The 72,089-nt window shown below is 41.0% G+C and overlaps 1 protein-coding gene across 1 annotated transcript; it reads left to right on the forward strand.

Annotated features, from left to right (window-relative positions):
- The first annotated feature begins 10,771 nt into the window (after window positions 1-10,771).
- Window positions 10,772-52,518, forward strand: TTC8 (tetratricopeptide repeat domain 8). Its single transcript, XM_044436674.1, has 14 exons — window positions 10,772-10,961; window positions 20,129-20,249; window positions 21,811-21,874; window positions 22,417-22,576; window positions 23,178-23,267; window positions 28,405-28,449; window positions 31,714-31,799; window positions 33,905-33,992; window positions 39,007-39,117; window positions 41,091-41,230; window positions 42,678-42,852; window positions 43,563-43,685; window positions 49,166-49,249; window positions 50,051-52,518. Exons 1-14 carry the CDS (start codon window positions 10,848-10,850, stop codon window positions 50,165-50,167), a joined length of 1,518 nt encoding a protein of 505 aa, XP_044292609.1. The 5' UTR covers window positions 10,772-10,847; the 3' UTR covers window positions 50,168-52,518.
- The last annotated feature ends 19,571 nt before the right edge of the window (window positions 52,519-72,089 follow it).

The following is a 72,089-nucleotide window of genomic DNA, read 5'->3' on the forward strand; positions in this document are numbered from 1 at the left end:
GCGACACGGCCCCGGCTTCTCGTTCACCATCCACCCGCTGGGCCCGGCGGCGGCGGCGGCGGCTTGGGAGCAACTCCAGTCCAAGCCCGCCGAAATCCCTGCTCTGCCTCGCCTCGGCAGCTCCGCACTTCTACTCCTGCCGTTGTCGGCCGGGAACCCGCCTGGCGCTCCACCCGCGACGTCAATCCCCCTCCTTCTCCCCACTTTTTCTTTCTCTGCGGCTGCGCAGTCTGCCTGCCTTCGTTTTCTGGCCGGCTCGTAGCGTCTCCTTCCTCGTCGTTGTCTCCTCGAGGTGCCAGTTGGGGGTGCCCCCTTCCCGTTCACACCCCCGCCGCCCTTGAAGAGGACTTCGGTGTCAAGACTGTTTGTCCACGCAGCCTCCTCGCGCCACTTGAGAACAAAAGGCGCGAAAATGTGGGAGGCGGGCTGAGGGAAGGGAAGGGAAGGGAAGGGAAGGGAAGAGCATCAAGGACTCAAATGGCTTTCCTGAAGGAAAAGGGAAAGTGCGCTTTGGGATCAAAAATTCCGAAAGTATAGCTCAGACCTAACTATAACATACTCCACAAAATACTTCTCAAATGAGGGACGCGACGGCCATCCTAATCCTTATCCAATACTATTCCTTTCCTTGGTTTCTTATGAACAGTGTATTTGCTTCTCCTGCGGTGTCATTCGGTTGAGAAAAACTTCTTCCCTATTCCATTTCAGAGTCGGATTAGATGAACACATACCTAAAGCTACATTTCACTGGTCCTGCTGAGGCCAAGCGCATGTTAAAACTCAGCACTAGAGTACAGCCATTTCAAAGCCTGGATTTTTAAAAACATATACGCAAACAGGCCTGAAATCTTCGGCTATTAGGCACAGACGTGAATTACTCGCAATCTAATCTAACTCACAAGGTTGTTGTAAGGATAAAAACGAGAGGCGGGAGATTATGTGAACCGCCTTGAGTTTGCTGCAGGGAAAAAGGCAGCCTAGAAATATATTCATTAATTAATAATTGGAAGCACTAGTATGTACAGAGTGTTGTGCAAATCAGTCGTGGATTGAATGTATTATGTTATACCATCATTTCTTTTCATCATGTGTCACAGAGCAACTCCCATTAACTAATCACTTCCAACGTGTGCTGCTACGTTCTGCACTCTCCATGGTGCTGATCGTGGCTCACAATCGTTCACAGTTAATATTATCCAGAAATCTAACCAGTTGAAGCATTCTATGTGATCTAACCAGGGAGTAAATCCAACCCAACTGATTGCACACCTGACATGTAACACAAGAGAATGATTAGAAAGCATAACAAGTGTTGCCCTGCATGACCAGTACCACCGCATTTATCCAAAGCACCTGCCAAAACCCAATACAAATAAAAATAGCTCACAGAACAACTATAATCAAACTTGTTCTTTGGCAATACTCCTCACCAGTGAGAATGACTTGTTACATGTCTGCAAATTTAAACATAGCGCATATGCGTTAAAGTCAAGATTGTCCCCAAGTTTATTTCTTTATATTTATACCCTGCCTTTTTTCCTTCAAAGGAATGCAAGACAGCTTACATAATGCTCCCCCTCCTTTCAATCTTATCCTCACAACAACAACCATGTGAGGTAGAGTGGGCTGAGAGTCTGTGACTGACCCAAATCACCCAGTGAGCTCAATGGCACCATACTGGCTCTTAGAAATCTTAACAAGAAATTGTTTTGTATAAAACAATTGGGGCACAGGAGGTCTCTTACCATGGACTGAGGATCCAAAGAACTTTATGGATCCCAAACCAGTACACATTTTTCCCAGAATGCCAATATTGCATTAGTGAGCAAACTGGACCATTACTATTACATACTTTCAGTGATGCTATGTCTCAATTTTACATTTACCATTGTTAGGCAAGATGCTGGAGTGTATGATGCTTCTTGGTTCTGTGAAGTTTTGAATAATGCTGATTATCTGCATCTATTCCAATCTGGGCTCTACCTCTCATTTCTATCTAATACTTATAGGAAGGCTGTTGAATGCATGACACAGTATCTTTAAGTAGTTTGAGGATGGGTGAGAGTTAAACATGCTCAGACTTGATCCAAATAAGACAGAGGTACTGTGGGTAGGTAAAACAAGCAAACTGTACAAGGAAATACTTCTGATCCTAGAGTTGCACTCCCCCTGAAATATCAGTTGGACTCACAATAACTAGGAAAGCTAAGGTGACAGCAGTAGCCTAAGCTGGTATATCACCCTGTCTGGAAAGAGAGGATTTTGCTATGCTAATTCAAGTTTTGGTGAAATCCATGCTTGACTGCTATAATATTTTCTATGTGGGGCTGCCTTTGGAAATGGTTCAGAAACTTCAGTTGGTGCAGAATGCAGCTGCAAAAATATTGGTGGTGTGGGGCAGTCTGATCATATGACACTTATACTGTGCCTGCCACATCGGTTGCTGATAATTTCTGAGCTCAATTAAATGCTCTGGTTTTAACCTTTAAAGCCTTAAATGTTTTGAGCCCAGGTTACTAGAAAGACCACCTTCTCCTGTAATACTTTGCCTGCACACCAAGGTCATCAACAGAGGCCTTTCTCACTTGCTCATTATCAAGGGATTTAGGCTAAGGAATATAAGGGTGAAGGCCTTTTCAGTAGTGGTCCTGCATTTCTGGAGGGGTTCAATGGCCCCTTTGTTGCAGGTCTTCAGAAAGGCTTTGAAGACTGACCTTCCCAACATCTGTAGGCTGTACATTTTATTGGGCAATCTGTTTCGTAGTATTTAGTGTATATTAATTTTTTGCCTATGTGTATTCTGCTATATGGTTTCATATTTCAGACACTACCTTGCAAGGATTCTACTCTTACTGGTAACCTAATCATTATTTGAAATAAATACATTTCATATTCTGTATGAGTTCAGTTTCTAAATAGATACTAAGAGGTACCTGATCCCATAAAAATAGTCCTAACATTAGTCCGGTTGCAGATATGTAACAGTTGCAATATGTACAACACCAAAAGATTGCAGCCATGGCAACTGATGCATTGATACATTGCTGGACACTACAACAACCTGAATCTTCACCAGTGGATTCAGGGACAGAGCAACAGACTGAAGAGGTTAGCCTGGATTCAAAACAGTGTCATAACAAAATACTTGCATTATGTTCAACCTCCCTCAAAGCCAGTGACAACAATTAGTTAGACTGTAGTGACTATTACTTAGTGATTCACCCTATGTTTACTTTTAACAGCTACTGTGTATGTTACCAGGCTAAATACAGTTTTGCATATTTTGTGTTAAGAGCATACTTTCCCAAGAAGCAGCTGGTAAAGATTCTGCTTTTTAACACTCTTCCTTAATTGAGATATGTTGCCAGTTTTGTATATGCATTGTCCAAAAACATATCAAATACTCAGTCTTTTCCAATAAACACATTGCTTAATGAAGTAGGAATCAGCCAAACTGAAGAAAGGTGGGCTATATATTGGATGGGTGGATAAATAAATGATATTTTAAAGTTGTGTGAAAGGAATTAAGAATACCAATTACGTGAATACAGATCATTAATCATATTTGTTTGTTTATTTGGCATCACCCAAACTTATTACTATATGCAAAGCAATAGTTTTCTACAGAGTTATCAGACTGATGACTATATTCTATAATTGTATTGTATTTTCACCACTTTGGTGAACATGCAATACAAAACAACAACACAGAATAACAATACTATGCAATCATGCTAATCAGCATAAAATTACACTAACTTGGTTACAGAGACAAAAACTAGCTGAAGACATCTTAAGAAGACATCTAAGCATTAAAACTGTGGGAACCTATGGAATGATAGTAGTGCATTCCAGAGACTGGGTGCTGCAACCATAGATGCTGGTTGGGAATTATGGGAGTTGAAGTCCAACATATCTGAGAGGCACCAGGTTGAGAAAAATTGCCCTTCTGCAAATTCTCTGGAGGCACGCAGCAACCTCAGAAGTGCTCTCTCTAATGATCACAAAGATTGGGTAGGAGCGTAAGGGAGTCAGGCAATCCCAAGTCGTTTAGGATTTTGTTTGAACAACTAAAACAACTTTACATGGTAACGACTAGACTATTGGTGGCCAATTAAGTTCTTTTAGCAAAGATATAACACGCTATTGAAAAGAGGACCCAGTTAATAGCCTTGCAGCTGCATTTTGCACAAGCTGCAACTTCCAGAAGCCCAAGAGTAGCTCCACATAGAGTATATGACAGGTAGTCCCTGGGTTATGGATGAGTTCCACTCCTGAGATTATCCTGAAGTTGAATTTGTATGTAAGTCAGATCACATATATAAAAAGCATATAAAACACTTAAGAAACACTTCCATATATACTAAAACATCTTAAACACAATACAGCATTTTAATAATGATAATAAAACAGCAATAATAAAGTAATTACAGGTACTGAAGAGAGAGAGAATCTGTATGTATGCCTGTAGATATACAGTACAGTTCTTCAAACAGTTTAGATACAAAAAAAAGTAAAAAAGATTGTTAAAGTTTAACATTTCTTGAGCTAATATTAAGCCTAACATTAACTGGATGATGATGGAGATGGGACTGGTGTTAGAAAGAATGGACCTGGTGCTGGACAGCCAGGGTTTGATTGTACTTCTGGAGCAGGGAAGTTAACACCTGAGTGGCTTTCCAGTTCTGAATTCACAGCTCACTGGTGCCACTTGCTTTTTCCCTCTTCCTTCCTCTTTCCTTTCCTCCCTTCTTTCCTCTTTCAATCTCCTTCTCCTGGCCACCCTGCACAAGTTCTGACTTTGCAGCTTGCCCAGTAGAGAGCAGAGGTCAGCAAGTGGCATCTGTAGGCTCCATTTGCCATTCAAGGATGAGGACTTCTGGGTTTGCTTCTTTGTAAGTAAAGGTTGTGCATAATCTGGATGTTCATGACTGGGGGACTACCTGTACAGTCATCCAGTTTTGACTTTAACACGTTTCCAAACAAAGACAATGAGAACTTAAATTCCTAAAATCTGAAGATTTAGAAATTTGGTGCCCATAACAGTTGGCTAAATCACAAGACAAACACTTGTGATGGGGAACGCTCTATATCTAATGTTCTGTGCTTACCTGAAAAGTGAGAATGTGGTTATACTGTGTGGAAACACTACTGGATTAGCCGAAGTATTAATGTGTGAAATCACAGATCCCTTCCTTTCAGTGGTATTAGTGAAATGGAATTAGGTGAAACCACCCCTAAAACCTGCTATAACTCATCAGATGCCACAACTCTTTTGGTAAAGACACCAGCTATTAACTTTAGCTCTATAAATGGATTCATTGAAGTGAGCAATGGCAAATTGAACTTTACCATCAAGATGTTGGCTCCCACTGTGTTGTTGGCAGACATTTTCCCGGTTTATATATGACTTAAAATACATTAAATAGGTGGAATGTTAGAGTACAGATGGCTCTCAGCATGAATGTAAGCTAGCTAACTGAGACATGTAGTACCCAGTGGAGCTGTTTTCGGTGGTGAATAGTGCAGTGAATCCAGTTTATCTCCATACCAAATCTGGTTTATCTTCTACTTGACAGAATTAATTTACCATCTGTTTTGCAGTTGAGAAGACAATGTTAGGAACCATAGGAAAAATTATTAGACTTTCTACATATTTATGTTCTGCATATGAACTCATGAAGCTGTTGTATATGGAGTCAGACCCCTGGGCTGTCTAGCCAACTATTTTGCCTACTCTAGCTAACAGCAAGTGCCCAAAGTTTCAGACAGAGGTCTTCTGCAGACCCATTGTTATAATTTAGTATGTCTGAATATTTTTATTAATTATTTGGAAAAGCAAATGACCAAGGAAACCCTTGATCTGTTGGATTGCTTTTAAGACCCCAATCAATATTAACATACTGAATTTTTAAAAAACACTCACTAAGGAGTAAGTTCCACTGAATATGGTGGGACTTACATCTGAGTAAACATGTATAGGATTGCGTATTAACTAAAACAAAAAAAACACTTCCATGAACTATTGAAAAATGTATTCTAAATTGTAAACAATACAGCATCACTTTCTTCAATATTTTGATTACATGCTACTAATATCTAATAGTGATCAGAGTCACCTGACACTTTTCATCCAGCAGTACACCTCAAATCACCAAGTGCAAAAATTGCTGTCAGATACACTCAGTCTACATAATCTTTCCCCACCCTGTATTGTATAGCTATTGTTTTTATAATGCACCTATTTGAAGTAGAAATTCTATACTGAGCACTATCACCTTCTACTCTGATAGAGTAGCCCCAACAATTTTAAATGGAGCACAATTTTAAATGAAGGACAGACTCATTCAATTACATCACTTTTCCTATGAATGTCCTTCCCAAAAATGTGCTTTCTATCTCTCAGCTCATATTGATTTTGAGCTGACAAGAGAATATAGAACTATTATAAATTCTAGTTCTGAGACAGTGGTTGCCGAACTCTCTGCCCCTTATCAGGATGTCTCTGAAATGACATATAATTTAATGATGGTTTTCCTTTGCTGTATAGCTATAATAGTACAAAGTGATCGATCAAAATATAGTCTTATATTTTCATTTCTATAAATTTAATTAATGCATACTTGTATATTCCACCAGAATTATTTATACATGCACAAATATGAATATATTTAAGTACAGACTATTGCACAGTAGCTTTAACAGACATCAGTCTTGAAAAATAAACTTATACAAACAACCTCTAAAATTAATGCAACGTGCAGTACTAAAGCATTATAGACAGAGGGCACAATCTACTGAAAGTATACCCTGGGCAAAATCTATTACAGAACAAAAAACAAAAACATGTTTAATTTCCATTAACCTAAACAAGACTTGTTTGCAACTCTAAATGTAGAGTACAGCTTATTGAACTGCCATTATAAAAAGAGGGAATACATTCAGTGAAAACCATTGTGCATGTCAGAAGTCTACATACATAATAACTAACATGTTGTGAAAGATTTTGTATACTTTGGCTGACTCATCAATTCAAAGGGAGACTGCAGCCAAGAAATCTGAAGACTGCGACTTGAAAGGGCAGCAATGAAAGAACTAGAAAAGATAATCAAGTATAAGGAAGTTTCACTGGAGACCAAGGCCAAAATCATTCACACCATTGCATTTCTCGATCACTGTGTATGAGTGTGAAAGCAGGACAGTGAAGAATCAAGCCAGAGCATTCACTAAAAGAATGACAAAACTGCAGCTGTCATAGTTTGGACACATAATGAGAAGGCAAGACTCACTGGAGAAGACAGTCATGCTAGGGAAAGGCAGAAGGGAAAAGGAAGAAGAAAAGAAAGATCAAGTAAGAGATGGATTGACTCCATAAGGGAAGCCTCAGGCATGCATTTAAAGCAGCTAATCAGGGCTTTTTTGGATAGGACATTTTGGAGAGTTTTCATTCACAGGGTCACCTTAAGTTGGAGTACATAACAACAGTGTTAATTTTAATTTAATGTTCATGTGTAATAGTTCAATAAAGAAATAATGTAGAGCCTTTCTTTGCATTGCTGCAAAGTTTTGCTGGATTTACTGCCAAGTATCACTATTGGGATAAGTGCTTTATGCTTTCTGAGCATCATACTTATGCCAATACAGAGGAAGTATTAGATAGTAGATGGAGGACAGCAGCTTGTTTAAGCTGGAGACAGCAGGGAGATCAGACATATTCTGAGAATACACAGAGGAACACACTGCATGCTGCAGTTCTAACAAGACTGAAGGGAATACTGAATAAGAAATGCAGAGATTTGTAATTAGTTATATGCTTATTTTGCCTATTTGGAGAAGGTGGATTTGGAGGAGCAGTTTTCTGGAAACAGAAGCTAGGGAGAAAATTAATTTGGGAAACAAACTGATGGACTTTGAATTTTAGGATAGGAAATGTATTTGAGGAACTTTATTTTTATGGAAGAATTTTGAGAGTACTGTTCAGTTCCATAGATTCACCAGCGTGGAGTTCCTCAGGGGTTTGTTCCATCTCCCATGATGTTTAATGCTTACATGAAACTGCTCAATGGGGTCATCCAGAGTTTTGGGGTGCAATGCCATTGGTATACTGATGACACACAACTCTATTTCTCCTTTACATTTTCAGCAGGCGAGAGTGTGGATGTGTTAAACTGGTGTCTAGCTGCAACAATAGACAGAACGAGGGCCAGGAAACTAAAGCTCAAACCAGACAAGACTGAGATGCTGTTGGTGGGTGGTTCCCTTGACCAGATGCAGGGAGTTAACCTGTTTCAGATGAATTTGCACTGCCAGTGAAGGAGCAGGTTTGTAGCCTGCCCTTGAAGCTCAGATGGCCTAAGAGTGCTTCTACCAGCTTTAGCTAATGGCCCAGCTATGTACCTATCTGTACAGTGATACCCTGGTTTCGTTTCAGTAATCTATGTTCTGTTAATCTCTAAAGATTACTGCAATACACTTGAAGAAAGTTCAGAAGCTGCAGCTGGTGCAGAATACAGCAGCCAAATTAATGAGTGCGACCCATAGATCTGAACATACATGACTGTTTCTGGCCCACCTGCTTAGGTTGCCTGTATGCTTCAGGGCCCAGTCTAATTCAAGGTATGGGTTTTAACCCATAAGGCCCTACACAGTTTAGGATCATAATACCTATGGGAGCACCTCTCCCAACTGTAATCTACTCAGGCACTATGCTCAACCTCTAAGGGCTTTGTCTGAGTGCCAGTCCCATGGGAGAGGATGGCAACAAGGGGGAATAACGTTTTTGTGGCAGTTCCCCATCTTTGGAATTACCTCCCTGCTGTAACTAGCCTGGTACCAAACTTGCCATCTTCTTTGTGCCAGGTCAAGACAGCCCTTTATGTGGAGGCTTTTAAAATCTCCTTGATTATTCAAGGGCCTTAGGGATGAGCCAGGTGATTCTTTTCCTTTACAGGATCTTTCACTGTATTTATAAGCAATTTTACATTAATGTTAAATTCATTTTAACATTGTTGCTTTTATGATATTTGCATTTTATGTTATTGTTTTGTTTTATATATTCTTGTAAACCACCCAGAGAGCTTCAGCTATAGGGCAGTATAGAAATAAATAATTAAATAAATTTAAAGATTGTGTAGAACAGTAGGTTTAATTAACAAACAAAAGGATCAAGCTTACAAATGAAATACTAAGGATAAGGAATTACTTCACACAGCACATAACTAAACTATGGAATTGGCTTCCATGAGATGCAGTAATGGCCATCAGTCTGGGTGTCTTTAAAAGAGGATTGGGCAAAGTCACAGCGGATAAGTGATTACCAGTCCTCATGACTATGCTACTTCCAATATCAGAGAAGTATGCCTTTGTTTATCAATTGCTGAGGAAACTGGGAGGGAGAGTGTTACTGAACTCATATCCAGTTTATGAGTTTCTTGTGGACAGTTGAATGGCCACTGTTTGAACAAAATGCTGCTCTAGATGGACCCTTGGTCTGATCCAGCACAGTCCTTTTTAGGAAGATTCCTAAATGATAGCTGATAGCTAGCAAAGCAGATCTACTTCATGTGAAAGTTTTGCAAAAGAAGGGAACTACAGTTAATGTATTCTGTAGTACACAAGGGTTTCCCTTAGCTCCATGTATACAGATAAGAAATGTCAGAGTCTGGAATTAATGGTTTTACAGGAGGGGGTGCACTTTAGATGGCAAATGTGCATTATCTGCACTGGCAGGGGGCTAGACCAGATGACCGTTGAGGTTGTTCCCAAGTCCATGTTTCGCTTTCAAAATGTGGTAAGCCAGCCCTCCTGCTAATTCTGCTGAGTAGGGTCTGCGACGTCTGCTTTCTCTGAGAGTACCACTACTTAGTTCCCTTGGCATCCAGGTGCAGTATTCACCTTGATTTTAATATTTAAACTTTACAATTGCACAAGGGAGACTCAGTTCAACATAAAAATAATGAGGCCTCATAGGCTTTCTTATTTGTTTCTTGCATGTATGCCCCACCTTTCTTATTTATTTAAAATATTTATATGCCGTCCTGTCGCGAAAGCCTTATTATATACTTCTTTCAAGTATATAATAAGATACCCCTTTATACCGAGTTAGTCCATTGCTTCAGCTAGCTTGATTATTTCACATAGGGTTCTTACCCAACCACAGCCTGAAGATTCCACCCTGACACTTACCCTCACTAGAACCACGTAAAATAGGTCAACCTGAGGGATAATGCCTGCCTCAAGATCACGTAGGGCATTACATCCCATTGGGGATTTGAACTCGGATTTCCCCACTCATCGGTTAACACTCTCTAACCACCACACCACCGTCGAGTCGTACAGTAAAATAAAATAAAGTCCCTAGCCGACACATGCAGGATTGCCCTGCCCCTGGGGAAGCGCTCTTGATCCTTTAAGCAGCTTCATCACCGTTCAAAAAAATTTAAAAAATCAACAAGGATCTCTTTTTTCGCGCTAGAAAAACGCTGTTCCTTTTAAATTTCTTCAGCTGAGAGGACTCCCTCTAGCAACCGGCAACCCCAGTGTGCCGCACAAACGAAGAGAAGTGTGTTACGGCGCACACACTGCCCGAAGACCAGTTCTTAGTGATGCAGAGAGTGTTTCTGCCGTTCACACGAGACGCGAGAGAAAAAACGATTGCGAGTGCAAGCTCTCCATCTCTCAAGCGTTCTTCTCTCCTTAGGCAGTCGCATAGTCGCCTATTATCCGACGAGGACCCCGCTGTTGCGTGGCTGCACAACGCAAAGCTGGGACGCGGGGCCTAGGCGGAAGGAAGGAGGCGTATTGTTGCCATCACTGCTCCTGTTACCGGCTTGTCCCGCGTTCTGTCGATGGGGATGGAAATGGACCCGCTGCTCCATGCCTTGAGTTACTTCAGGCGGAGGAAGTTCCAGCTCTGCTCTGATCTTTGCTCCCAGTTGCTGGAAAAGGAACCTGGCGACCAGGTAACTAATAGATCTAGAGCACGATAGGGTGGATCGGCAGGAGCGTGTGTGATGGGAAAACGAGTACATTAGTGCTTTGAACAGATTCGTTGGGGCCAACCGGAATGCTCTGCACCTCGAGGTCTCCTTGCTTTTCTTGGGTCCATCAGGCCCTGCAAGAACACCTTTTGAAATACTGGGGAACGGTAAACGAAACAGAAGCCTAATGTTAATCGGTTACCTTTGACTTTATAGCGTGGAATAGTGGAACAAATAATAAAACAAGTAATTTGTAGGCACGTACACAAAATCCACAAGACCAAATAGCCAACAGGCTATTAAGAACAAACCATATCAAGCTATTTAGTTTTATTCTTTTATAAGGTAATGTAGTACGAGAAGGGAAAACCTGCTTTAGCTAAACATAACTTTTGACACAGTTCTACATACTTTCTTCTCAAATATATTTGAGGATGATACACTGGAAGGCACTCATGTAAAATAAGCAAACAGCTTATTGAAAAACCAGTACTAAATGCAGTAATTAATGGTACAGTACATTGAAAAGAAGTATCCAGCCACGTTCAACTGCACCTGTTCTTAGTCTGATTTAGACAGACAATCTGACAAATTAGTTTTGTCAGCATTGATGGGAGAATTTGCAATCTATGGAATGCACTCCCCAGAGAGGTCCGCCTGGCACTGTCGTTATTTGTTCTTGGGCGCCAGGTGAAGACCTTTTTATTCAAATGTCATTTTAACTGTTAATAGTATTTATTTATTTTATTCTTTGGCCAGGGCGACTTAATTTATACTGTTAATTTATATTGTTTTAATGAAGTTTATTTATGTCTGTGAGCTGCCCCGAGGCTTTGGCGAATGGGGTGGCATAGAAGTTTACTAAATAAATAAAATAAATAAAAAGTATATAGAGAATAATTAAGAATAACCTTGGTTAGAAAGCAGCAAGCTAAAGAACTCCAAAGAAAAATGTAATGTGTTAGGAACAAAGTAATTTGGCTTTGTATAGTTGTTAAACAATTAGTTGGAATGGGGTGGAAAGGTATAACTGGGTCATGTGTAAGAAAGGCTTTCTTCCCCCCATCCTTGTTTGCTGTCCAGAATGGGAGGAAAGCTCTAAGTGTTATCATTGTAAATTGCAAGGATAAAGGATTCCAGGCAGGACTATGGAACGGGGAAAGCCCCCTTTCCCCACACACATCAAAATTCTGATCTGGCTTACTCCTACAAAACCTAATGTTCTAACCAATATAAGCTGTTCAGTTCCAAGCTTTGCTCCAGAGACTGTTCCCAAATTTAGGAAAGTAACAGTATTGTCCTTCTCATTATTAATACTTCTTAATCTGTAGCATTAGATTTTGTTTTGTGCTTTATAATTGAAGGAGGTCATTGACAGGAGTTTAGTTATTGGGAAGCACTGAAGACATACTAGCTACTATGCTAGCTAAATGTTTGTCATTGTGATAGGGGAGGAACAGTTTCAATATTGCACCCCCACAAGAACTCAGTTGTTGTAACAGCAAAGGAAATGGAGTGCCATCCACACACTAGGAAGTGGAGGCAGACCATACAATGTGCAGAGTAAGGGGCACATTTTGCCTCACCTAACAGTGTCCCAGCTTGCAGCCTGTTTGTTTTGTTGCTGAAGAATTCTTGAGTACCAAAGAAAGGCAAACTGATCTTTAACTGTAAAGATGAAGGGTGGGCAACCTGTGGCCTTTCAGAGGCTTTGGTCCACAATTCCCATCAGCTCTAGCTAGCATAACCAATGGGGAAGGGTGATGGAAGTTGTGACCCATCAGATATTTTCACCAAAAAGTTTCCCATGCCTGGCATAGACTAACTTTATGTCCACAATGTATGTGACCAATGTGACCTAGGAAATCTCTTTATATAATATACATAGAATAATTCAGTTCAGGCAATCTTTCAAACTGTAATTTGGAGGACTATAAATGAGCCATGGCATACCTAGGCCTCATGTGTTCCCTCTTTATATTAAAGATGAGGATATTAGAAACTTCCACCATAGTTTCCATTCAGACCACATTTGGAAAGATTTTCTCAACTGAGACTATTTATATAACTCTATCCCAATGTCTTAGGGTAGCTAATGATAGCCTTTAAATGGAAAATAGTCAGTTTTATTTAATTAAAGCAGAGGTAGCCAGGCTTGTTCAACGGATGAGCCACATATAGTAATTGTCATATTTCTGAAAGTTGCAAGCAGGTGCCTGCAGGCAGCAGTACTGGGCAGCAAGCACACACCTGATAGCAGCAGTGGCAGGGGGTGGCAAGAAGCAGGTGGGCACCCATGGGCACCTGCAGCAGCAAATTGCAAGCTTCAAAATAAACTCAAAGAGCCACATGCGACTCCTAAGTCTCAGTTAGGCCACTCCTGAACTAAAGTACGATGCAGATAGAAGGAGCAATCTTTTAGCCCCTGAACAGCATTTTAAATTCCCAGATCTAAGGTCAAAGAATTGGAATTGGAGCAGCAATTCTGCTTCTCTAAGCCCTCGCAGCTGGTGTGGAAAACCTGCTTCTTTCAGCAGTCAGGAAAGTAACTTTAGAGTAGGGGAAAATGGCACATCTTGGGAGACAGGGAGGGAGGAGAGATCAGGATATAATTTATCCCAAGGCCTCTCCAGCCTTCTAAACACTATTGCTAGACAGGCAAAAAAAGTCTGTCTAGTGAAAAGGCAGGTTAAGAGATCAGGTAGGCAAAAATCACATCCACCATTCCCTGCATATTATGACTGTAAAGCTTCACATTTGGGAGCTTATGATCATCACAGTAGAATTGTGCTCTAAGGGCACCAAGTAGCAGTTTGCTCAGCTTAAAAACAACTCCATATAAAAAGGTTTTACAAAATTTATATACTTGAGAGATTAAAATCACAATTTTACTTAGGCAATAACAATTAAATGCAAAAATGGAGACACAGATGTAATGTGCTACCCATATGTTCTAAACCATAAAACAGACTTCTACATCATGTATGTAGAGCCTTGACTGAGGTGCCATGCACGTTTTTTCAATGTAATAAGCACAGAAACACAGCTTAGGATAAACGTTTAATGCTAAAAAGTGTGAATGGTAAATGTCCATGGACTACATAGGGTAATTACACTAAGAAAAAGCTGAAAGGATAAATCTTAGATGAATCATGATTCTTTTCCAGAAGTTCCTCAAGATTTAACAGGAGATACAGCACTGATGTGTAAGTGGATTATTACTTGTAAAGTTGATGATGATACCAAATTTTCAATCCAAAATCAAACATGTATATTTTTAAAGGGGTAAAGTAGGTATTATATTATAAACAAGACTTTCCCATTTTGATATTGCTTTGCATCAGATAAACATGAAATAATTTGAAAATAGATTTTAAATAAAGTATAGCACTGAGAAATATTTCTACTAACTGTCCACCAATTGTCCATCTTCTCATTCATATTTTCATTAAGGAATATAATACAAGTCTACCACATGGATCAGAAATATCAACCACTTAGGTGTTTTGAAGCATTAGATTTAGGAAATATTTTTCTGTGTAGTTAAATGGTTGTGCTGATACTACACATATTTGATCCTGTTAAAACAGCCTTTCATTTCAAATTGTTGATCTAAAAACAAAAGGTACAAATGCATGCCATTTATAATACTGTGCTGGTACAGCACAGAGTACAGAATTGGGACTCAAGGAACTCAGTAGGACTTGCATCAAGGACAAATAATTATTTTAAGCTGCCATTTCAGTGTCTGTGTGCATGTGTATGAGAGAGAGAGAGAGAGACTAAATAACCTACTAGTTCCAAAAATAACCTTTCATCAACCACAACAAACACATCTTGGCTTCTGTGTTTATAGCAGTAGCATGACCCAGCAGGAATATGCTACTGTGCTGCTGTCCTGGTTGATCATCCTGATTAGTTGCTTAATCTGATTATTGTCCTTTGTGTTCCATATGTCAGTCTGAAGGGAAAGAGCTAACATAGCTATATAGTACTGAAGTACAAAAAAGAAAAACAGATCATCAGCTTTTGTTGAATTATGTAATTGTTACATATTTCAATAAAATGTATATGATATTGACCTCTTAGTATTCCATGTTTTTTGAGGAAATATTAGCTGCTATCCTCTGCCAAACACTATGGCTGTGCTCACACATAACACTAAGCAATTTTGCACAGTTACTTCATGGCATGATATCTCCCTTTGTGTCCTGGTTTCCTTGCTTCTCCACTTCCTTCCAAATGGGGGTACATATCCCACCACCCCTACAGCTGAAAATCAATCCCAGCTTGCACTGCTCCTGCCTGCCTTGCCTGCATATCCCTCATTGGTCCACACACTCCCCTGGGTGTGGGCACAGCTGGCTGCTCCTGTTTTTTTCCCCTCGTTTGTTTGTTTGTTTGTTTTTGGCAGCTTACAAAAGCTCTCCTGCAGGCAGGTGCATGGAGGACATCAGCACATGCACTCAGACCAGGGGCAAAGTGAATAGATACTGCTGGGCAGACTTTACCAAGGGTTTCCTCCAAGAATGTTTACTGGCAGACTGTCAGGACTTCGTTAGGCCTGCTGCTTGTAGGAGCAAGGAGACAGCAGGGTTTGTGGGGCATACTGAGAATTGTCAGGGACAAGATGGGACTGGGGCAGAAAGTGAAAGGCTGAGCAAGAGGCATGAGTTCCTCAGGTTGTTCACACTGTTGAAGAAGTTCCATGCACTGCCTGTGCAAGGCAACCTCCACATGAAGACACTTCTGGCTCCTGCAGTGGCCCAAACATGGTGCTGCTTCAAAGTTCAAAGCTTCCAGGCAGGAGTGCCAAGCCAAGCTGTCTCTGCAGTTCCTGCTTCTGGAGACAGTGTAGCATGATGCCCCACTGCAGGCAAATCCCATCACTGCAGCTGGGCATTTGAAAGCTATGTGCCAGCAGTGAAGACAGAGAAGCACAAAGCAGGGAATCAGTGTGGCTTGCAGCTGCCTTAGCAGTTGCTAGGCAGAACAGGACAACGAAAAATGGAGGCTGGAGCATATGCTGCAGTCATGGCTACTCTTTCCACCGGACTCAGTGGCAGAATAGTAGAAACCATGCAGAAACATTGTAACTGGGGTTGCACATAAGAACAAGCCATGAGGAAATACGGAAACCTTACAACAGGCACTGTTTCTCTGTGTGGGTTCATAGAAACCAAATGTGCCATGCTTCATCATGAATGCTGAATTCACACATAAGGACAAACCATGCCTGTGTGGTTTCTAGCATGGCTGATTATTATATATGAATTCAACCCATGTTTCATTGCAGTGTAACTGCCATGTCTTCTATAGAGACTTAATCAGTGGTAAAATGCTAGGTACTGGGGGAGAGTGTTTAAAGAGACATCTTTTCTCAAGTTATTTAGTTTAAAAAAGTTATTCTAGTTAAAAAAGCAAACTAAATTCACTCCTGCAAATCTGTTGCCTAATAGAGTATCTATAAAGATGTGCCTTGATCTACCCTTATCTATATATTTGAAACTGGCACATGGTCTTGGGTAAGCTACTTGCTTCACACTCCCATCTGAAATACTGGGCTTACTGCCCTACTCTTTGTCGGCTTTTAATCATGATAATGTGTGTGAAATTCTTGGATCTATCTGAAGTACTAGAAAGCTAAGTATTATTACCTCGTTTTTGCAGAATTTTCTCCCCACAATTAACTATTTTATAGCTGCTTAAAATATTTGTAACATCTCATAATGCCTGTTCCTCTTGTAATAAATACAATTTTCTTTTATACTGGGGGAAGGAGAAAATATCAAACAAAATGTAGTTAGGCTGATTAGTTCTAGCAGTAGCTGGATGGGAAGAGCCGAGTTTTATGCTAGCCATCCCAGCATCCCAGCCAGATTCTACAAATGAGGGCTTTCACAGTGCCATCTCCTGCCAGAGAGCTGGAAAATTGGAATTTAACATATGCATTGGAGATTGCTCGTTGTGTTTTGTTTCTGGCCCTTCAGAACTTATAGTAGAACTTTGAGATTGCAAGCTGACAATCTTCCCAAGAAAGTAGGCCTTTGCCAGCTTCTGAAATGTAATTACTGAGGAGGTAAAATGGGTCTGCCCTAGAAGGTATTCCTGAGCTTAGGTGCAGTCACTGAAAAGGCCTTCAGCCTGGTCCCAACTGAAATTATCCCTGGTTCCTGAAAATTATCTCAATCAACAAGGCTGTTCTTATGGGAAAAGTAGACCTTCAGATATTCTGGTCCTAAATCTGTTCAGTTTAGGTGTCACCAAGCAACCAGAGGTGTCTCTGTTTCAAAACTGAGCAAAAGATTGATTAAAATGGATCTAGACAATCTATTTCATCCAGAAACACTGAAGCTGAGATGCCGCCATGATTTCAAGTATCTTGTGAAACAGTATGATAGGATTCTATTATAATTTATAATCTAGACTGGTTGAAAATTCCTCAATTTGGCTGAACTAATAGAGGTGTTCCCCCCGCCATAGTCTAACCACATGTAGGGAGTGCCACCCCTTCCTGCCATGGGGCAGCTATCACTCCCACCATGCACTCCACCAGTAGACCTCTGGCTGCTCTTATTAGCCAGGTTGGGTATGGTTCAAGTACACTTATACTTGGCCTCACCTTTCACAGAATCCTTACATAAATTGAACTGCATCCAATTTAATTGGGCAAATCAATATGGAAGATTCATCTATTGGTCCTGCTCTAACTGCACCATGTATGACTGTTTCATCTGGAAAATGCCTTGCAGATTGGTTATGGCAATTACCACCTTGTGTGGCAAGACATCATCAGAACAACGTCTTTGGCTGGCTTTAAGTGAATATAATTGTTAATGGAAAGGGTAAGATTTCTTTGCCATTGCCACTGAGGAGACAGCAAGATGAACTGTGTAAATTCGCAGTGGCAGTGGGTGGATCCAATGTCAGTGGGCTATGTATCCACTCTGGATTTTCTTTTGAGCTTTAAAAGAACTATCCACAGTGGTGAACCCTATCCCTTCTAAGGTTGGAGAGGGGAGTCACAGGGCACAGCTAGCTGTTTGACTTGGAGGTCTGGCAGCATTGACAAATGTTGATACCACATTAAGGAGAACAGCACCTTGTCCTAGATTTAAGGGACAGTCCTTTGCATGTGACCCAGAAAAAAGCCCTACAACTGCTGATTGGGCATGCTGGGACTTGGAGACCATTTTCCAATTAAACATGTGGAGGATCGCACCTTTCAGGGAAGCTGTGTTCTGAGAGGGGCAACTTCTTTACCTCATTCAATTACGGAAGTTCTGTGAAATGTCCAATATCTACTGCTTCCAGTGGGTTCATCATCTCTTGTTCTACTTTCAAAGGAGGAACACATTGGCATTGATTCAAATCTTCCAGGCATCTTAATTCTTTTATGCAGGTTTTTAAAAGTATAGCTGAAATGGTTATATAACTTTCCCTTTCCTTCCAGCCTCTGAACTGCCTTAAAGTACACTGCTTTCTTCACTTGCTTGCTCATGGATGCCTTTGCCCCAGGGATTAATATCTGAAGCATTTATGAGAGGAAGTCATCTGCGCAAGAGTTCTTGAAACTGTCCCAGTATCAGACTATTTAGCAGATTTTTCAAGGAGTAGGAAGGCTGCTACTACAAAATCTCTTTGCTAATGCTCTGGCTCTGAGAAATCATGGATTTTCTATAATCCATTAGGTTTCCTTTGATACTTTTTGTTTGAAATGCTTGCATTGTATTGCTTTTAGCATATGTCTGTGATGAATAAGAAGTTAAGCTTACTTTGATTATAAATGTTGTTCTAAGAAACACACGATGGCCTGTTCAGTGTCTAAAAGGGGCTCTCTAATTATTTTGGCAGCTCCATTTTATCTCTCTAGCTTTCTTCCTGGACTTCTTTAACCTCATTAGATTTATTAAGTTACTGGAAGAACATGTGGAGATTACACTCTGTTTTTCAAACATTTGTTTTACTTTATGCTTGGTTGACTGGACTACAGTAAATATATTCAGGTTATTAGTAAACACATAGTATGTCAGCACATTACTCCTGGAAAGCCAATTTGCCACAGAAGGATATTGGTTCTGCAATTAGTTCATTTGGTTTGGATTTGTTTTGGTTTTTTGCAGTTAATTTCCAATAAATCCCACTTGTGTCAGAGGGTTCATGTGTTGATCTTAGTCTTCATCTAAGTTTTACTCTCAGGAGGTTTCTGCATAGCCCTACCACTCCAAAGCTCTTTTTAAATGTGTCCAAATCCAAAAAGGAACTTGGTATGAGAGTCTTTTTTAAGCATTCCATACAACTAAAGAAAGGAAAAAGTGCACAACAAACAGTACCTCTGCTTTTTAAAAGTAAACTCAGACAAATCAGTTGATTGTGTGTTCCTTTGGGTTGTATTTTATAGCATTTACAATATTAATGCAAAATGTGATAAACATACATTTACAAATCAAAGTTTGCAGCGCCGATATTATGTATGTATTTATTTCATTTTTATACCACCCAAGGTCGTTGTTGTTAGTTGCGAAGTCATGTCTGACCCATCGTGACCCCATGGACAACATTCCTCCAGGCCTTCCTGTCCTTCACCATCCCCCAGAGTCCACTTAAGCTCACACCAACTGCTTCAGAGACTCCATCTAGCCACTTCATTCTCTGCCGTCCCCTTCTTTTGCCGTCAGTTGTTCCCAGCATTAGGCTCTTCTCCAGTGAGTCCTTCCTTCTCATTAGGTGGCTAAAGTATTTGAGTTCATCTTCAGTATCTGGCCTTCTAAAGAGCAGTCAGCGTTGATCTCCTCTAAGACTGATATTCTGTGTTATTCTCTGCGGTCACTGGCAACATAGGAGGTTCCACATCATTGTCCTTTTTCTCCACTTTTCTGACTAAGTCTATAAAGAAGGTATCAGTCTTCATCCCTCCAACCTTCTCACATGGTATTTTCTACTTCTAGTATTGCACTAGTGCACTGTGCATCCTAACATCCCATGATACCATCTTTTTTGTTCTTTCGCCCTCATGTGCCTGCATCATATGTATACCCTGTTCAGTTTCATAAAAAAAAAATACTGAGGCCTGCTGATGTTGTATTGTCTGCATTTTATAGATCTTTCTGGTCACTGAATCTTGGTTCTCTTCTTTATCTGTGATCCAGGCTGCTTGGTGTCTGAAAGTACGAGCATTAACAGAAATGGTTTATGTGGATGAAATTGATGTGGATCAGGAAGGCATTGCTGAGATGATGCTTGATGAAAATGCAATTGCACAAGTTGCACGTAAGCTATATTTATATATGCTACAGAATGTATTGGCCATACCAGTTCATAACTCCCTCTCCAGGATTTCAGATTTTTTTGTTTTTTACTGTTAACTACATACTTTCCTGTTCCCACAAGCTGTGCCATGTTATGAGTTAATGCCATGTACTAGTAATGACACTACCAGTTAATATTATTCTATTCTTTTAACATGTTTTAAAATTCCTGTAATGTATTCCCTAATTGTGTCATCTAATCTTACAAGTTTTAGAACCTGTATGATGTATATTTTGTTGTTTGTATTTTTGTGTATATTCACTACAAAACATGTGTTGCCTTTAGTGAATAATTCCATATATAAAAACCTTATTATCCAATCTTTATTATAACCATTATCTGAGAGTCCCTTTTTATTTGCCAGAGGTTGCAAATTTAGCAGTGCAATTTCTCCAATGCCCTACTGAAGCCATGATGATTTATTTTACCTTTGGAGGCACAAGGCAGTCTCCTCTCTTATTGCAGCCCCTTGCAGTTAATGAAAGCAAGCTTTTTCTGAAAATGGTGCCTTTCTTGAAGATCTCCTGATCCTTTCTGGGGCTGCAGTGGTGGGGAGGGGATGGAAGAGCTTCCTGGTTCTGGTGAAGTTCTGAATGCAACATCATATATTTTCCCCACTCTTGCCAAACTGGATATGACATCATATATTTTTGCTGCATTCCAAACAATGTTGTCCCCAAAGCAGCCGTATCACCAGAAAAATGAGACCCAGGCCTTCACCTCAGACTTATAAGCTTGAAAGAAGTCACAAGGCAAGGGGAATAGGGAGAGAGCAAATAGCAGAGGAAGGTTTAACAGTGCCAGAATGAAGCAGGTATTTGTATCCAGTGATTGCTCTTCCTTGCATAGCACTGGACCAACCACCTATACAGATGGTCCTTAATTCTCTGGGAGTCCATAGAGGACAGCATCCTTTTCCATCACTTCTGCAATCACTTCAATCAGAGTGATGGAAAGCAAACTCCCTCCAGCTAATCTTTCTCTGGCTGATGAAAGGGGTCAGGCTGGACTTTGCCTTTGTCATCATATTCTTCAGTGGAGTGGCTCTGGTCCCCTGGCCAGTTGCAGAGGCCAAAATGTGTTTCTCTTCAACTGTTTAATTGCAGGGCAACTATCTATTAGCATTTATAATATAGCTCTTTGAAGCTGCCTTCTCCTTGCCTGAGTGTTCTTGAGGTATCAAATAGACTGTGTTTGGTTAACATATGTGTCCTATGAATAGATGCCTGAAAACAAGTAATTATACTGCCCAGTGTGAATGACATTTCAACAATTCATGATTTGCTCAATATTTTTACGATCAGTACAATTTTAGACATGGAAAACATTCCATAGGCAAGTATAATCCTGGATTCTCCGTCTCACCCATGCATCACTGAAATTTACTGTAACAAATTGCCTATTTGTAGAGGAGCAAGGCAAAAAGGATAAATGGGCTTGGTAGGAGAGGCAGGGAAGCATCTTCGAAACATAAAATAATTAAACTACTACTTCTAATTTTCTTTTTTTCTTTTTGTTTCAGGGCCTGGTACTTCACTGAAAGTCCCTGGAACCAGTCAGGGTGGAGGTCCTAGCCAGGCCGTCAGGTATTCAGTTTGCTGATAGGCTTAACTGAGCCAGGTGTCTAGTCATTATATTTAATTAATTTAAACTGGTAAATGTGAGCAAAAGTAGATTGGGAGCAAAAGTAGTGGGCTGTATAGCTTTATGAGATTTGTAAATACCTTAAAATTAGGAGGACATAAATATGCAAAGTGTATGAATGGGAGGAAACAAAACCCTTTCAGCATATTTGGATGATGAAGTTAGTTAAGTGGAAAATGTTACAGGCCATCTTTTCACTCAGTCATTAGAGGCCTTATGTTGGATTAAATACCTCTTTAACTTGGTACTAATTTTCATTCAAACTCTACTGCAGAGCTAATAATGCCACAATGTAAGATGAAGTGTGAAGCTGTTTGTGGATATAAACCAAAGCTGTTTGCAGATATATTCAGTTTATGTATGGCAAACCAACCTAATGCAGAGTCATCCTTACTCAGTAGTTCCAATTTGTAGACTTCCTTTGTTCTTTACAGCAGTAGAGAAAATCCCTTCAGCATGTCTTTTAATCTGTGTATTATTTCAGGCCAGTGACTCAGTCAGGGAGGCCCCTTACTGGATTTGTACGACCCAGTACACAGGGTGGACGACCAGGTACTATTGAACAAGCTATAAAGACTCCAAGAACTGCTCACACTGCCCGTCCAATGACCAGTTCTTCAGGGAGATATGTCAGGCTTGGAACGGTAAGGGTCAGGAGAGAGCAAACTGTATGTGCTGTTAATAAATGCAGCTGATGTAATGTCTGGCTGGGAAAGGCAGGCAGACTGCAAAAGGGAAGATGCTGGAGAGGTGGCAAGAATCCTTGAATAGGCTATATCCAGAGAAACGGCAAAGGAAGAGAGCGAGGAACAGAGAACAACCAAAGGACTTTGCAGTGAAGTGGGGTGGGGGAATGAAGGAAGAGTAGGAAAGGGCCTTCCTTGAAACAAATGTACATTGCTGAAACAGCAACATACACTGATCTCCCTGTTGGTCCCACAATTTTACTTGTGGATATTCCAGGTGCTCCCCTTCTTTTATTTATTGTTGGCCAGAGCCTGTAGTTGAGGCTTGTCATTAGGCTGTGCTATTGCTATGGCAGCAATGGGAGGGATGGAACCTGATTGACTCCATGAAGGGAACAAGAAAGGGGAATGGAGAGGAGTGTGGGCACCAGGGAATATTTGAATGGGTGTGTTGTTGCTTGCATGCACCACTTTGGGAGTTTCAGAATTAGAGGTTGTTTTGTTAGCAATAATTCAAACCGGCATATAAAGTAGCACTGTGGTGTTTTTCCTCCTACAGGCCTCAATGCTCACAAATCCTGATGGCCCCTTCATAAATGTGTCCAAACTGAACTTAAATAATTATGCTCAGAAACCAAAATTGGCAAAGGTATGTGTTTAATAAGGTGTTTAATATAACATCCTTGCATTTTTCAAATGTCTTCTGTTTACGAGCATACTGTGTTTCAATGTTAGGGCCAATTAATTTCCTGCTGCTTTTGTTAAAAGAAAAGTACTTTTCTGTACTTGTCCATTTTCTCCAAGAGAGATACAAAGGCCTAGTACAGACATAATACTCCAAATAAATATCCATGATAAAACAGATGGGAGCAAATCATAGGACTGTATGCTGTTTCCAGAAACGGCTAACTCATATCACCGATAAGCATTGCATTACATGCAGTGTTTAATAAATCAGAATTGAAGCAGTGTTCCAAGTTGTTTTCAAATCTTGATTAGGCAGCAAACTCTGGTTAGGCTTAACCAAATTGTGTGATTAGTGATAGTTATGGAACAGTTAGACCTAATATCAAGCCATGCTTTGGTGCTTAAAAAACAATGAGCAGGGGTTGAGTGGGCTGTTACCATTTCTTTTATATTAAGAATAGAAACTTCTACTTCTGTCTTGTGGCAGGTCATAGTTGCCTGTTGTATCCAAAGTAGGCAAACCCATAGTTTGCTGCAAACCATGACTGAAAGGTTGAAATAGCAGTGCACAAAGGGAGGAGGGAGCCTGCAAGCTTGAGGCTTGTGCTTGCTCGTTTCCTCAGTGCCAGTGCCAACAGTTTTCCATTATGTCTGAATGGTCCCATGTGTAATCACTGTTGTTATAAATTACATTTCTATACGTCCTGTAGCCAAAGCTGTCTAGGTTGTTCAAAATATTTAAGTCACCCATCCAGATTTCAACTGGGCCTGATACTTCTTAGCTTTCAAGATTAGGCAGGATCAGGCACTTCAGGCTATATGGGAGCTTAAGGCCAGCAATGGGAATTTACATTCCAGGAAGGAATGTATAATAAAGATTATGCAATTCACAATTACTTTGTTATGGGTCTAGTATCAGTTATGGGAGCTAATATTTTAGCCTGCTTGGCCATTTACTGGCAACATGGAGTTGAATGAGTATTTGCTGACTGTTTTGTCTGCCAGACTCCAAAGCTTTGTCTTTATTTGAAAATACCATTTTTTAAGAATTTGCACAAATATGTTAAGATGGTGTGAATAATTTCAAAACAAAATTAATGGTAGCACTGTGTATTATCCTAGCTCAGAGGTGGGAAATCCCAGAAGCACTGCCTAATTTGACCCTCCATTGATCTTTAGGTGGTTTCCTGGACCTTGTGTATTCCACACCCCACACACCCCCACCATTCGAAATGGTTGGAATGTCTTCCCCAAGGCTAGGTACTGATAGTAAGAGCTTTAAGCTAAAATATGATATATTTGGTTGTATTTGGCCCCACATGCTAATGGAATTTGGCTCTTGAGAGCTTCTCTAAAATTGAGTTTTCAGAGGTATCAAACCCATACTTTTGTATAATATAAACAAATTGTAATGGAGTGTTCTAGATAATTCATCTTTCTTTCAAGTCATATTTTTGCTGTGTTCTTGTAATCGTATAGCAAGAAAAACCATTTAATGTATGTATTGCAGATAAAAAGCCATAATTTGCTGGAGGTATGACACTCCCTGAGTTGAAAAGAATACAATGTTCTTGTCTAATGGGGTTTTAAGCATGCATGCAAGACAAACAAAATACTAAAAAAATCTTTAGCCAGCTTTTATGAATCCACTCAGAGCACAAATTTATGGGTGTATCTGCAAGTCAAAATCTCAAATTGCAATATATATCTTCCTTTTGATATCAGAGTGCCAGCTATAGTGCATTTCCTCCTCTCAGTACTCTCTAAAACATTGGAGTTGTGAGCATGTACTTCAGAGACCTCATTGGTCAAGGAAGGCAAAAGCAAACCAGAATGAAAACCTGACACAACTCAGTCACTTCCCAAATGGATATATAGATTTTTATTTCAGGTTTTCCATTTGGCCACTTGACAAATGCTGCTGGCAATGCAGGGTTAAGTGGCTCACCAAAAATGGGTTGGAAGCCATAGCTTTTTTTTAACTTCTGCAGCTTATTCAGATAATATTCAGTGAAAAAAAATCACACACCATGTTAAACCACCCTGAGAATAAGCCACAGTGGGTGGGTAGCGTCTCCTGAACCCAAAGAATGCAATGGCCCATTCAGTGGCTTGCCATGATTTGTTTCTCTCTCGGTCCTTCTGGTGGCTGCCAGTACATATCACAGGGGCCTTTGCATGAGAAATCCTTGTTTCCTCATTTCCTATGTCAGAGCTTTTTCTGAAACTAGTACACGGGGGTTGCCAGCTACCAAGGGAAACTGACATGCACTAAATTTCCAAAGTGTTTTCTGAATGCAGAAATGTATTTATCGGGGGGAGTGGGCTCTTGTACAAATGTACACAATCACCTCTGCTACGGAAACAAGCATATTGGTACAGTGGTACCTCAGCTCACAAATGCCTTGGTTCATGAACAAAAATTTCTGAAAAATTTTGACTTGGGTCGTGAACACCGCTTTGGGTGGCAACCAAGATCGCAGCCATCTCCACCCCCCCCCCCCCCCGGGTGGGGAGATAGCCACGATTGCAGTTCTGCTCGTGCAGGGAAGGCATGCGTGATCAGAGGCGCGCTTCTGCAGGAAAGACAGGAGCAGCAAAGCAGAGCCGCAGGGGAGATGGCTGAGATTCCACCTGCCTTTCCTGCAGGAACGCGCCTCTGATCAGGCACGCCTTCCCTGCACGAACGGAACTGCAACTGCGGCCATCTCCCCACCCCCAGTGCACTGTTTGCACCCATCTTCCCTCCCCCAGTACGCCCGCGATCACGCCAGGATGATGGACGCCTGCAAGGATGACGGGTGCGTGCAGGGATGACAGGCAAGTGCAGGGATGACAGGCATGATCTTGGTCGTGTGGGGTGGGAGGGGCGGGGAGATGGCTGCGCTTGTGTTTGGGGTGGTTGGGGGGAGATGGCTGCTATCTTTGTTGTTGTCACGTTGCTTCACATTTTTCTGATTTAAAAAATGGTTACAGAACGGATTAACCTTATTTACATTGAACCTTATGGGGAAATTTAACTTGGCTCATGACCAATTTGGGTCACGACCAGAGTCCTGGAACAGATTAAGTTCGTGAACCAAGGTACCACTGTATCTTGTTCTTACCTCACTTTGGTGCTTCCCTTACTAGGAAATGTCATTTTTTTCAAAATTCTGCTTCATATTCTAATAAAGAATACCAGTCCCAAAGCTCTTTTGCTTCTGCAGCTGTGAGATGCTTTCAACTCCTTCCACCCCATTTTGTTCTTTTTGCTTCCCTGTACTGGTGTTTGTGGCTGGCTTTCACACATACATAAAGAGTACAGAGCAGTGAGAGGAAGCTCAAAACATACTCAAATATCATGGAAAGCAGATGGAGGGTGTTCAATTTGTTCTGGATGGAGTGGTTCTCTCCCTGAATGAGCAGGTTTGTAGTGTGTAGGTTCTCCTAGAACCATCTTTGTAACATAAGGTTCAGGTGGCCTCAGTGGCATGGAGTATCTTGTACAAGTTTTGGTTGGTGGCCCAGCTATGTCCCTATTTGGATGGGGCCAGCTTGCTTTCAAGTAATCTATGCTTCATGTGGGGCTGCTCTTGGAAACTGCTTGGAAGCTACAGCTTATGCAGAATGTGGCAGCCAGATTAATAATTGGAACCCATGGTCTCAACATATAAGATTGTTTCTTGCTCTTTTTTACAGGACTATTCTTCATTGTGTATTTTTAATTCTTAATTTTTATGTTTTTAATGTTTATATTTGTATAAGATTTTATGACAGTGTTTTCTATTTTATTCAGTTCTTTTTATGAACTGTTGTATGAACTGCTGCTCAGCGAGCTCTAGCAGTATAGAAATGAAATAAATGAAATTGAGGGCTCACAAAGGCTAAGTCTGGTAATATCCGAAAGGGCAGTGAGGAACTGAGACAAGTTTCTCAAGGTGATAGAATGAGCAATCTTCCCTGCTTAGATCATTCTATGTTCTCAAGACTAGCAGAAGTGGAATACATTGTGCAAAAGAAACAAACTGATAAAATTCTCTTCAATTTGTATAACTTCTACCCATTACTGAGTTGACCACAAATCTGATCTTGGGTTTTAGGAGCAGTATTGGCTTTGAATGGAAAGACAGGAATAAAAAGGCAGACAGAGCAATCCTGTAATCTATAGACAGCATCTATAGGAGGGCCATAGGATTGGTTGGATTCCCAGCTTAAAGGTCAGAAAAGAGCTCCAACCTCAAAGCTGTGGACCTGTACTCAGAATATCCTTCCCTCACCATAGCCAGCACAGAAAGGACTTTGCCAGCTGCATCGCTAGGGTTGCAAGAGCAATTTGTAGAATGGGTTTAAGGTCTGTTACAGTGAGCAGACAGGAGAAGAGATGTATTGATATGATGTATCTTGGCAGTGCATTATTTTCCTTTCTTCTCCTTCCTAAGCAATACAGTTAGATGGCCAAAATCAGCTGTCTAGCTGCTTTGCAGGCAGGAGGAATGCAGAAACTGCCTTCCTCTCCATACTCTATGCCTCACTGAATGCCCTTCATCTTCTGACTTTGAAGGGTTGCAGGCAGCTTCATTAGATTATGCCCTTAATCCTCTAATGATTTGTTTTATTTACATTTATCTAATATTTATTAGATAAACTATTAAACATCTCTAATCTGCCCGATAGCTAATATTCTCTAGAGATCTAGTTGCAACCACCAGAGTCCAAAGGGCAACAAATGGTGGGTTCCATACATCTGCTGTGGCCTTTCTGTCCCTTCTTTATTACCCCCACCCCACCCCACCCCACCCCACAGACAAGCTACTTGTGTAAGATCCTTTGGAACACTGCTTAATGTGATGCAAGGGGCTGTGGCTGGAACAGAAGGAGCTTTCTGTTACTCAGAGCTCTAGTATATTGAAAAATTTGACAGATTCTGATGTAAAATTAAGAATCTTATCCTGACATGGCAGTACTCTGTGCAAGCTTTCACCAAGTGAATTCATTAATCCATCAAACATTTTGTATTAAAGTTGTTTTTGACTTTAAGTGGGCTGTTTGTTTGTAATTATAAATGGCTTTTGTTTTTCTGTGGCTTGACTGCATCTTGTAAATTTTTCTCTAAACAGGCATTGTTTGAATATATTTTTCATCATGAGAATGATGTTAAGAATGTAAGTCTGCTTTCTTTTAACTTTATCATTCTGTCTCTTTTCAACTGAATTACTGCTTCAACTGCAATTAAACTGGTTGAAGAAAATTCTAGCTGTAGCTTCTGTGATATTAATGGTGCATTGTTTAACTTCAAAAAATATTTAAAAAGTCCAGTCAATTTACTACCTAGAATTCTGCTCATCCATCTCTGAATCCACTCCTGGGAAACTGTGCTACTATATGTGCTGTGCAGTTGATTTAAAATGATAGACCAGTTGAAATACTGCAGCAACTTGGGCATACCATAAAGCTGTTGCCTACCTTAGATCCGTATTTCTTTAGAATCAGAGAACAGAAACCTGGGACATATGGAAAGGCGCATGGATCAATGTGCTAGTGGCCTGAATTGTTTGCAAGAACAACTTGCCATGCAAAAGAAGAACCTAGACTGGAAAGCATTATGATGGATTTTTCTGTAGGGATATCACTACCTTGAGGATCTTGCCATGTGGCAGGCACTCATAAAAATAATTTCCAGTCTTTTGAGTTTATTTCTGAATGGCGATCATTGATATTGTAAAGCTGCTGTCTTCTGTCAGCTGTTAAATTCTGCTCTGGACAGCGGAGTTCTACCCATGTCCTTCTAGCATATGTCTTGCCAGATAATGTACTGGTTGTGTCCTTACTTTGAGTTTTTAAAAAAATTGTGTTTGCAGAATTGAAGCATGCTAGTTACATTTTAAGGGGTATCAGTTTGCTCTAGGTGATAGAAACTGTGTAAGTGATTTTAGGATTTAAAAGTGCCCAGGAATGTTCCAAGTCCAGCCCTGTGCAAGGTGCTTCACACATGTTAGCAGCAACTCAAACACATAGCTTGCTGGGGCTGATTTTCCTCCCGCAGCTCCCTTCTTCCTGTCACTTCAAGCTGCAAACTATTTTTCCAACTTAAGGGAATGTCAAACACAGCATGAGTGTTTAGTTGCAGGGAACAGCTGAAGGGAGAGAGCATCCAATAAGCAATAATACACATGTGATATGATGCGTGTACATTGCTCAGTCATGAAGGTTGGCTTTAGTGGAACTTTCCGGCATCTGAGTGGTTTAGAGTAGCAGGACTCCTCTAGATGATGCAGCCTTACCACCCTTTCAGTATTGTGCCAGTTTGGCCAATGCTGAGACCCAGGGGTCCTGAATTACAGAATTCCCTTCTTGGTAAAAACTTCCATTCCTGGTGTTCAAATATCTGCAGTTGCACATTTCTACAGAATTGAATTTTGATCAGGCATACACTTAACTCTGAATCCCATTCTGTGTTTTGAAAATATTTTCAAGTGCACCTGCGTTTCTCATGGCATTTATCAAATTTGCTTCAAAGAAAATGTGTGTCGGTCTCAATTACATATAATTTTTTTGTCTTAAGTTGTTAGCTTGAGTAGGTTGTGCAGGCTCATTTTGAGATAATTGAACTTTAGTAGCACTGAAAATTCAGTGAACAACAAATTTTAGAGCTTTGAAATGTCACATCAGAACACCAGGGCATGCACAATCTAGATTGTTTCTACAGCACTTGGAAGTAGAAATTTCAGAAGCCAAATTAGATTAGAATATACACATGATTTACCAGCAGGGAATTCTGTACTTAAATAGCAAGGGTTGAATTGTTTGAAACAAAGTCGTTCTCTGATGACAATTGCTGATTTTACATGGTATGAGTATTTTTATGAATATGATTTTGCAGTCTGCTTTATAGAATAAGGCGTGCTTCTCTGTGCTGTATCTTAGCACTATACTTGTCTTTAAAGGTATTGATTATGTACATCCTTTTTTTTTTTTTTGAATAAAGCAACTGTTGGCCATAAAAAATCGCTTTATACCTTTATGAGGCCAACTCAAAGATCCCCTAAATTGTGCAAGCTTTCAAGATATCCAGATCACCTAATCAACCAAGATGTTGCAAAAAATTGGTTGACTGGGTAGGTGTGAAGGAAGGCTGATTAGATGTCTGCTGCCATTCTCACAACCCTTTAAATTGCATCTCCTTGTTATCCACCTGAAAAGGTAAAAAGGTAAAGGTCTCCCCATGACATTAAAGTCCAGTCATGACTGACTCTTGGGGGTGGTGCTCATCTCTGTTTCCTAGCTGAGAGAGCCAGCGTTTGTCCACAGGCAGTTTCCATGGTCTTGTGGCCAGCATGACTAAACACCGAAGTGCACGGAACACTGTTACCTTCCCACCGAAGTGGTACCTATTTATCTACTTGCATTTGCATGCTTTCGAAATGCAAGGTTGGCAGGAGCTAGAACAAAGCACAGGCGTTCACCCTGTCTGTGGATTCGAACTGTCAACCTTTCAGTCAAGCAGCCCAGAAGCAGTTTAAACCACTGCACCATCCACAGTCCACCTGTACAGACAGTCTAATACATGTTTGTGGGCATGTACATTTTTATTATACTGAAATGTGTGATCCAGCATGACATTCAAGACATTCAGGATTGGGAAGAGTTACATTCTAGCACTTAAGCAATTGATTATGTTTAGGTTTGTTAATGCAATTCTGCATGGGGCTTATACTAAGTAGGACCTGGTGCTACTTTAATGTGCTTGTCTTGACATACAAAGTCCTAAGCAGCCTTTAGGACCCCCTTCTCCCATATATCTCTACCTGCCCATTAAGATCTGGACAAGAGGTCCTTCTAAAAGAGTCATTTCTCAAGGAGGTGAGAAGGGTGGCAAATAGAAGAAGGAACTTCTCAGTGGCTGTCTCCCATCTATGGAGCAGGCTACCCAGAGAAATTTGTCTGGTACCAACATAATTTACTTTCCAGCGCCAGGCAAAAACATTTCTCTTTTCCAGATATTTCAGTAACTGATTTTAAAACTGTTTTAAAATATTTATATACTGAAGTATATGGTTGTTCTCACTTGTTACATTCTTAAATGGCCATTGTTATATTTTATTGTTGTTTTATATGATGATTTTATTATTTTACTGTTTTAATGGTTGTGATTCTGATTATTGTTGTAAGCCACTTAGAGATTCCTGTTGGAATTGTTAGCAGCATACAAACAAACAAACAAACAAAATAAATAAATACTTTTATCTTTCCTCTGCTGTTTTAACATATATAGCACAATAAAGAAACAGGCAAAAAGCAATATTTTTCTCTTATATGTGATGTTCTCTGCTTTAATCTTATGGGGCATATATGCCTTGCTCATTCTCAACTATATATTTTTACATTAAATTGAAACTGATTTTCAAAAGGTTTCTTTGTCTTTCAAGGCTTTAGATTTGGCAGCATATGCCACACAACATGCCCAGTTCAAGGACTGGTGGTGGAAAGTGCAAATTGGGAAGTGTTATTACAGGTAAAATATCTCATTCATTTTAAAATGGACCCAGTAGCCTTCTGCCCTCTTTCAGCTTTACTGTTCTGTGATTCTATGAAAATGGAGGACTTGATCCACTCCAGCATGGGGATATGTCAGCTGCCTCATAGGGCTTGCTCCTAGCTCCAAACTGCCACTGAGGCATGTGCTGAGGTGCATGAATGTTAAAGGGAATGATATGCATGTGCATTCATCCTTCATTCTCTTTCAACCTCACCATCTTCTTCAGTTTCAGCCATGAGCTAATTTGCAAACAAACATTCTGAAAGATCTAAGTTCATTTTGTCTCATTTCAAGCCAGCAGCCATTTCCATTCACAATTAAGATGGACCCCTAAGTTTTTTTGTGAGATTTCCCTAAGATGGAAAATCTCAGTTTTAAATTGGATATGAGTTTGAATCAGAGGTAAGAGTCAAGTGCAGGCAATTGAGTAGGGAGAGTCTCTAGAGATAGAACAAAGAGAACAAAGCACCTATCAGTTGAATGGAAGTGAATAATTAATAATTTGCACCATTCTCTTAATTTGATTTAAAGGGTTTTTTGAAGGTGGCAAAACTCGTGCAAATAATATTGTCACAGAATATGCTAAATGAGTGGCTGAAAATTAAAGCTGCATCATTAGGCAGAGGAAAGTAGTTCCTCTGTGCAACCAGATTAATTAAATATAAGATTTTAAGTATATATAAGTATAAACAGAGTGGCTGATAATTCTTGTGCCACTGCAGTAATATTGGGCCTAATACAGTGACCAGGTTCACACTGAATGGTAAGCCATGGTTTATTTAACATAAACCATGCTAAATAGGAGATGATTTGAATAACCATGGTTAGTTTTCTCAGTCCTTGAGTTCTTTGTTTCTCTCCTTTGCCTGTTTCCTCTATGTATCCTACTACCTTTATATCACTGCAGTACTGGCATGTAAAAAGGCTAATTTTTTAAATTGCACTTGCCTGCTACTTGCCTGTAGCCTTACAAATCAATCTAGGATTCTGAGTTTGAATGTAATAATCCATGGTTTAAACAATTCACATTTCACAATCCAACCCAAACCATGGGCTCTTTTTCATGGTTGTTCATGGTTAGCAACCCATAGTTAACTCGCAGTTCTTGGTATGCACCTACTGACAATACAAAATTCAACAAACCATGGTTAATTAAACCATGGTTTGTTGTCTTGTGTGAACAAGGCCATTACTTTAGTTACTTTTATTCTTTATGCATGAAGGGCTGTCTGGAAAAAGTTACACAATTTATGCTGTTGGAAAGGGGCTGTTTATTATTTATAATCTTGATTAAGAGTGTTTCAGCAAGAGAGAGAAATTATACAGATTTAGTGTATCTTGGAAATTAACTAGGTTTTGTATAGATTTTTGCCTGGTGAATGAAAGAGGCTGAAAATTAATGGTGAATTTGCATGGCTGTCAAAATGATCAACACTCATTTTTATATAAATACAAAAACATCATATAGAGTCAATTTGAAGACTATGTGCCTCAATGAGCAGTATCTAAACAGGCCACTGTACAAGCAGGCACCATTGCCAGTTTTGTTTTAGAAGCAGAACCCACTGCTGTGCAGTAAGGATTTAACACTTGGCAACTGGCAATGGACGGATATGATCATGCTTGTATCAGTACAGCTCCGCAGAGCTCACATTAAGAGAGTTCTGCTGACATTCCCCACTTCAGAAATGAGCATTTCTGCTAGTTATGGGGCTTCTTAAAATTGATACTAGAATCCCCCTTGAGGAAAAGGTTGGTTCCACTTGTAGAATGGAATTGGTAGGGGTGAGTACTGCTCTATGACTTTTCCCATGTATGTTGTCTGTGAATGTCTGTGAATAAATTTGGACAAATTGAACAAACAAAGTTCTATTTTAAGATGTTTTGGGCAGGGCCAGAAAAAGATTTAAATGTCCACTGCCCAGCTGGGGGGAAACTGGAAATTTTATTTCTAATGTAATATGTTGAGGCATGGGGCTATATGCTTTTGTAGCTCATAATTTAGAATATTTATTAAAATATAAGGTTAAAACTGCTACTAGTTTTTCAGTTTTCACATCTATTATTCTGTCTTCCCTCAGGCTAGGATTATATCGTGAAGCAGAAACACAATTTAAATCAGCTCTCAAACAACAGGATATGGTAGATACAGTATTGTATTTGGCAAAGGTAAGTTGAGCTATACAATTAACATTTCATTTCAGATTTACATTTTGAAACTGTAGTCTGGAAGTGAGGTGAAAGCAGAGCTTAAATTTGAATTTGTTTTACCTTTTGCAGGCTGGACAAAACCTTTACCTTTTCTGCTTAATACAGTTTAATTTTGTTTGATTTTTCCATTTCCTTTGTTTACGTTAATGTCAGTAGAAATTCATCATTGCAATAATTTGTTAAAATCATAAGATTCTTTCAGAGTTCCTCCCTATACTATTTTTTCTCATACATATATATGTATATAAATATAAATAAAAACTACATTTGGGGTTATATTCAAAAGTGACTGGGTTCATACAATATGATTTTTGTCATGTCTTGTCAGTCATTACTGCTGAGTGCAACCCCAAATCAGGTTTCTTGTGTCATGTGAATCTGCCATGTCTTATTTGGGGTGGCGTATAAGCACAACTTCCAGGCTTAAAAGCAACCCTTCAGTCACTGCTTGTTGTAGGGTTTAGTAGCCATCCCTGAGCTTGCCATGTCATCTGAATCCAGATTATACCTCAAGAAATCCTTGTTGTTGTTATGTGTCATCCAGTCATCTCTGACTTATGGAATTAAAACCCCGCAAAATGCTGTATCCATGACACCTGCTTAGCTGTTCTACATTCAAGGCTGTGGCTTTCTTTATGGCATCACTCCACCTCTTATCTGGTCTTCCTTTTCTTCTTCTGGTTTCAGCTATGCCTAGCATAATTGTCTTCTCCACTGAGTCCTGCCTTCTCGCAAAGCAAGAAATCACCACTGCTACAAACGAGCAAGTGCTGGGCATGCAGCTCAGATAGCCACACCCAAAGTGCCCAAGTAGCACTTGGCAGCAGCTGTCAAAAGCTTTCCCCTTGCCCTGTGCTACTGGGCAGGGCAGCCAGTCAAGGCTATCCCCACACCACAACTACCAGTCCTCTCTAAACTAGACTATTGCAAGGCACTGTGTGTGGAACTGCACTTGAAGATAGTTCTGAAGCTGCAGCTTGTGAAAAATATGGCAGCCAGGTTATCAAATCTGGACCAAAATCTTTGAACACATAACACCAGTAATAGTCTGCTTGAGTGGCTGCCTATATGCTTCCAGTCCTGATTTAAGATGAGGGTTATTACCTTTAAAGTCTTAGATGGCTTGGGATACCAGTACCTGATAGAAAGCTTGTCCCAGTTATGCTCAGCGTCTCAGACATTTCTCTGACTGCCATCTCTAAGGCTTGGTTGTGGTAACATGGAAGTGGGCTTTCTTTGTGATAGTTCAGGAATTATGGAATGATGTCCCCAACTGAGGCCTGGCTGGCACCAACTTTACTCTCCTTTCAGCCCCAGGTAAAGACTGTCCTCTGTGCCAGGGCAGATGAGGATGATGTTGGCTGGCAACTGCAGTGTGGTGAAAGGAGCAGCTCAGCGGATCATGTGTCAGCCAAGCCAACCACAGGCTGCCCTGTTTGTCACTGCTGCTTCTTGGCAGTAGCACTGCGGGGTGGGGCAAGCCATGCTCAGCTTGGCCTCTTGCAGAGGAGGCCAAACAGAGTATACCCAGTCCTTGATATGGTGCTGCTGCCACCAAGCATCACACAGGGGCAGCACTGGCAAGTTGGGCACACTCTGCTCAGCATTATCTAGAGAAGACCAAGCAGAGCATGGCTCACCCCACCCTCATTTCACACTTCACCTGTGCAGTGTCAGTAGTGCTGTCACTAAGCGGGTGTGGCACCAGACAGAAGCAGTATCCACAGCAGCTCATGTGGTCAGCTTGCGAGTTGGCTTGAGGGCCGAACTTGGAGTTCTGCCAGTGTCCCATCAGGTACTTGTGTTAGGACCAAATGGGGAGGAAAGGGAACCATGAAGTACCCTACCTGGGATGCACTCAGTCATTTTTCAGGCACATCACAGGTAGAGTGGCTTCTAAGCCAGACTGGAGCCATTTGGCCTAGCATATTGTGCAAACCAGCCTAACTAACCTATTAGTAGAACAGGCAGGAAGGAGGAAAGTGCACTCGTGTTGTGCAAGCAAAAATTAGATTTAGCAATCTAGATGGAGGGGACAAAAGTCCATCATGGATACCATTAACTGTATGCTGAAGAGGGGAAAAGGCAAGATATAAATGCAATGTAATCACCACCACCACCATCATCTATTTAATCATCAACTTGGTTATTTAGGCTGCAACTCTACAAAGCTGTGGAAGAATGCTATGCCGGCAGCTAGAGGTCACTTTGACTTTTTTCCTGCAGCTGCTTATACAACTGAAAAGGCAAGGTGCTGTTTAAATGGAGGCTGAATTGCCTGTTCAGCTGTGTGAATAGTTTAAAGTTGGCTGTCCCCCCATAGTCCCCTAATGTATCAATAAGTTCTGGAGCTGTGCAGCCTTAAACTACAAGGTAGTGACTCATGTGCTAGGTATCTCAGCCTATCTCCATCAGGACTGCTCATCTTTTAAAAGCAACACTTACCAAAACATGTTGTGCTGAACATAAACCCAAGAAGAAATCCAAGTTCAGATTGAGGGATAGGTTGATAGGCAGTCTTGTAATTTTCCTTTATATGTAAATCTGCTGCTGAAACTGTTTATGAAGAGAGGTGCTTATGAAAAGTATTTGAAAGATGAAAGAGGTTTAGATGTTACAAATGAAGAGAAACATGACGTAATGCAGACCTGTCTTTGAGGTCTTAATGCACATTTTTACTGAGACAAATCCTTTGGGAACTGCTGTTCAGATTATAAACAGAAATGTACAGTAAATGCTTTGAAGGCTTTTTTATATACAATATAGCACTGACATCTAGAAGTAAGCATTTCAAGGATCAGATTGTTGCAAATTATTTAAAGCTGACCTGCTTTATTGGTAATACCACTTTCATATCATCAGGGTCTAATACACCTTTGCAAACAAAATAAAATAAATCTTATTTATTCATTTCTACCCAGGAAATTGCTACTGCTGTTTGTCATTTTAAGAGACAGTAAGAAGTAGTTGCCAGATTTACTCCAGTGATCCTGGTATTTTTACTACTATTGCTTTTTATGAAGACACATTTTTAAGCTGGTCTTGTTGTTGTTGTTAATCGCAAAATCATGTCCAACCCATCATGACCCCATGGACAACATTCCTCCAGGCCTTCCTGTCCTACACCATCCCCCGGAGTGCACTTAAGCTCACACCGAATGCTTCAGTGACTCCATCTAGCCACCTCATTCTCTGCCATCCTCTTCTTTTGCCATCTATTGTTCCCAGCATTAGGCTCTTCTCCAGTGAGTCCTTCCTTCTCATTAGGTGGCCAGAGTATTTGAGTTTCATCTTCAGGATCTGGCCTTCTAAAGAGCAGTCAAGAGTCGATCTCCTCTAGGACTGACTGGTTTAATCATCTTGCAGTCCAAGGGACTTGCAGGAGTCTTCTTCAGCACCACAATTCAAAGGCCTTAATTTTTCAGCGCTCAGCCTTCCTTATGGTCCAACTTTCACAAAAATACAGTGCAACTGGGAAAACCATGGCCTTGACTATACACACTTTTGTTGGCAGGGTTATGTCTCTGCTTTTTAGTATGCTGTCTAGATTTGCCATAGCTTTCCTCCCCAGGAGCAAACGTCTTTTAATGTCTTGGCTGCAGTCCCCATCTGTGGTGATCTTGGAGCCCAGGAAGATAAAATCTGTCACTACCTCCATTTATTTGCCAGGAAATGATAGGACTGGATGCCATGATCTTAGTTTTCTTAATGTTGAGTTTCAAGTCAACTTTTGCACTCTCCTCCTTCACCCACATCAAGAGGCTCTTTAGTTCCTCTTCACTTTCTGCCATTAGAGTGGTATCATCTGCATAGCTGAGGCTGTTGATATTTCTCCTGGCAATCTTAATTCCAATTTGTGATTCCTCTAGCCCCGCCTTTCTCATTATGTGCACTGCATACACATTAAATAGGCAGGGTGACAGTATACCTATCTGGAGGCCATTAATTATATCATTCTTTCTGACAGTGTCATTTCAGTTGATCAAATTGTATTCTTAAGAATGTCATGTTTCAGTGTGAAATAGTGTACTTCTCTATAATAATGGTTTGCTATTGTAGCCATAGTAATCTGTTTCCATTCCCTTTAATGTTGGCTACACCTGTAATACTTAGGGCTGAACTTGACTGCTTATTGTGTATAATGAGAACATCCATGATGGCTGGCAATAGTTTGGCACAAAACCACAGGGCAGAACTACATGTTTGAAAAAAGGCAAGGCTGCTGCTCAGATCAGCCAAAGATCATGTTGACCTCTCCCTTACCCCTACACATAATGTATATTACAAGTTACCACTGCAAATTGCAGCCATATTTGATGCATCTTTTCCTGTCTCTTATATATGTGTTTACACATACGCAAATTGCATCCTGCTTTAAGGGTGGACCCCACACACACACATACATACACACAATTTACCATGCTTTCAGCTTCCACGTCAGCAAGGTGCACCAAAGTAGGTTTTATTCTTCAGTGTCACCCATTCCTACTCCTGCTTAAATTTTAAATTTAAAACAAAAGCAGAAGCTAATAATCTCTTTGTCATAGCCATGCTGGAAAAAAGGGGAGAAAAGGGAAGGGTAGACTCAGTTTCATTGTGTGAAGGTGTGTTTAAACTAAACACAGCTCTGAGTCTCCCTGCCATTGTTTCACATGGGCTGACGAGACACTTGGCATAAAGATATTAAATGGCTTGCACTAAACTTTAGAAGAGCAGTAGGAAACGAAGCATTTTCAGTGATAGTGCCATTTCTTAAAGCCTGTAATTCTACTGTAGAAGGAAGCTACTGCTTTCTGGAAGGAGGGGAGAGGTAATACCAAACTCAAGAGGCAATTTTCCACCTTTGCACATTATTTCTTAGTGTAGTCTTCTTGCACATAGATGTATACAGAATATGGACCTCTGTATATGACAAACAACCAGTTGTCATGTTATGTTAAAAAGTGAGTATTGAAGTAGCTTATTTCCTCAGGTGTATTCCCGCTTGGATCAGCCTTTGACAGCTTTAAATGTTTTCAAGCAAGGATTAGATCGGTTTCCTGGTGAGGTCTCCCTTATTTGTGGCATTGCCAGAATCCATGAGGTATGTAAACAAGTTTCTGTCTTACATAAATAGGAGAGATGTTCAGTATGGTGTCTCTTTTGTCTTCAAAAATCCACTACATGGATTCTCAACATTTACTAATTCAAATCAGATAGTGCTCCGGAAGGGGTGGGGAGCGGAGATATCAAACCAGTCTGCCTTGTTTCAGAATAAAGAAACATAGGAAGTTGCCTTATATGCCCAGTCACACCAGTCATCAAATTTAGTAAAATATACCTTGACTGACAGTGGCTTTCTATGGTTTCAGAATGGAAATACTAGAGATGGGACCTAAGCCATTTTTTATGCAAAGCATGTCTTCTTATCACTTGAGCTACTTCTCTCTCAACTTCTGCCGGAGAAGCATTTTGTAGTTCTAACTACGTCAGAGATAAATCCATATTTAGCCAAAGGTGGCATTAATAGAAATTAAACTGTGACCCCCATCAGTCCTCCAAGGTTTTGTTTGTCCCTAACAATAAAGTGCAAATGTATGGATGGATTTTTTTAAAAACTCTGTCAGTGGGATTCATCAGCAGGGTTCTTTGTAGACCAGGGTTGATTGAATCAGTATTGGGAACAATTTGGGGATTTGCTTTGTCAGTAAGAATTGCATTATAGTATAAATACTTGGAAGATTATACAACAGTACATTTTCAGCAGAGCAAGTTTTTCAGTGATTGCTTAAAACATTTATAGGCTGCTTTCTTCTATAAGCTTAAGTAGTTTACAAAAGGTTGCAATCCATTACAGATACTAAGTCCCACTGAACTCAGGGAGACTTGTTTCTCAATAAATATGCCACACATTATAAACTTAGATTTAAAAAAGCAGCCAGTTTTTGCAGACCTTCATAAAAGTAACTAAGAAGCTGGAACAATTCACTTCAGAAGAATCATTCAAAAGTATAAAATATAGCAGAAAGATGTAATGCAAAGCACTTGGTTTAAATTGAAAGTTTTTATTAATGCTATTGAAAGTTTTTATTAATGCTATTGGGCCCTTTAGGAAAACAAAGGAGATTTCGATATTTGATAATTCAATTTTATTTTCAAAATAGAATTTTGCAGTTGTCTAATCACGTGCATAGCTGGACTTACCTATTCTAGTATTACCAAGTGTTTTAACAACTTAGTATGTGATGAAATGGTGTTTCAGAAGTAACCCCTTTGTTATATTGACTAATTCAAAACATTTAGATCCTTCCTTTCCTTTCAAAAAAGCCCTCAAGGCTGCTAACAACAATAAGGTATATTTTGTGCATTCTATATTATGCTATTTATCCTACCTATAATATTGAGACCTTCTCAGAACAGGTTTGTTTTGACCATGAATATTGTGGGAGAAGCTTCTCTTTTGAATAACCACCAATGCTACCCTGCAACATAATGCTTCCTATGTGTACTCAGAATTAAGTTCCATTGAGTTCAGTGAGACTTACACCCAGGTATATACATATAGGGTTGCAGCCTTTCAAAGAACTGCCAGTACCTTCCACTTTGAGAAGAAAGCCTTTGTGCAGCCGTATAAAAGGCTTAAACTATGACTGACATTTGCAATTGAGCAAAGAGAAAAGAGCGTGCTTCTGTGCTATAGGAAACCAATGCTATTATGTAGTACTTTGCTTGTGGTTAGCAAGGGAAAGCTTCGAACATAGCAAGAGAAAGTTTCTAACATATGGTTACTTACTGTACACAGAGTTGAAGAAAACTCCTTGGGCACCATTTCAAATGTATATGCCATGTATACACATCCATTGCAAGATATTTGTTCTCTGGCGATACAGAAAGAGAAAAGTATTTGCAAGCAATGTAAGCCTGTTATACTGGATAGCAGTGAATTAAAATCCAGGTTTAAACTTATCTGTGTTTTTTATGAACTATGCTTATACTTTTATTTCAAAGTTTATCATTAGCACTTTGTACAATTAAAATGCTTTTACATTTTTTATTTCATGTCCCCACTCCTTATAGGAAATGAACAACATTTCTGCAGCAGCAGAATACTATAAAGATGTCTTAAAACAGGACAATACTCATGTGGAAGCCATTGCATGCATTGGAAGTAATCACTTTTATTCTGACCAGCCTGAGATAGCATTGCGGTTTTACAGGTATGTGTTTGTATGTGCACTCATGCATGCACTCGGAGCGTATTCAAGACTCAAATGTTGGCAGAAAAAAAAAATTCTAATTATGTGATGTATCTTAAATGCTAAATTTTGGGCCAAATGGATTAGATCTTTGCCAAAATCCAAATATTACAGCCCTATCAGGGACCGATATAAGATCTGTAGCTCAATCCCTATTCCTAAAACATTCTTGAGAGATGTTTATATAACTTTTTCTTAATCCCATGAGGAAATCAGTCCTTGTTGCTGAGCTGCTCTTATTGGTGCTGTCTTCCAGTAATATGCGGCCTGTTTATGTCATATCCACTGAGGATACGGTAAACAGTTTGTTCATTTTTCTATTTTTAAATTTTGTTCTCAGTGGTGTATTTGGGTTTTCTTTTGTCCAGAAAATAATTTGCTCTCTAAAGAATGCATCTCAGTTGCTTTGAGAGAAAAAGCTCCTGCTTATTACGCTCTGCCCAGCAGCTTTTGCTAGCAATTTGCACCAGCATCTGAGGCCACCAAATAAAAGAGGGTGAAGGTAGCCTTGGTATCTTACAATAGGTGTTCAGAAAGAATGGCGAAGGTGTGTCTTTTCATGTTAGAGAGGATAAAAGGGGAAAGAACCCCAGGAAAAGGAGTTTTTAAACCTGACAGTTGCTTAGCAAGGGTCTAGCTTATGAAAATGTATGTCATCATAAATCTGTTAGATATGAAGGTGCCCCAGGATTTGAACAACCATTTCCTCTGCAACAAGAGTGCTTTATTTGTGTTACTAGTGCATGATTCCTGTGGGATGTTAATGATAATTAAAGCACATTATTTGTAAAGGCCTGCATTGTATCTAATCTCATTTTTGTTGGGAGTGAAAAATATTTCTGTTTTGGGGGTGGATAAGAGATCTAGTAATACTGATTTTAGTAATGCTGATATATTTCACTGATTTTAATATGAATTTCACTACAGTCACATGTGTAAGGCCTGTTGACTTTTGTGAAAGAACTACTGCTATATAGCTTCTTCCCACAGCAGCAAGTAATGCCAAAGATAAGGCCTACTAGAAGCTCTGCCTTTCCTGTTAATTTGCAAAAAATCAGTTTTACATTTTAATTTCACTTTATGATTTCATTTTTATATTTTATACTGGATTTTATTAATGATTGTAGACCGCCCAGAGAGCTTTGGCTTTTGGGCAGTATAGAAACCATTGTGATCTCATTGTAGCTATTGTTGATATTCTCCTTTGCTCTAGTTCCTAAAAGAGGTGACAATTGTGTGGACTTACCAACTGGCATGGAAAGTAACCATGCTGCGGCAAGCCCCATGATATTAAAATTATTCTCTATAACCATTTTTTCTATTACAAGAATTGCTTTATGTCATATGAGTAGCTTTCATTATCCATACAGCAAAAGTACAAGCTTAATGAATTTTTATCTTGAACTAGACGACTGCTACAGATGGGCATTTATAACAGCCAACTTTTTAACAACCTGGGCCTCTGTTGTTTCTATGCCCAGCAATATGACATGATTCTCAGCTCCTTTGAACGTGCACTCTCTTTAGCTGAAAGTGAGGAGGAGGTTGCAGATGTGTGGTACAACTTGGGACATGTAGCTGTGGTAAGAGCATAATTTGTTCAGAACGTTTTCTTGAAATAGTTGTGCAGAAATTATGGAATAATTTACGCAGAAATTTTTTAGGACAGCTAACCAATAATGTATTAACACTGCGCAATGATCAGATTAGTTTGAGGGTAGAGATTTAGGGTACTATTCAGAGTTAGTTCTATGTACAGAATACCTACTGAAATTATTATTATTAATGTATTTATTTCCTTTCTATACTGCCCACAGCCGAAGCTCTCTGGGCAGTGTACAATAAAATATAAGAACAATAAAAGATAAGTGAGTTCAATTAGTTATAACTAACTTGAGTCTCATTTAGTAGGTCTGCTGTGCATAGGAATAACATTGGACACTACTCTTAGATTTAAAGCTTTATGAAGTAGTGTCTTTTGCTTGTTGCATATTGGAGTACATATCTGCTGCTTTGAGGAAACTAGGAAAGTCTCAATAGAGGTCTTTTGCAAAAAGAGATACTACTCAGAGTTAACCCTCTTACCCCACCCACCAGCAAGATCTCAGTGGGTTGGGGTGGCTTGACATGTGTTAGTGCAGGTTTGGGGCAGGGATTAAACCTACATTCACTCTTCTTGATTTCAGCTATAAAGGAATCAAGTCTCCTCCTACCTAAATAGTCCCATTCTTGCTTCTGTTTCTTTGACACTTGGCTGTTATATAAGTAGCATAATGTACTGGTTTTTTTACAGGGAATAGGAGATATAAGCTTGGCTTATCAGTGTTTGAAACTGACATTGGCCAACAACAATGACCATGCAGAAGCTTACAATAACTTGGCTGTGCTGGAGATGCAAAAAGGTCGTACTGAGCAGGTTGGTATTAAGTTTTTTATTATTATTATTATTATTATTATAACATTTCTATGCCGCCCCTTGCCGAAACCTCGGGGCGGCTTACAACACAATAAAATACATTGAAATACAATAGAACATAATAAATTACCATTAAATACAAAAATACAAAAAATACACTGAGTTACAAATATAAAATTAAAATTATCAGTATAAAATAAGTAAATAAAAATATAGGAGGAGAAAAGAGAAGGAAGAAGAAGTTGCCCTGGCCAGATCATATGTTTTAACAATTAAAATGATGTTTAAATAAAAAGGTCTTTACCTGGCACCGAAAGTTCTAGAGAAAGACTGGAGCAATTTTATCCTAAGTATTATTCCTGGAAAGATATTGCTTGCAGTGAATGAGGAGATGAGTCACTTGGGTGGAGGTGCACTCTGACACACGGATTCATAGCTTTGGGTTTTCTTGCTGTGCACTAGATTTCATTCTTTGACAAGTAACTTCTGCCTCTGGAAGAGTGAGTCTTCTAATAAACAGAGATTTCAGAATGATGAGGAGCTACGTGTTAAACTAAATGTGTAAACTAAAATGAAAACACACAGAATCCACCTTGAAATTGAACATTCAAACCGGAATGTAAAGCAGTAGGATCTGATACCATTGGATTTGTTGCATGAACAACAAAAAAGCAGTGTTAAAATAATCTATAAGCTTCTCTTCGTTAGTTCTTGTAGTTAGAGACAACGATTTGAAAAATTCCTTCTAGAATATACTCCACTTGGCTCAGAAATAGATGTATTAGTTTCTTGACTGGATCACATAATCACTGATGGAGAATCTCCAGCCTGTGGATCAAATTAACCTTCATGGATTCCTCATCTGGCCTACAGAAGCCCTCCCCAGGTCTTCCTTTGACATCCTCACCCATTTTTTTCTCTGTGTAGGGACAGTTATGAGGGAGGGACCAATCCAGCCCATGGGCCAAAAAAGCTTCCCTACTATAAAATTCCCAGTGATGAAACATCAAGGGAATCACATAGGCAAAAACCAAGACAAGCACTCTTGAGTTTCTCTAGAGATCACAAGAACTAGAAAACTCTTTCAGATATTTTGGTGTCCAGTTCACATTGTTCTTCATCATGGCCTCTGTGCATCACACATATGGGGTGCTGCGCCTGCGCAGTGCCTTTGGCCAGAAGATTGCAAGCTAACGGGTTTTGGTGGGAAAAACTCCGCTCCCCCTCCCCCATAACCTATAAAGAGAGGAGCATCCGCCATTTTGTTCATTCTTTGCGACCGCTGTTCACTGTGCCTCATGCCGCTTTCGCTCTCGCTCTGACCGTTGCTCATCTAGCCTGTTCTTCTTCTCGATTGTTCTCCCAGTTGTTATAGCCCTGGTATTTCTTCTAGTTCTTGTTAGTTCCTCTACTTCGTATAGTTCTTGGAGTTTTCTCTATCGTTCTACCTTTCTTTCAATCTTTTATCTAAATACACACACACACACACACACACACACACACACACTTACCCTCTGCACTATCTCCCTTTTTTCTCTTTCTTGCGATGGCGCAGCGAGTGGTTTTCTGCAAATGCGCGGAGTGTGGGTCAAAAATGTCTCCAACTGACCCGCATGACCTATGCCTCCTCTGCTTGGGGGAGGGGCATAGGACCAATAAATGCTCTCACTGCCTGGCCTTCTCTAAGCAGGCCAGGAAGAATCGTGAGAATTGCCTCTGGAGGTTTCTATGGGATCGGGCTCTCATGCAGTCCAACCCGCTTGTTGCTGCTCCGAAGCCTGGCTCTGCTTCAGTGGCCCCACCCTTACGCCCTTCAGACGAAGGTGCATCTGCTATGGTGGTTCCGCCTGCTTCTCCCAAGAAGAAGCACGAGAAGCACAAGCATGCCGAACCTGACAAATCGGCAGGCCATAAGAAGGCCAGGAAGGAGAAGGCTCCTAAACCTTCCAAGAAACCAAAGAATCCGGAGCGTCCTCGACACGGGGACTCAGGTCCAACGGCCCCCTCAGTACCAGCAGCACTTACTGTACTGACTACACCCAACCCGGTGCTTCAGGAGGCTATGAGGGTTACCCCTCAAAGGTCCTCTCGCCGTGTGGCTGAACTTCCTGCTGGGCCTCTTCCAACTCTGCAAAGAGGCTCAATTTCTGATGGGGAAATTCAGGACTCCCCCCCCCCCCAGGGTTAGGTCGCCCACACCTATGCCCGCAGCCACAGTGGAGGCGGATGTGGAGATGTCCCCGCCTAGGAGCCGGAGGAGTCGCTTCATGGAGCAGCGCTCGGAGGGATGGCGTCGTTCATACTATCATACCTGGGGCAATCCGCTCTCCATTGGGTACTATCCCGCTCCTAGAGGTCGGTCTTCGCCACTGTCCCACGACCGACTGCAGTCTTCAGACTCGAGGCGTGCATCCCCAATACCTCCTCGGGGTGGAAGTAGCCACTCCTTCTCCCCAGTGGAGTCCTCCTCATTGGCTCCCCCGTACCATTGCGCCACCGGTATCAACGACAACTTCAAGTGAATAGAATCCTGCCGTTGAATCCAGTGGGTTCGGCGTTTCCTCTTCATTTCTTTATTCCATACCATCTGATTCAAGGATTGACCCGTCGAATCCGACAGCCTTTCATCCTGATATGCAACACATCCTTGATTCTGTTTTGAAGCCATCCACACGGAAGTCCTACACGGCTAAATGGAGACAATTTTCTACCTTTGCCGTGTCTCATTCGTTCTCTCCATTTACATCATCGATACATCAAATCCTTCAGTTCCTATTAGAACTGCACCATTCCGGATTAAAACTGTCTTCAGTTAAAGTGTATACGGCAGCAATAGCCTACCATCGTGGCTTAGTTGACGGATCACCCATCTTCTCTCAACCTACTGTTAAGAGGTTTCTTAAGGGACTTCATAATCTTAATCCATCAATCAGACCAGTAATGTCTACCTGGAGTCTCTCTGTTGTTCTGCAAGCGCTTACGAGAGCTCTTTTCGAACCATTGGCAACAGTCAATTTGCGTCTGGTTTCATGGAAGACAGTGTTTCTTGTTGCGGTCACTTCAGCCCGAAGGGCCAGTGAGCTCTGCACTCTCCGCATAGACCCTCCTTACCTGAATTTTCACAGAGAAAAGGTCGTTTTGTGCCTTGACCCATCTTTTCTTCCTAAGGTGGCTACACCTTTTCATATGGGACAGGATATTATCTTACCTGCCTTTTTTCCATCACCGTCAACTCCATTAGAAAGATCCTTGCACTCACTTGACGTTCGGCACTGCTTAGCCTTCTACAGATTGAGGAATGAATCTATTTGACGTTCAAATAGACTATTCATTAAATATTCCACCAGAGAGCAAGGCGATCCAGTCACTCCGCAGAGACTTTCCAAGTGGATAGTCCATACTATAACCTTATCCTATCAACTGGCTAAGATTGATTTACCTACAGCCCCTCGAAGCCATTCGACTAGGGCTGTTGCAGCCTCATCTGCCTTTGCATCGGGGGTCCTGATTGATGATGTATCCCGAGCTGCTACTTGGGCGAACCCTTGCACTTTCGCCAAACATTATTGTCTAGATGTTCGGGCTTGGCAGGATTGCTCCTTTGGCAGAGCCATTCTTTCGTCTGTTCTTCATTGAGGACACCTCCCCTCCTCCTTTTATGGTAAGCTTGTTAATCTACCCATATGTGTGATGCACAGAGGCCACGACGAAGAAAAGCAGGTTGCTTACCTGTAACTGATGTTCTTCGAGTGGCCATCTGTGCAGTCACACAACCCACCCACTGGCCCCGCTCGGTGTCGGTGAGTGGACATATCATCGGTACTTAAAGTTTTTCCTTTTTTTCATGGTACCGATCTTTTTTCCTTTCTCATACTTGCAATTTTTTTCCACATGGGGGGCATACGTTCAGTTGTCAAAGACTGAACAAAATGGCAGACACTCCACTCTTTATAGGCTAAGGGGGAGGGGGAGCGGAGTGTTTCCCGCCAAAAACTGTTAGCTTGCAATCTTCTGGCCAAAGGCACTGCGCAGGCACAGCACCCCATATGTGTGACTGCACAGATGGCCACTCAAAGAACATCAGTTACAGGTAAACAACCTGCTTTTATGGAACTAGTGTTATGCAATAATGAAGCGCACCTGCATGCATGAGAGAGCAAGAGAGTGTGTAACCTGGGTAGCTGGGAAATTCAACATTTTCAGGGCAGCTCTGGCAAACCAAATAAAGAATCATAATTTCTGTAGTTGCTCCAGTTGTATAACTGCATAAAAATGTACTCAGTATATGGTGCTGCTGACTTAACCTTTGCTGAACAAGAAAGAGTCCTTTGAAATGAATAATACAAGCATTTTGATGTATTTAAATGTGTAGTAGATGAGCTACAGTATAGTTCTGACTTGAATCTGTTTCTAAGTAGCAGGTTGTTTTCAGGGCTATCATATAAATATTCTAGCAATTACCATGGCAACATTCAAATATCCTCATGCACAATTCTTTGCTATGACAGATGAAGGTCAGATTTTGTTACACAGCTGCATGGAATTGGCATACTTTTAGGCTTCATTTGAGGATTCATGTATAAGAACAGTGATAGAAGTGACCTGCTGAAAGCAATTTTATCAACATTATCATTTCTGTATAAGTCTCCTGTTTCAATGTATTTATAATATCTGTTACAGTGACTGTAGGGCCTGAGGCTTGCTACCTTAGGCTTAGCTTAGCAACTATCGTCCTTCCCTTCATACTCACTCACCTTGCACTTTATTTAATTATTATTTATTGATTTATTAAAAGCTTTTGTATGCCGTCCTATTATACAAAATCTCAGGATGGCTTACAATATTTAAAAGAACAATTAAAACAATTTCTAATAAATAATAGAAACAAAACAAAACAATAAATCACAAAGCAAACAGAGCGACTGAAGGTTAAAAGTTGTTGAATTTTAAAATACTGTTTAAATAAAAGGTTTTGGACTGGTGCTGAAAAGAGTATAAACTTGGCGCCAGGCGGAACATTCTCAGACACTCTTCTCAGACACTCTCCTCTGAGTGAGAGTGCATCTAAGTTAGTGTATTCTAGGAAACCTTCATACTGTTGACATCCTCAGTATCACCTTGAACACAGTCCTTTCTGGTAGATGCTGTTTCTATATGCAATGAGTATCCTCAAGGATCAGACTTGTGACCGTACTTATCCAAATTTCTGCCACTCACATATTTGCCATCTTGACATGAGACCTTTGTCCACTTTGGAGAGTTGTCCCTTTCCTCTGATTTATTGGTGTTTACCTGGTGTTTAGCTTTAATAGTATCCAAAGTAATTTTAATAAAATTCTCAACACTGTAGTCTTTTTTTCATTACTGCTATAATGAATTTTAATAAATTAAAATAAAACAAACAGAATAGAATAGAGCAGAAGGTTTATGCATCTTGTACTATACAGTAATGCAACTCAATACTGTCTCTCTTTGTTTAGGCAAGAGTGTTTCTGCAGACCGCTTCATTGATAGCACCTCATATGTATGAGCCATACTTCAATTTCGCTATACTGTCTGATAAGGTAATGTCATTACTTGTCACTGCTGTTTTCTTCTGTTTAGTACTTTACTTTTGTTATTTTAAGGATTTTTATCTTGCTTTTAGCTCCCAAAGTGGCTTACCAAGTAATAATAAGACTGTCCACATCCTCACATTTACATTCTAAAAGCAGTAAATTGATTGATAGGAAGGAAAAAAATCAACTCAGATACTAATTTTTCATTACAAAGTTTTTATGAGTGTTCTGAGAAGCAATGGCAAAGCATGCTTCCTGGAGCTGCTCCTTCTCTGGACAATGTATTGGGTGACATTAAAGTTCTGTATTAATTAAGGGAATCATCCTGTTTAAGTTACATACTTCTAATGTGACTTAAAGACACTTAATTCTGGGTAGATTTATTTATATTTAGTGCTTCTACCCTACCTTTATTTATAAATGAGGCATTGTACAATGATAAAATAAAAAAATACAGCAAAATTATAAATGCTTGAGATATTCTGGTCCCAGGCTGTTTAAGATTTTAAAGGACAAATGGTAACCATTTTAGTTAATGAAGTATTGATATGCCAGTGCACTGGCTTCAGTCAGAACTCTACAAACACATGTTGATCCAATTGAAGTTTCTGAACATTCTTCAAAGACAGTCCTATTTCACAGCATTACAGTTATCTAGCCTAAAAGTAAACAGGACACGATGATCAAACCATCATCTTGGTTGTTCTTAACTTGTTGAAATATGAATATGTTAAAATGGCTGGGGTGGATAAAACAGGGTGCCAATAGCATTTCTGTGTCTTTATGTTGGTATGCCATTTTTTGCAGGTTGGAGATCTCCAGAGGAGTTACATAGCAGCTCAGAAGTCTGAAGAAGTTTTTCCACAACATGTGGATACTCAGCAACTTATCAAGCAGTTAAAGCAGCACTTTGCAAGACTTTGATGAAACACTTGCCATTTAAAGATACCCATTTTTCTTCAAAGCTGCCAAGTAGTTCAAATGCAGAGCTTTGACTATGCTGACTTCAGGCAGCCTGAACCTTGTTACCCTCCCCAACTGGGTAAAAGTTGCTGCCTTAAGCAGGAAGAGCTTTAAGAAGATAGTCTATTTAATGTGTGCAATGGCAGCATTGCTTTGGGTATATTAGGTGAACCAAGGCAGCAGTTAATGTCAGCCCATGTTGACTGATGGGACCATTTCCATGGAGTAGTTGGTAGAAAAGGAAATTTACCCTTATTGGATGGTTTCTCTTTATATGCCTCAGTTTATTCCTTTTTCAAGAAAGCATTTCCCCTTTTAATCACTATCTGATGAGTGATTGTGTTGCACAGTTTTGTGACAATTAATAAGCTCAACTGTGAGCAGTCAGGTTGCTTAGCATTTCAAGGCAGCATGTTTTTCTTATTTGGGAGTATAGACTGTATAAAAGGCACTAAAAGCAATTCTACTCATTGCTAAAATTTATATGGATGTGTGCTGGTCTACCAGTCCACTTTCCATCGGTGTTTATGATTGTGGGGCCAGTATAGGCCATACACTGAATTAGAATGCATAGAAAAACCACCCACCCCATCAGACTAGGGCCAAGGAGACAAAGAGGGAAGCTGTTACCTGGAGTTGTGAGGTGTATAGAAAGACAACTTGAAAATGGGTAGCTCATTGGAGCCAGGTTCCTTTGGGAAAGGAGATTGGAACAACAGAGTGGTGGGAGCAATGAAATACTTTCCCTCCCTGATTTCCCTGATGAAAGCTGAGACAGAAAAAATAGGCTTACAACTCCTAGCATGCTGGGAGTTGTAGGCTTTTATCTGTCTAAGCATTCATAGGATTGTGCCCTTATTCTCATTTCTAAACCCCAGTTAAGAAACTAGTGGAGAGATGTGTATTGTTTCCAGCAGTTTGAGAAGTCTGAAGATATTGAAATATAGGAATTGCTATCATACATGCTGAGTATTTTTCTTCATTTTTTACTCTTTAAAGTTCACCAAATCTAATGCGCTCTTCAACATAACAAGCATTTTCTGGAATTCATCCAAGTGTTATAATCAGTGAATGATCATTTGTTTGTGGTAACTCTAAGGGCAGCTGACCCTTAAAATAGCCAGATAAACAAAGTCATAGAGTCCACTATTCTGTATTTTGTAATTGTCATAAATGAAAATGCCATTTTCTATTAATCTTGCATCAGAAATTCTTCTACAGAAGGACCTAGTTTGTTAAAATTGAAACATTGATCTTTTCCCACACAAGCCCCTTCAAATTAAGTAGATATTATATGACACTTGTAGAATCCCCTGCAGATTGTGACCACGGATGGAAAACTAATGAGGGGGAATAAATCAGTCAATACAAAACTGCTTATTTAAAAAAAAAACTACATTAACAGAATACATAGAAGTGTGGGCCAATATACTGCTTGATAGAGAATACATGTAATACCTGCTTTTAAAAAGTTATATTTGAGCTAGAATTACCAAGCATTTAAAAAAAAATCTACCTTTACTAGTCCCAGTGTGGGAGGAAAGGTTGATAATGCTATATTTTCCATGCCATTTCTTCCTTTGGTCCAGTGGCTCACCTTCCCACCCCACTTGCTGAAGCAAACAGGATGTAATTTTGCCCTATATCAGAAGGAAAGTGAACTGCAGATAATGAAGCAAGAAATGTATTGATAGTGATCTCTCCAATGGACAACACAATCTTTTAGTCACAAGGCAGCACCTCAGTGGCCACAGGACTTTTTGGAGACCCAACTTAAAAGATCAGGAAATTATGACAGACTCATTGCTGGTCCCTGCATTTGGAGAGCAACCCCACCATGTGCCTGCGATGGAGAGAAACACGTTGCTTCCCAGCCTAGCAACCCTGCAGAAGGGCTTCTGGGGAAGGGGAGCAGAAGGCAGCAGCTCAGCTGCCTTCTCTGTGGCTCTGAAGCACCTCAGGTAGATGACTGAAATTGGCCATCCAGCTAAGTTGGTGGGAGAAACATGGAGATGACCTTCACTTCTGCACCTCTCCCATTCCCATAGGATGCCCATAATCTTTCAGGTTCAGAGGGATGCAGTTTTCTGATTGGCTGGTGCCCTAAATTGGTATGGTTAAAAGAAATAAATTGCAAACAGCCTTGTTTCCATTAGGTTTGCATTCATTTTATTTCTGGTATGCACAGCTCTTCAAAGTGATTTTATATATTTCAGGCATTTGTAACAATGCAGTCTAAATTGCAGTTTGTGTAAGCAATCTGCATATTTTTAAAGCTATTTATAATAAAATAGAGTACAATCGATTATCAAGTTCAGAGTCTCTCTTCTTTTTTCAGCAGGCCAGGTTGTGTAAATTGAGGGAAGTAAGTTGCAAAATGGACCTGTTTTCATATTTTTAAGTTCTAGTGAAGTTGATTCACTATTTACAATAAGTCGGGCATAGGTCTTGCTAGTACCTCTGTGTGCTACTTAGTCTTCAGCCAACACATGAGCTAAATGTGGTAGTATGCCTACACTGAAATTTTTACAGACACATTCTCTGCAATTCAAAAAACGTTGCTTACATCACAGCCATTTGGAAACAGTAAGTTTTGAAGTGAATTTAATTTGTTTTGGAAATTAAAAAAAAATTAAGCATTGTCCCTGAAGGCTTCCCAAATGGGTAATTGAGGAAGCAAAGGCAAATCTATTTTAAACAGTGAGATGAAAATGAAGGTTGCTTTGTTGCAATTGAAATGGGTATTCTGGAATGAACCCCTCAGGAATCGGCTAAGTTGAATCATCCTTTTAAGTCCAATAAAGACTTTAAACGTTTGGGATATTGCAATATGAACTTGGAGGAATGAAATCATCTACCACTTTTCCAGTGATTTCAAGCTGAATGTTGTCTAGCATACAGCATGCAGGATTTATTAGCTTAATAAGCCAGTTGCTGCCTGCTCGTTTTACCCTTTCCTTCCCCTTAAGCGAGGGTATTCCAATATTTGCAAAGAGCTACGTGCGTACTAATTAAATCACATGTGGTAATGAGAACACAGCTCCACCACCACAAGAACAGCAGATCAACAAGCCAGGCTGTTAGTCATGGAGGGCTGTCTCAGTTTTCCTTTAATTTGCGTGAACTCCAGTGAACAGGCAAATCAGCTGGCCCCAAAGCAAACTGCCATCAGTTAATTTAGTATGACATGGCATAACAGGATGCTTCAGAAACTGTATCCATCTCTGTGGGAAAATTCTGTTAGTCAATGTGACCTCTTCATACAGTGCTGCTCAACAGCATTGTGTGTTTTCCCTTAACTCAGAGCAAAGGTCCAGTGTTGTCCACTCTGCTACGGAGAAGTAAATAAAATTAAATCTGTAGGGAGAACAGCTCTAAGTTGTACAAACTGTACTGTAGTTGTTGGAGAACAATCACAGTTTTGAATGATTCCTTCAAAAATAACTTGCAACTGACAAAGACCCTAGCATATCAGGAGAATGGTTCTGGAGCTGTGCATTGCTACTTTTCTACATGCAAAGATTTGTTTCCATAATAACAGTTATCTGAAATGGCCTAGCCTAGTTCCCATACTCTACTTTTCAACTACATGTGCAAATTGTGTTGATTATGCCTTGTGGAATGAGTGCTTGTGGAGCCCTTTTCGTGTACTCTCATTGCATGATCCAGGGCAATAGACCCTCTACTTACTGTACTGTGTATATATAATTAATATCAATATTGGTTGTATGCCAAGAGCCACAAGGTCAGGCTCCCAGGTCGTCATGGACTATGTAGGGTACGCTGGAGTTCAGGACTGATCTGATGACCCTGACTAGCCAGTATGAATGAGATAAGGAATGCATGATGGAATTCTTTTGGGAAAAAGATCAGTAACCTGAAGAGTTTTTGCTTTAAAGAGATGAGGCAAAATGACCCTGAAAGCAAATGACTACCACTATCTTGAGCAAGCACAGTAAGTCACCATACACCTGGAAATTACCCCATCAATAGCAGCACCAAACACAAAGAACACACCTGTTATCCATAGAAAACAGACAGGATCACATAGCAGATGGCAATATTTAAGGCAATCAAGAACAATCACAGAATTAATATATGTCTGAGAAACTATGGAACCTTCCCATTCTCATAGAAGCAAGCATGGGGAAAAGAGTATAAAAACCAAGGAGTTAAAAATTGGAAAGGAGCAAAACAGACCTGGTACCTATGCTGGATTGTGGGCTGCTTTACATGAGTAAACCCACCCTCCTGCCTATATAAAGGACTACTGTTGAGATTGTACAGTGTAGGACGACCAACAGACAGGTAGAAACCTTGGACTCCTCTTGCAGTTAGCTTCTTTCTATCCATAAGGCTATTTGATAAGATTTAGATCAGAGGGCTCTTTCCTTCCTTAGAATACAAAGTAAGATTGGGATACAAAGGGATGTATTTGCTGTCTAAACATCAGGTTAAGAGTTTGTAGCTGCTGTGTATGTCCTTCTGATGAAACATTCCTTTGCTTTCTGAGTGTGTTGTATGTCTGTGTGAATCTAGGGTAAGGGTAAGGTGTGTTTCCTCTGCCGGTATATGTTAGACCCCAGCAAAAGATACTAAACCTTTTGAAGGAACTGGAAGGCAAGTATCTCCTTTGAAGATGTGTTGCTCCCCAAGATTAGCTGAGCTAAGTCAGATTCACAGCTGAGACAGGTGCATCGTCTCCTTTCCTATTCCTACAGGTAGCTAAAGCCAAACCATGCAAAGTTGTTTGTTTGTTTGTTTTAATTTGTGGACCATGTTTCACAATGAGTTCAGAATCAAGTATTCTCACTGATTATAGCCTATGATGCAACTCTTCCACCAGAGCCATTTGCCTTCATTGGAGCCAAAACTGCAATGTCTCAAACAAGGGTGTATGCATTCGGTTTGGAAAGAAGCTCAAAAGTCAGAGGAGAAAATTGAAATGGCTTGAGAACTTGTTATAAGAGTTTTTCTGCTTATGGGAACACGGTACAACTTCCCAAGGAAGCAGAGTTCACCATAGCCTGTGTGTGTGAGAGAGAGACACACTCACTCACTCAACTACAGAAGTTCTGCAAGACATGATCTTACATTGACTAAAGAAACAGCCTGGATAATGAATTGGTAAGCAAAGCTGCTTTTCCAGCAGGTGGTTAGGGTAAATGTACAGTGAGCCCACTTAACTTGCCACTTGACATTTTTATTAAACCGTGGGAGATGAGCATGCTGCTGATTCCCTGCAGGCAGCCTGTTTTGTTCTTCAGGTTTTCATCGACATAATTTGCACACTGAACTATACTCTGGTTTTGCTTATTAGTGAGAACTTGAATGTGTACGTGATGAGTGAGAGACAGAACGCAAAGAGTCATTCACAGAATAGTAGGGAAGGAAGAGGCCAAGGAGGCCACCAGGTGCCACCCCCTGCTGGGGGAAGATGCCAAGTCACACCATCCCACTCAGATGACTAGCCGATTTCACTAGTGTGGGAAGAGTCCATAAACTCTCTGAGCAACTGGTTTCATGGTCACATTGTTCTGACAGGAAGTTTTTCTTGGTGTTTATCCTGAACCTAGTGTGCTGTAGCTTAAGTCCATTGTTCTGTGGCCTACACTCGGATGAGTGAGGTCTTTTCCTTCCTATTTGTGACAGCTTCAGAGATACTTGCAGAGTGCTATCACATTCCCCCATCATCTCTTCTCAAGGCTGAACATGTCCAGCTCTCAGCCTCCCATCAAGGTTCCAGACCCTGGATCATCTGTGTTGCCCTCCTCTAGACCCTTGGATGCGGAGAACTGGACACAGTATTCCAGGTGAGGTCTGACTGCTGCAGTGTAAAGGAGAACTAGTCTCTCTCTTTATTTGGAAGTGACCTGAACTCTAACCCAAAGTCAACATGGCAAATGGGTTATTACCCAGGAAGCCTTATATGGGTTGCTTCGAATTGCTTCCACTGCCTCTAACATTTTTTCCTTCCATTTCTGTGCTGTTATGTAAATATGTATTAGCTGAAGCATGCTTTTCTTCTGAGATACTGTTTCAAATATCATTTGCAAATCCAATTGTCTTTCTTTTTAAAGAAAAGGAAAAATGAAAGCATACCTAGATGCGAAGCACATACCGAGAAAGCTATAATTAAATAAGTGCTTACATAATTGAATGACTTGGATCATGCCATCTAAATGCACTTCCTCTAATAAAACCCTCCTGCTTTGTGAAATATATCAACAAGAAGTCATTACGTGGCCACTAGATGCTTCTCTACATGAAATGTGATGAAGCTGTAGGAGGCTGAACCTCCTCTTAATTAAAGGTCAGTCCCATTAATGAATGCACACCCTATTTGGATGTTCTTCTCTTTGGCTTATTAAGGTAAGTGCTTGCTTAAATTATGAATTTGATTATTCATAATTATGAATTTATTTAGATTGTGACTTTTTAGCACCACAAGACTTTGACATGCTTATGAAGCTAGGATAGGCTGGACGTCCACATGGTGGGCATGTCGTGACTGGAGCCGGCTGGTGCCAGAGGTCAGACTAGATGGCCCGGGAGGCCCCTTCTGACTCGCTCTGTTTTCTATGTTTCTATCTTTCTAAGCTCAGTTCATGCTGAGAGGCTAGCCTATAAAAATATTTTGTTCTGTGATAGCATAATACAAACATTAAATAGTCAATCCCAAAAATAGAGAAGATTCAGCTTGTTGCAAAATGCATGCAAAATTGCAATAATATTGTTTTCATGAATGCAGCAATCTGATAAACAGACGCCTGGGTGTAAGTTTCACTGACTCCGTGGACTTATTTCTAACTAATCAAGTGCAGACATAGCCTTAACCACTGGGCTAAGGGGGCTGTAGTGCCTGCATCATAGGAGGACCATTAGGTAGCTCAGATTCCCAACTTTAAAATAAAAAATTAAGTTTCCAGCCCAGGGGTGGTCAGAGCTTTTCACTCCCTGTTCCCTTCAATTTTTAGCAAAAAACAAAAAAACAAAAGCAAAAACAAAACCAGTAAGACTTTAATTTTTTGTTCCTGAGGGGGCTGGAAGAGTTGCTTCCTGGTCTCACCTAGAGTGTCCCCTTTAATCTCTCACTTTCTCTGCTCCTAACCTCTAGGGTAGCTAATATTCTCCATACAGCCCCTTTCCTCACTCCCAGCCACTAGCCTAGCAATCAGTATTTATTGTGTAATCATAGACCAATAAAAACATGACAACAAAGAAAACAGAATTGTTTAAACATACAAAGACTCAGAGCCCATATATGTGAATGCATAGCCCACCACTTGAACAACAACAGTTACAGGTAAGCAGCCTACCCATATCAAATACCTGAAGGAACACCTTTTTCCCTAAATGCCCTCCTGCGCCTTGAGATCTGAGGAGGAGGTCCTTCTTCAATAGCCCTCCTTGAAAGAGATTAGGAGGGTGACTACCCTGAGGAGGGCCTTCTCTGCGGTGGCGCCCTGATTGTGGAATACACTCCCCAGAGAGGTTTGCCTGGCGCCAAAGATTTTTGTGAATTGCTGGATGTTGTGCCATTTTTTTATCTGTGCTTGTTATAAACCGTCTCGAGATGCTAGTAATGGGACGGTCTAGAAAAGCTTTAAATAAATAAATAAAATAATAGATAAGCAATTAACCAGTTATAGCTCAGGTTTTTCCCTAAAGAATTTTGAGTGCAGTTTCATACATGTCCTGTACAGTACTCATCTGCCCGCAGCTATACTCACTGTTCAGTGGGGCTTCCTCTGAAGTAAACTGGTATAGGGTGACAACTGCAGCCCAACCAACTACTAGTTATGATTCATGCTGTACATGTACTACCAAGGCTCACTCATTCTGTTTGCATAAGTTGAATTTGCCACACTGAATTTTACTTCAACGTGTCACAGCCAACTGGGTGCTATGTTTTCTTTCAGGTATATACAGATGAGTAGAAACCTGTGAGTCTCCAGATGATGTTGGATCCCTAACTCATCAGTCCAAACCAACATGGCTAATCAGAGATTATGGGAGCCGTAGTCCAACAACATCTGGAGGCTGCATGTTCCCTACCTGTGCTACCTACAATAATGTGGTATCATATGGAGAAAAGAGGCCAATCTGTTGACCGTGGAAGTTTTTAGAAACAATTTCAGTAAGGAGGGGGATATACACAGCTACTGAATCAGGACCAACTGGAGACAAATAACTTTGGAGCTAATATTACTGATAAGTATTCTAAGCAAAATACTTTGAGAATGCCTGTGTGTATGTTCGTAGACAAAAAATGCATTTAAATACCATTGCAGCAAATCTCATAAGAGTTAATCCAGATTAAATCTCTGCTAATTTAATTAACCACATGCTGTGCTATAGAATGGCACTAATTTGAAAAGAAGGGTCTTCGAGTGCAACAGCAATCAAATAATTCATTGCAGAGTTAAGCCATTGATTGCTGTGATGCTGTTCTGGTTTTTATAGACAGAACATGTATAGGAAGGCTCTGAATATCAATTAGTAATTTAGTAATGTTCATTGAAAACTAGATATCTTTTAACTCATTTTGGCTTGTTCATAGATGCCTCATTCAGAATAATCTTATCCACAGCCATTAACCTGGTTTGCATGTTAACCACAGCTTAACCAAGCCATGGTAGCTTGTTTTAAACCCTAGTGCTTGTCAGTGGTTGGGTTCACACATAACACAAAACCGCAGTGGAAACCCCTGTGGCATGGTTTGTCATGCTGTGTGAACCCAACCAGAGCAGCACGGTATGGTAAGGATCATCTCTGTGTAACTACAGAGAGAAACAACAATTTGTTCAATGGTTTTCATGCTTCACCATGGCTTGTTTGATTGTGTAGAGCCAAAACAATGTTTTAGCACAGTTTCCATGCAGCTGCCATAGAGTTCTGCAGAAAGACCAGCTGCCGCTGGAGGAAATGCTCCTGCATGTATTTACTACTGTCCAAATCTCCTAGAAACATAAGTGTCAGCTCCAACCACACTCCAACTGGCCACTCCAAGCTCCCATTTCCATCTGGCTTTGTGCTGCCTTCCAGATGCCCATCTGTGGACTTGAAATGGTGCTGGCAGAGAAGTGCCACCTCCAGCAACGATGACCTCTATGCTTGGGACACCTATTATCTGGTTGCAAACACCACTTGTATGCTGCTCTGCCTCTGTTTTTCTGTCAGAACATCATCCCCCTCTCAGAATGTTCTCTTTACATAAGAGGAGCACATAAGAGAGACTCCACTCTGGCTCCCGCCCTTTCCTCCACCCCTATCTTCTCCCAAGCATTCCTGGTCTGCCAACAAGCAACAGTGCCACTTTCACTTCTGCCCTCTGAACCAACCAACACCCACCACTACCAGGCATGAAATGTAGGAGATCTGTGCCACAACACCCAAGTTCTTCCCAGCAGCAACTCCATGAGAATGTTCCTCAGGGGCATGTGGACGGGGCTATGGCACAGACGCTCCATCCACCCCAGTCCTGTGAGCGGTTCTCAGCAGCCCTAACAAGTTGCTGCACGCTGGCTATGCACACAGTTGAGTAGGCATATCTGTCTGCGATTCGGGAGTGGGTGGTGCCAGGCATGCTGAATGGTGAGAGTAGGGCACTTGCATTCAGCAGCTGGATGCATGCTAGCATGGAGTAGGGGTGCTATGGGGAATGGTATGTGGGTAGAGCTATACAGCTGCAGAGGTCACACACCCGCCGAAGAGACCGCTAGATTTATTAGTACCTGGCACGCTTTTCTCTCTAGCAAGGCAACCCTTTCCCTGCATCAGCACAGAAATAAATGAATGTTTTGCAACAGCTTATGGTTCTTGTGGGCTGGGGAGGGGGCAGCACTAAACAGTGCTGCTCACCGTGCAGTCCAGCATGTGGGTGGGGGTGAGTAGCCCCCGTGGGTGTGACACAGGCAGAGGTGGGGGAGGGGCTTCCAAGGATGGGGTGCCGGGTAAGGCTTGCTGCAGTTGCTGCAGGGGAGGGGCAGCGTGCTTGTGCCCGGCCTCAGAGGGGAGGCAGCCCCTTCCAGTGTGGGCTGGCCCTGCACACAGTGAACACAGACACATCTGAGCAAGGGAGGGGAGTGGGGTGTAGGTGCGCGTGCTTGTGTGTTAGCACAGAGCATGACAGCGCGGAGGAGCGCTACACTAGAGCAACAGTGCCCCTGTCGTTAGTTAGTGGTTGCTTCTGCTAAGCAGCAGGGGGAAAGCAGAAAGGGGAGTGGCTGGGTGCGGATACTGCGGGGGCCTGTGTGGAGCAATGAGGGCCATGTAGGCAAGAGCAGCGCACCTCGGGATGGAGTTTCAGCTATGGGGCTGATGGAATACCTGCCCCCATTAGGAGGAACCATGGAGGATTATGGAAACTACAAGTGCATAGACAACACCCAATTGTCCAAACCCCCACATCTGGTAAAGAACATGCTGTGTGGTAACCACACAGTGTGATTTAGCATTATTGTGTGAATGCAGTCAGTACAAGAGCCCATTTGCCTAATTACCAGGTGCACTTGGCATGTCATCTGAACTCGGGCTTCATGGCCTGTTTGAAGGGCAAAGGACCCTCATACGGCTCATAACAAACTGAGCCTGAATGTCTCATTAAGCAACCAGTACCCAGCACACACCGTTCGATTCAGCAAGGTACCAATGGTGAACTGGGTCACTGAGCACACAAAGTAGGCCTTCATATAGGAAAGCCATTGGTCAAGCTTCTGTTTGTAGAGCAGACAGAAATTCAGCAGGGGAAGCAACTATTAGATACCTCTTTCTAGCATGAGAATGCAGTAATAACAGCTGTTAATGTTTAAGGTCCCAAACTGGAAAGAAAAGAAACGGTGAACCCCACACAGAAGTGCTAGTGATAACAGCATCAGAAAGTAGGAAAAATGAAGGCAGTTACGAGATAATGTGATTTAATTGGATAAGCTTCGTGCATGGAATAATATACCATATAAGAAATCATTTATGTGAGTGCATAAATAGTGATTTTCAGAGTATTAAAAGGCAAAGCCACATCTCCGCCAGTTTTTGTCAAGGTTACAGCTGCTCTGAAATTTGAAATAAACACTACAAATTAAAATTGTAAGAGGAACCAGCCCATCACCGGAACAAGAGCGGCTGCTCCATGTGCACCTGCTGTTTTATTTAGAAGGCGAACATTCCTTTTCTTAATTTGTTTTCCGGTTCAGCATAGCTTTATGCTGCTGTATGTGCTTGCATCACACCGGGAAAACTTATTTGGCCTAATCTGATATGTAGTGAATTTAGTGGATGAAAGCCATCTACCTGTTTGTAATATAGTAGGGGTGGCCAGTTTCAGTGAAAGAGCCATATACAGTAAATGTCAGATGTTTGAGAGCTGCAAGCAGATGTCCGCGGGTGTTCCAAGTGGTGAGCAAGCGAGCCACAAAATACACTCAAAGAGCCATATGTGGCTCCCAAGCCTTGGTTCGGCCACCCCTGTAATATAGGATGTCTGCATGTAGGGGCAGCCTGACATACCAGAAAAATATAAGGAGCCAGAATTACCCTCTGATGCATGTTGCCCTTACATCATAGGAAAACAGCTGCAGCAGCAGCAGGCCACATATAGGTGATTGGCAGTATCCAAACATAAGAAGATACTGTTCTTATGTTTATATTGAGCTAGCCAGTGTTCTCTCTAGCCTAGTTTTCTTAACCCTGAATGGAAGCAGCTCCCTAGTTTCAGGCAGGGATTTCCGCAACCCTACGTGGAGATGCCAAGGGCTGAACATAGGACCTTCCACAGGCAAATCATGGATTATGCCACTGAGCCAAGTCCCTTGCTATTGGTGGATCTTCAGATCTCACTGAGATTCTTGATTTCCCTCTGCAAGCTTGTTCTGTTGTGGTTCCATAAAAGGTCATTTTCCCACACACAAATCTCTAATAATGTGCATTTTACAGTATGCATGTTTGTACAGATACCCCATCGACTAATGCATCTTTCTGTGTACTTTTCAAAACTGTGCATACTGTCCAATACATTTTAATCACACTGCAAGCCTTGAAAAGGATGGATTTTTGACCACAAATTGTATTTAGTCTCATGTTTGGTTCTGGGAGAGATGGACTGCATAAATCCATGGTTTAAAATAGAGATTAAAATGTTTCAACCACCCACAGTGGTGTTTCCATGCAGGACATAAGAACAGCATTACCTCCAAGGAAACAAAATTCATCTGGCTTTTCAACCAACGTTAAGGTTTCTTTATGAGAGGAAAATGTAAGGAGGGCGCAGCAGTCCTAGATTAAAGCAACTGGAAACTCTGGGCTAGAAGACCTTGGGAAGCCCAAGCTTAATAGCATCTGATCATGAGAAACAAAACCTCATTCTCTTCTTTATCTACTCCCAGCAAGTAGAACATTGCTGAAATTTTAGCACTCATAAAATATTGTTTATAAATTCATAACTTTTGATAAGTTTTCAAAAAAATGGAATTAACGAAGATGTTCACACAGAACACACAGGGAAGTCAGAGTTATGCTATAACATTACACTATATACAAAGTCAAAACAGTTTCTTTTGAGCTTTTTTGGATGCAAACTTATCAATTATATCACTAAAATCAGTAATTCACAGTTTATCATTTTCTATGCAGAGAATGCTTAGATCTTGAGCCATTGTTGACTATGGATCATTCTTTATCCTTTCTAGTCTAGAAAATGATCTTCTGCCTAGGTACGCCCCTAATTTTTATACTTACAAATGAAATAAAATTAAGGATCCAAAAGGCCAAGACTTCCCTAGGCCCTGGGCTGCAATCCACTCAGACCATATGTAAATCTGGCATGCAGGCCAAGCATTACATTTTGATAACTTTTGGGCTCCAACACCAGTCTTTCCTAGTCCTCTTCTCTGACAGTCCCCAGGTGCCACTGGATTACTTTAATATCTCCATGTTCTTCATGTACAAATCCTTAATTTGGTTTATATGTCAGCTTTATATGTTATTTGTTGAAGATATTCTCAAAGCACATCTGTTTGCAACTCCTCAGAGATGCACAATTTCAAAGTTATACTGGATCCAGCCTTTTAAGTGAAATGGACTGGATGGACATCTTGCCCAGAATCTTTGGGATCATCTGGGTCTCACTAAGGACATGAATCCTCATTTTCTCCTGCTGCAGAGCTCATTCATCTTTTTTGTGATCATCCTTGCAGCCTCCCATGTCAGTAGGACTGGTATGACTAAGTGGGGTAAAATGAGAATGAGAGAGAATGACTGTTTGGGAGAAACAACTAATTGAAGGGGAAATGAAATGGGGTGGAGGGAACAGAAGAAACTATTTTCAGTACAGATGGGAGAGGAGTATGAAGCATCTTGTATTAGAATAGAAAGAAGCTCATGCTGGGTCAGAACAAGGTTTGCTTTGTCCAGCATTATGCTTCCAACCAAGGCTTCTCTGGTAGTTTGTGCCCAGTGCCAGAAATTTCTCAAACTGTGTACAGATTACTGCACTGAGTGAACCAGTGTTCTGATCAGTGTAAGGTAGCTCCTTCTGTCCTAGTGACCTCCATTAGCATAATTAAGTATTATATGAAGAAATAGGATGTGCCACATTGCTTTTGGAGGTTGCCTGGATGTCTCTGACAGCATCAGAAACTTGGGCAGAGGAAAATGGGCTGTTTGAAAACATGGTATCCAAACCTGGAAATTTTCAGAAGAGGAAATTATTTGGTGGGTATGATAACATCTTGGGCTCAGCTCCTGCCTTTGCCTTACACAGTTGTTTTAATCTGACATTGGGCCACACCATTCTTTTCCACTTAGCCCACACTCTGTCTCTGAGAGTGGCTGGCCAAATAAGCAGGTAAGCTAAATAAAACTACCTCAATGTGGAGAAGTACGACACTGCTGAATGGGAGAGGCTTCCATGGTGACACGAGGCATCTGCATGGGTATAGAAGTTCATGGAGCCAAATGAAAGGTGGATAGAAACAGCTTGGCAGAGCAGATGGGGCTTGTAGCACCTCCCAGTTTAGATAGCCCTGTGCATTATTCCATTTGTTTCAGAACACAACAAGCCAGCAACACTGTTTGGAGGACCTCCTGCTCATTTTGCCCCAATATCCTGGCCTGGCAGCATGACTGAACTGATTTTCTGGTTCCATTTTTTAGGGTGCAGCCCTATTGATTGTGTTCTTGCGGCTTGGAAGTCTCCAAACTCAGGAGCATCTAGATCCATATACCCTTCCAGGCTGAAGCTGCCGGGGCTGGAGGAGCAGTGAAGGCAAGCTTTGCTTCCTTGCCCTCTGTTCTTTTTTGCTAGATGGGCTTTTCATTCTGCCCAGGGAATGCACTTCAGAGGGGGGCATGAAGGACGCTAGAAGAGTCCTAGAATACATAATATCCTGGCTTTTCCAGCCCCCTTGCCTCCCCACCCACCAGAATGCCCTCTTTCCTTCCTCTCCAAGGTCGAGTTTCTGACCCTGGAGAAATAGCTGGTGCAGTTCTCTCTGTGCTGCCTTGAGAAGGGGCAGGGGAGGGTGCTGAATCTCCAGGTCTCCTTTTGAGGTAAGACCACTGTCTTCAGCTTCAACTCAGAGGGAGTGATCCTAACTATCCTATGGTCCCTGAGCTGTTTGCCCAGGAACCACAGAATTGCTCTCTTACCAGAACCACATAAAACAGAAAAACCTGTTTATTCACAGTGCAAAGATATTCTATTGAACTGTGGATCCATTCACAGGGAAAGAAAGCATAACAAGGCATTGAATAAGGGTATATCTTGAGCAGTGCCCCACCCACCCAATGCTCCTTTCTGTTTTTCCTCCTCCAAAGCTTGTTTTTTCTACATCCTGCTTTACTTTTCTCCAAAGCAGGGATTAGCTAGCAGCTCAGCCAAGGTTATAGTGTGTTACTGCTCTCAGCCATGCAGTCCTTCACAGTGGACTCCTAAGCAGGAACACATAAATAATCACCTGAAAGGAGGAGGTGGTGGGGGTGGAAATAACAATAACGGGAAGGAATGAACTGCAAATGAAGAGGAATCCCTGGCTCACAGATGTGCTCCCAAGTACTGTATTGAGGGCAGAATAACATGCTTTTTATTGTAGTTTGTTCCTTGTTAGGGCAGTGGATTATATCGGGCAGTATTTAGTGTTGCTCTCTGCACAGTCTATGATACAGGAGTGTTAAACACAGAGAAGGGTCAAAAGTTTAAGGCAGGCTGTAGTTTTGCTGGCACATGGAAAGAAGTGTGTCCTGGCTTGACACACGGCAGCGCACAAGCCTCAAGGGTCACAGCCTCCTAGCATGCAGCCAATTGTAGGGGAGCTCAGGCAGAGAGCTGATTAAGGAAGGTGGAGCATAGGTGACAGGATAGGACCAGACAGACTGCCACAAGCCGGGCGACGCACCACTGGATGCATCCTGCAGAAACACACACACAACACCAATGGGGATGAGCTTAGGGTTTGTTGAGTGAAAGGAAGCAGCTGAAGAGATGTTTTGAAAAGGGATGCAAGAAGAGAAAGGAAGTTAATCCTCAGCAGATAAGCAGAATGATCCAGATGGAGTCAGGTCAGATGCTGACAGGCTAGACTGATCACTCAGGAAGACAGAGGATACTTAGGGAATGGCTGGGCAGTTTTGAAAGGTCTGATTTATTTTTACTGACACTGGAAAAGATCAAGTGGGTAGCCATTTCCCTAACCAGGAATATACTAAATTCAGTTGCACAGCTGTTTTGTTTGATCTATGATAATTTATTTATAGACTCATATTTATAGAGTTTTCAGAGCAACTGAAAATAAAAAGCAATGCAATAGAAATTAAATGATCTAAAAATATTTAAAGGGGAAATAGGAATAATATATCAATGGTGCAATACTACATGTTGACTCAGAAGTAAGTGCCACTGAATTTAATGAGGTTTACTCCCACATAAATGGGCACAGGACTGCAAACTAAGAGGAACCAGCAATGGGTCTTTGCTAAATATTTAGGTGAATAAGGACAGAGACAGAAGCATGGAGGACCTGAACTGCTTATTAACTTAAGAACTGATGAACTAGGGTCTTCACACAGAGGACAGTGTCTGTGTACAGATAGCCATAATCAGGATGAGAAGTAAGGCCTTCATTTCAGTCAGGCTGGTAGTCCTTAACGCTTGCCAGTGTTAAGGACTACCAGCATTGCACTGAAAAGTCAAACAAGTGGGAAACAGTAAGGCACCTTGGCAGACAACAAAAGTGTCTAGGGTGGGGGACACACTGGTGTCTGTGGGAAATATATTGCCTACCCTTGCTCTAGATTAGACATAGGTAAGGCTGACTGAGTTCTTACAAGCTTTATTATCCCTGATAAAGTTTGCAATTTTTACATCTACCTTATAATATTTTTTGTAAGACGATGTAGCTGCTAGATACAGATTTAAATATCTGTCCTGGACCTCACTTTACATTCAAGCTGCAGCTCTAACAGCCAGAAATATTGCAGCAAATCGTCCTTGCAGGCTGGAACAATTTGCTGCTCCAGAGCGTACAAGGATGCACGTAAAGGAGAATGACAGTGCTTCCAGATGAAGAGTTATCAGTCAAAAGGCACTGTACATTATTCTGTTTTTTCCTCCTTAACGGATCTTTTTCCTGACAGTAAAACAATAGGAAGGTGCAGAAGGAAAATGCAAGGAGGCATTTAATGGTGATGTCTGGACCACCTGTAAAATTCTGTGAAGGGAGAAGAGCAATTAAGAATATAAGACTCAGTCTGCTAAATCAGACCCAAAGCCCATCTAGTCAGGCATTCAGTGGCCAACCAACTGCTTGTCGGAAGCCCAAAAGTAGGACAGAACTGCTATTGCACAATAAAATCCTTGCATGGAAGCACCCTGTGATATGTAAATCAGCAAGGGTATGAAATCTATTCAAATGGCTGGCTAATTCTCCCTTCAAGTTTAAGATCTGTTAGCCCTAAAATTAGTAGGGATTTTTTTTTTTTTTCCTAGCATGAATTTAGAAAGCAAACACTAAAATACAGACATCTTTCATCATTCAAGTCAGTCCCCCTCTTTTCCCCCCTTCAGTGCACTTAACTAAATCCCAACCAATCAAAATCAATTGACTGCATAATCTTTTTAAAAAATAAACAACCCCAGGAATAGGATTGCAGGCTGACATAACGGTACTTATAATAAATTAATAAAAGTTTATATTTAAAGAAAATCTGCATAATACCTGCTGAAATACAAACGGCAGGCAGATACTGAAATCCCTTGTTAAACAGCATTTCTCAAATAGAAATCAAGAACTGCACACAAAAATCATGTGATTAAGCAGCCAGGTGAGAGGAAGACTGAGGAGTCTTTCAGAACCACTGTGCAGTGCTAAAGAAATGACTGCCAATAGAAAATGTTTTAGTAGCTCTTTCCCTTGGCCGGGACTTCTAATTATTTTCTCTATACTTCAATATCAGAAAGTACTATACTTGATTAATCTGCAGTCATTTTCACATAGGATGAACAATTCATCTGGTGCTTGTCCTTGGAGAAGTGCTGGCACTTTAATGAGTCAGATCCAGCAAAACCTTCCCACTGACAAAAGGGTCCCTCTCGTTCGCCAGAGACTTTGATCCAGCAAAGCATTCCTGCTGGCTGTAGAGCAGAGAGGTAATCTTGTCTGATTTCCACCCTGCTTAACTCTCTTACATCCTCCCAACCCCCAAATCTGCTTGTAAGACTTTTTTCTCCCTAAACATAGATGGGATTGAATCCTTTGTTGTGTGTGTGTGTGTGTGTTTGGAGGGGGTTCTCTGCACACTCAGACCAGCTGCATCCCATTATCTTGGGTTAAAGAAGCATTGCAGGTTAATGCAGACCTTCATCAGTGCACAACAAGGAAAACTGAAATTCTAATATTCCTCTGTTGGCTTAGCTCTCCCTTCAAGCTTTACTACTTGGCTTGTCTGTCTCCTGCCACAATGATTTTAAATAGTGTTTGAAATGACAAAGAAATGGATCATGAAAGCACCACTGCTTAATGTTTTCTTCTGCCATGAAAGTAATGGCTATTATGATAATCTCTGTGCAGGTAAAAATGAAAGCCAGGAAGCTATTTGGGAGACTCCAGAAGCTAAGGGAACCAAGAGGGGACAAGGATTAGGAGCCTAAAGTCAGGGGTGTATTGGGGAGGCTAGCCCCATAATTTTTCTCTGCCCCCCATATTTTTGCACACCAATAATGTTAAAAGTTTCTTTTTCTTTAAAAGAACTTCAGACCACATGAACTACTTCTGATTTTTATGGCAACCTCACCATAACTTTGAGGCTGGCCAAAACTACCAAAAGAACAACATAGGTTGGCTTAAACCTCTCGCTGCCAGTAAATAAACCTTAGAAGAAGCATTTCAACCTTTTAGAATGCAGAGAAATGACCAAAAGCTGGGAAAGACCAAACTGTTTGTGGCTGGGAGAAAAGGTGGGCCTTAAGTATAGCTTTCTGTAGAAACCCGGAGTGCAGGATTTGGAACCACAAACAGGCAGGGTTTGTCCATAGGAATGGGACTGAATAGCTCTGTCTTCAAAAGTGGCTTGGTGAAACTGCCAGAGGTCTTTTAGAAGAAACATGGGGAAGAAAAAGAATGACTGATGAGAAAGGGGAACTGGAGAAAAGCTTCACTTGGGTTTGGGGGAAAAGTAATGCTTTGGGCAAGAAAAAGTGAAGGTTATGATACTGAAAGCTGGAAAGGAAGCTAATCAGAAATGAATTCATTTTCAGGGTGACTGCATGAAAGGACATAAATATGAGCAGTAGGTTCAGATGCAAATTTGCTGAGCCAGATTAGATGTGAAGCAGGAGATCTATCATTAGCTATTCCAGCCTCTTTTTGTTCAGTTAGAAGAGAAACCTGGAGGAAGGAGGGATGTGGTTCAGTGCTGTAATTGGATGGCCTTAAACCAGTGGAAGTTGGGGGCTGCAGAATCAGTGGGGCAGTGCATCCACTCTGTTTTTTCAATCTGAACTTTCAAGGAGTTATGTCTTAACACTAAAGAGAGTTCCTTTAATTCCAGACTCCTGGCATTGGAGCCATCAGGCACTAGTGGCATTAACGCTGCACACCTTGTAGTAGCCACAGTGGAAGAAAAACTCTCCCCTCCCCATCATGGGTAATAGCAGATTAAGGGAGGAGACTATTTCACATATCCTGAGCTCCAGTATCATGGCCCCAATCTAGATTGGATCTACTACACATGATTTAAACAGCAGAAAAGCCACCAGGGAACCAATGCCATATCTCTTTGGTGGAGGAGGTGGCAACTGGCAATGACATAAAGTTGAAAAAATGAGGGGGGATGTAGGGAATCCATGTACCTATAACAAAGGTGGGTAACATGCACTACTTTTTCATCAGTTTCTGTCAGCATACCCAATGGCCAGGGATAATGGGAACAGGAGTTCAGTAACATCTGGAGGGCCACAGATTCCCTGTGCTTCACCTAAAGCAAAAAAAGGCCTTGAAAGGGCTTTGAAATAATACTTAGAACAAGGAATAGGCAAATTAGCTTTAAGGTGCAACCCCATGTATGTTTAGACAGGAAAAAAGTGCTTTATACATTCCCAAAAGGCCATTTTCTATTTGAACATGCATGTGGTAGAAAGTATTCCATCCTTACAGAGGTGCCCACCTTGCAGTTTTTGGGAAATCTGGTTTACAGCTTGGCGGTTGTTGTGTTCTGCTCCACTCATGCATGTACATTTATTTATTGTATCTATACTCCACCTTTTTCCTTCAAAGGAACTCAAGGCAGTTTATGTTCCTCTCAATCTTATACTCACAAAATCAACAACCTGTGAGGTAGGTTGGGCTAAGAGTCTGTAACTGGCCCCAAGTCACCCAGTGAACTGTGTGGGGACTACCACTGTTTTGGGGGATGCCTTCTCCTGCTCCATTCCAGGCTTTGATTTTATAGTATAACTGTAGAGATATTTCAGTGCATTTTATTGTACTGTTGTATATTTTGCATCTTGCCTCCAGCATTTTGCTAATTGAGAAATAAACATGTCCATGTTAATAAGCGTGACCCTATCTGTAGTGATAAGCTGAAGGGGAATGATTCATCTTTGCTTTCCCAGAGTCAGGGATGGCCTTCAAGAACCAATATGGGTTTACCCCCTGCCTCAGTGGAGTTACAGGGTATATTTAAGACTGCTTGTCCATAATGTGCTGCCAGTTTGCACTGCATGCAGTATTCCAACCAAACAAGTCCACTGATGAATAGTAATCATTTGCATTCACTGGAACAGCATGCTTCAGATTGGCTTATGCAGTTTGAGTCACAGTAGAAAACATTAATCATATTACCATTAGCCACCCAATGACCAAGGCTGATGGAACTTTGAATTCAGCAACCTTTGGAGGGCTACACGTTCCCCATCCCTGGATTAATGAAAATATGGCTTTGAAGTCATAGAGCCAAGGAACAGGCAAAAGAGCTTTAGGGTGCGGTCTTATGCATGTTTAGACAGAAAAGGGGGCCTTTTTCTGGTGTCATGTGCACAAGAGTGCATTTATAGTCTAGGAGATGGTGCTGATGCTACAGGAATGGAATGTCCAACAGAAAATTGGCATGTGCATAAAGGTAAAGGTAAAGGTTTCCCCTTGACGTTACGTCCAGTCATGCCTGACTTTAGGGGGCGGTGCTCATCTCCATTTCCTAGCCGAGGAAGCCAGTGTTTGTCCTCAGACAGTCTCCGTGGTCATGTGGCCAGCATGACAAAACACCGAAGTGCACGAAACACTGTTACCTGCCCACCGAAGTGGTACCTTTTTAACTACTTACATTTGCATGCTTTCGAACTGCAAGGTTGGCAGGAGCTGGGACGGAGCAACGGGAACTCACTCCGTTGTGCAGATTCAAACAGGCGACCTTTCGATCAAGCAGCCCAGCAGCACAGCGGTTTAAACCACTGCGCATAGAGGGTGATTATTTCTTCTCTGTCACCCCCCCCCCCATTTTCCTTATTTACAGAGGAAAATAAATGGCTACACATAACTTTTTTATAAACTGAGGAAAAAGGGGTGATTTTTTTCCAGGATTCGTAGATAGAAAACTGTCAGAGAATAAAGAGTGGCTGGCATAGGTCCTAGTTATTCTTTCCACAGACTTCCTTCTGCCTCCTGTAAGCTTCCAATTCACTGGGGTATTTTCTTTACTGGACTGGGAGTTGGCAAATATCATGGAATCTCTCCTCTCCCTGCTTATTGGCCCAACTCCAACCCTACCAGCTTCCTGCAAGGGAATACTGGCTGGGCCAGAAATAAAAGGAAAGATTGCAAAAGAAATTGTGTGAGTCACATGAACATGTTGAGACTGAGCTTTCTAGAAGACCTTTGGTGGGTAAGGCTTAATCAGGAACACTGTCAAGAGCCAGCGTGGCACAGGGCTAGAGCAGGGCGATCCAACTTCGACACGGAGCCCAGGAGCTGCACAATTACATTTCCATATCATTAATTAAAGTGTTTGCCATTTATTTATTTAATTAAGATGATGCATAATTAATATTTTTAATTAACCATTAAATGAGGGAGAAAACTGATACAAGGTCTCAAAGCTGGCCTTCCTCTGCCAGTTTGGATCACAGGCAGCTCCTCCTCTGACCACAGCCCAAGTACAATGACTGCTCCTCTGAGGTGGCCCATTCCTTTCTTCCTTGTTTCTCCTGCCCAGAAACCCTCCCATGTGACCTGGCCCTTTTGCTCCCTCAGCCTTCTTACACTGTTACCACCGATTGCTACCTTTCTGCTTTTACTGCATGGCCTACCAAAATCCTGACTTGGAAGAACTGTGAGCAGCCAGTGAGGTTTAGTAGCCAGGGCCGGCCAGCCAGCACAGTTTGAATGCAGCCCTGCCC

Source organism: Varanus komodoensis, unplaced genomic scaffold, assembly GCF_004798865.1.
Source record: "Varanus komodoensis strain SLA01 unplaced genomic scaffold, ASM479886v1 scaffold3, whole genome shotgun sequence".
NCBI lineage: Eukaryota > Metazoa > Chordata > Lepidosauria > Squamata > Varanidae > Varanus > Varanus komodoensis.

Excerpts from the sequence above, each read along its gene's own strand:
- TTC8 (XM_044436674.1), top strand. The coding sequence starts at position 10,848 with ATGGGGATGGAAATGGACCCGCTGCTCCATGCCTTGAGTTACTTCAGG. Across the intron at positions 41,231-42,677 it reads ATAGCATTGCGGTTTTACAG|ACGACTGCTACAGATGGGCA; the intron begins GTATGTGTTTGT and ends ATCTTGAACTAG. Across the intron at positions 43,686-49,165 it reads AAAAAGGTCGTACTGAGCAG|GCAAGAGTGTTTCTGCAGAC; the intron begins GTTGGTATTAAG and ends CTCTTTGTTTAG.